The sequence below is a fragment of the Haliotis rubra genome, unplaced genomic scaffold (genome assembly GCF_003918875.1).
Source record: "Haliotis rubra isolate DU_JTF1 unplaced genomic scaffold, ASM391887v1 Scf1443, whole genome shotgun sequence".
Taxonomy (NCBI): domain Eukaryota; kingdom Metazoa; phylum Mollusca; class Gastropoda; order Lepetellida; family Haliotidae; genus Haliotis; species Haliotis rubra.
The window spans coordinates 1-72,089 of record NW_025765385.1 but is presented as its reverse complement, the minus strand read 5'-3'; the positions used below and the strand labels follow the sequence as shown (position 1 = coordinate 72,089).

The 72,089-nt window shown below is 40.8% G+C and overlaps 1 protein-coding gene across 1 annotated transcript; it reads right to left on the bottom strand.

The window, feature by feature from the left end:
* Window positions 1-37,961: 37,961 nt before the first annotated feature.
* LOC124269373 (RING finger protein 150-like) lies at window positions 37,962-66,347 on the bottom strand (the record flags this gene model as incomplete). Its single annotated transcript, XM_046704389.1, has 6 exons — window positions 37,962-40,226; window positions 40,735-40,831; window positions 42,261-42,343; window positions 43,666-43,737; window positions 46,862-47,124; window positions 66,120-66,347. Coding segments are annotated over 6 exons (1,109 nt in total), but the record flags the coding sequence as incomplete, so codon positions are not given.
* Window positions 66,348-72,089: the final 5,742 nt, after the last annotated feature.

Below are 72,089 nucleotides of genomic sequence, written 5' to 3'. Positions count from 1 at the left end.
TCATCCAGCCTCGAGCAAGGGTCTACCAGAACACTTCCGACCTTTCTCGTCCTGACATTGTCGTCTGCTCGTCAGGTTCCGGCAGACGGTCATAATGTGTCGACCTTTCTGTATCGTCTCTCTGGTTACAGAAGCAGCACAGTGCTCACAATGATGATAAGGCGTCGTCTCACCCAATATAGAACAGCGTTCATGTGGCAGATCTGATAAGATCGGCTCATTTATTGATAGTCAGACTGTTTTGATATTGGTAATCCTGTATAGAGCGCCTGCAACAAAAGCGACAGAACCTATTATCCTTCCATATCATCAGCATTCTTTAATGACATAAAGGTTCAAATACTGATGTCAGGTTGTGACAAAAAGGTGAACATATACTTCCACACTGTTGACTCCCTGCACAAACACACGCAAAGACTAATAACTCCGATGAGTCAAATTGGAAAATGGCCTCAGCATGTCTACTGTAACACTTTTTGAAAGCTTTTCTATGTAAGGCTTTACAGCCTGTAAACCTGGAAAAACAACTTTTATATCAGATCTAAAGCGCAGGTTAAACATTTTGGCCACATTTACGGCTTTACAGTTTATCACACCGAGTAGAAATTCCTGTTCATTTACATAACGAAACAGATCATCAAGGAGAGGAATACCCTCTTCTTGCATTTATGTCCTATATCCAACTTTCACATGGATGATATCAATGCGTACGTCCAGCAGATTTGTCTTAAACAATATGGTGTTTTGACAGACTTGAACCTGGTTCATTATCCCCAGTATTGTTTCCTACGAAAGTGAGTGAGTGATGTTCCAGCAATATCACGGCGGGGGACACCAGAAATGGGCTTCACACATTGTACCCATGTGGGGAATCGAACCCAGGTCTTCAGCGCGACGAGCAAACGCTTTAAACACTGGGCTACCTCTCCCCCCCTTCAACGAAAGTAACTATGGGAGTAACTATGACTCTCTTAAGGTAGGGAGTAACTATGACTCTCTTAAGGTAGGGAGTAACTATGACTCTCTTAAGGTAGGGAGTAACTATGACTCTCTTAAGGTAGGGAGTAACTGTGACTCTCTTAAGGTAGGGAGTAACTATGACTCTCTTAAGGTAGGGAGTAACTATGACTCTCTTAAGGTAGGGAGTAACTATGACTCTCTTAAGGTGGGGAGTAACTGTGACTCTCTAAGGTAGGGAGTAACTATGACTCTCTTAAGGTGGGGAGTAACTGTGACTCTCTTAGGGTAGGGAGTAACTATGACTCTCTTAAGGTAGGGAGTAACTGTGACTCTCTTAAGGTAGGGAGTAACTGTGACTCTCTTAAGGTAGGGAGTAACTATGACTCTCTTAAGGTGGGGAGTAACTGTGACTCTCTTAAGGTAGGGAGTAACTATGACTCTCTTAAGGTAGGGAGTAACTATGACTCTCTTTAGGTAGGGAGTAACTATGACTCTCTTAGGGTAGGGAGTAACTGTGACTCTCTTAAGGTAGGGAGTAACTATGACTCTCTTAAGGTGGGGAGTAACTGTGACTCTCTTAAGGTAGGGAGTAACTATGACTCTCTTAAGGTGGGGAGTAACTGTGACTCTCTTAGGGTAGGGAGTAACTATGACTCTCTTAAGGTGGGGAGTAACTGTGACTCTCTTAAGGTAGGGAGTAACTGTGACTCTCTTAAGGTAGGGAGTAACTATGACTCTCTTAAGGTAGGGAGTAACTGTGACTCTCTTAAGGTAGGGAGTAACTATGACTCTCTTAAGGTAGGGAGTAACTGTGACTCTCTTAAGGTAGGGAGTAACTATGACTCTCTTAAGGTAGGGAGTAACTATGACTCTCTTAAGGTGGGGAGTAACTGTGACTCTCTTAGGGTAGGGAGTAACTGTGACTCTCTTAAGGTAGGGAGTAACTATGACTCTCTTTAGGTAGGGAATAACTATGACTCTCTTAAGGTAGGGAGTAACTATGACTCTCTTAAGGTGGGGAGTAACTGTGACTCTCTTAGGGTAGGGAGTAACTGTGACTCTCTTAAGGTAGGAAGTAATTATGACTCTCTTTAGGTAGGGAGTAACTATGACTCTCTTAAGGAAGGGAGTAACTATGAGTCTCTTAGGGTAGGGAGTAACTATGACTCTCTTAAGGTAGGGAGTAACTATGACTCTCTAAAGGTAGGGAGTAACTATGACTCTCTTTAGGCAGGGAGTAACTATGACTCTCTTAAGGTAGGGAGTAACTATGACTCTCTTAAGGTAGGGAGTAACTATGACTCTCTTAAGGTAGGGAGTAACTGTGACTCTCTTAGGGTAGGGAGTTACTGTGACTCTCTTAAGGTAGGGAGTAACTATGACACTCTTAAGGTATGGAGTAACTATGACTCTCTTTAGGTAGGGAGTAACTATGACTCTCTTAAGGTAGGGAGTAACTATGACTCTCTTAAGGTAGGGAGTAACTATGACTCTCTTTGGGTAGGGAGTTACTGTGACTCTCTTAAGGTAGGGAGTAACTATGACTCTCTTAAGGTAGGGAGTAACTATGAGTCTCTTAAGGTAGGGAGTAACTATGACTCTCTCTTTAGGTAGGGAGTAACTATGACTCTCTTTAGGGTGAAGGTAGGGAGTAACTATGACTCTCTAAAGGTAGGGAGTAACTATGACTCTCTTTAGGTAGGGAGTAACTATGACTCTCTTAAGGTAGGGAGTAACTATACCTCTCTTAAGGTAGGGAGTAACTATGACTCTCTTAAGGTAGGGAGTAACTATGACTCTCTTAAGGTGGGGAGTAACTGTGACTCTCTTAGGGTAGGGAGTAACTGTGACTCTCTTAAGGTAGGGAGTAACTATGACTCTCTTAAGGTAGGGAGTAACTATGACTCTCTTAAGGTAGGGAGTAACTATGACTCTCTTAGGTAGGGAGTAACTGACTCTGACTCTCTTTGGGTAGGGAGTAACTATGACTCTCTTAAGGTGGGGAGTAACTGTGACTCTCTTAAGGTAGGGAGTAACTGTGACTCTCTTAAGGTAGGGAGTAACTATGACTCTCTTAAGGTAGGGAGTAACTATGACTCTCTTAAGGTAGGGAGTTACTGTGACTCTCTTAAGGTAGGGAGTAACTATGACTCTCTTAAGGTAGGGAGTAACTATGACTCTCTTAAGGTAGGGAGTAACTATGACTCTCTTTAGGTAGGGAGTAACTATGACTCTCTTTAGGTAGGGAGTAACTGTGACTCTCTTATGGTGGGGAGTAACTATGACTCTCTTAAGGTAGGGAGTTACTGTGACTCTCTTAAGGTAGGGAGTAACTATGACTCTCTTAAGGTAGGGAGTAACTATGACTCTCTTAAGGTAGGGAGTAACTATGACTCTCTTTAGGTAGGGAGTAACTGTGACTCTCTTAAGGTAGGGAGTAACTATGACTCTCTTAAGGTAGGGAGTTACTGTGACTCTCTTAAGGTAGGGAGTAACTATGACTCTCTTAAGGTAGGGAGTAACTATGACTCTCTTAAGGTGGGGAGTAACTATGACTCTCTTAGGTAGGGAGTAACTATGACTCTTTTAAGGTAGGGAATAACTATGCCTCTCTTAAGGTAGGGAGTAACTATGACTCTCCTTAGGTAGGGAGTAACTGTGACTCTCTTAAGGTAGGGAGTAACTGTGACTCTCTTAATGTGGGGAGTAACTGTGATTCTCTTAAGGTAGGGAGTAACTATTACCCTTTTTAGGTAGGGAGTAACTATGACTCTTTTAAGGTAGGGAATAACTATGCCTCTCTTAAGGTAGGGAATAACTATGCCTCTCTTAAGGCGGGGAGTAACTGTGACTCTTAACACATAATATATAAAACCACCACAAAAACACCACTTCCTTGAAGAACCAATGAATGCTGACACTAGAGGGCTGTTTTACCTCCACGAAATTGCCATGGGATCTTTTCCAGACACAACAAAAAGCGTCTTTTAAAATTGGCTAATTAACACTTTTGAGACGAAACTATTATTGGAATCTTCGAAAAAGTGCTTTTCGATCACTCACTACAAAAGAAAATACGTCTCCTGCGTGGTGTTGAGCGTTAGACACCGTTGTGGTAGTAGACGGGAAACTGCTACAGTTGACATGGACAGAAAAATATTGCACATCAAATAAGTTAAAAAGAAGCCCAAGCTTTAAAAGTGTTCATAAGGCGTTTTTGTAACACTTGTATCCACAGACCAATATTTCACAAATTCAAGTAATTTGGCGCCTATAAATATATTTCAACGAACGAAACAAACAAGAATATCGATCATTGAAGGGCTGTGTATATGTTTAACTTGTCTTGAATGAACATTTTTTGGTCTTGAATGAACATTTTTTTATATTCGATTCAAACAGAGATCCTGTTAGTTTGAGAAAAGGTGTCTGTACACCAGGAGGACAATGCATGTCTCAAATCTCCTTCATGGCGTTTAGCATTGTTGACGATGTCGTGAATACAATTCCAGTTCAAGTAGAGAGTTACGTCATTACAACTGAATCTACGATAGATACCAGATACCATACTTTCAAGGTCGCGTCTACGCTACATTGAAGGTCAAGCCTGCCTGTTATGCTTGGTACAGATTAGCAACGTCAGGTGTTGGAAGATAAACAAAGGTGATTGACAGACACACATGCTTCATGCTTTTCAACTAGGTACGTCTCCTAATGCACGCCTGTCCATATCAACAGCGCCGTGGTCAACACAGGCAATTGTCTGATACGTGCGAGTTCGTCTTCCCTTTGCCTACGTCTAATTACCGCTATCAAGCCAGCCTCCCTATTTCCTGCTCCGGGTAATGGGGCCATAGCGAGCTATTGGCAATGTCTCTAGAATCAATATAAGCACCACTTTCTTCCCTTGTGGTTATGCAACTCCGACAAGGTACCGTGGGCGACTGTCGAGGTGGTCCGTCTGTTCTTAAGCCGTGCAACCTGTCTCACACTGATCCTCGAAGACATGGATCATTCGGTCAAGTGGCCAATCATCATCACTTAGGGTTACAGGGAGATTTCTCTACAGCGTGAAGCTTAGTGCCACGCGGAAGCGGATCGGTCAATGAACCCCAGTGTCTGGGGGCAAATATGCTTCTCTCTGTAGACAGACTCTAAGAAGACTTGCCGCATGGGATATTAGTTAGGGATATGATGCTGCATTTGATATTTCCTACACGGTTTCCCATTACCAGAGTGAGTGAGTGTGTTGGATTTCACACCGCTTTTAACAATGTTCTTTCAATGTCACCACAGGGGACACTAGATATGGGATTCACACATTGTACTTATGTGGGAATCGAACATGGGCCTGTGACGAGAAAATGTTTAACCACTAGACTACTCTACCGCCACTTCCGGTGACCAGAAAAATAAGTAGACAATTAATGACTAATCCTTAGTTTCTAGTCCATCTAGGTGTTCAAGCTTTATTCTTTAGGATCAACTTTTTTATAAATTTGTAACTTGTTCTCATCGCCATATTTGGTATTTCTTAAGTAAAGATACTATCACTTTGATAAGAACCAAGTTGATAGATGTGTTAATGAGAGTGAGTGAGTGAGTATGGTTTTACGCCGCTTTTAGCAATATTCCAGCAATATCGAAGCGGGGGACACCAGAAATGGGTTTCACACATTGTACCCATGTGGGGAGTCGAACCCGGGTCTTCGACGGGACGAGAGAACGCTTTAACCACTAGGCTACTCCACCCCCTGTGTTAATCAGAGACGTGGGGGGTGTCCTGCGTGTATTTAGGGTAGGCCTAAAGTTTTATATCGATATGCAGATTATTGAGTTGAGTTGAGGGATTGATTATCATCATCATCATCTGACATCATCATCATCATCATCTAGTACTAGCAGCCCCAGTATTATCACGACACGAGACACCAGCAGCAGTGCTGACACTGCCATTAGCTGACCTGACCAATTAACATACGTTAATGCGATATGATATATAATTGCCATCACAAACACAAATGAATGCAAGACGATACCTGGAACAAATGAGACACCGCAGACAGCCGAGTTGAAATATTCATACCCTCGTTGCTTTAGGTAACATGTGTTTCCAACCCTGTTCATAGACTATTAACCATTAGAATTAACCGTTGTTCTACGCAGTCAACCCGCATTCATTTTCTGAAATATAATAGATCAATAAATTATATTGTTTTAACTGAATTAGTTGCACATTTTTCAGGTTTCTATAGAAATTGTACTCTTCAAGAGAATATGTGAATACAAGTTTTATTGCGAAATGTAAAGAGGGAGTGAGTGAGTGAGTGAGTGAGTTTGATTTTACGCCGCTTTTAGCAATATTCCAGCAATATCACGGCGGGGGACACCAGAAATGGGCTTCACACATTTTACCCATGAGGGGAATCGAACCCGGTGTAAAGAGGGAAGTAATATTGGTTTTGTGGTAAGCGTATTTAAAGAGGCAACGCATATTTGAATTACATTGTGAATATCGCTTACTAAGATATGGTGATAAAATATCAATCACATATTGAGGTAAATATAGCTTACAAATATAGATATCACTTACAAATAAGATATCACTTACAAAATAAGATATGGCTCACAAATATTGCTATCGCTTACAAGAATGGATATCACTATCTTATAAGCCATCATTTACATACAGCTTAAAAAATATTGATATCATTTATTAACATGAACGGGCTGCTTACAAAAGTAGATACTGCCTACAAAGGTAATATGGCTCACTGAGATATCACTTACAAGCATATCCCGCATGCAAGTATTTAGTTTTACGCCGCTTTTAGCAATATTCCAGCAATATCACAGCGGGGAACACCAAATATGGGCTTCACAAATTCACACGGTATTCGAAGGAAAACGACAAATTGAAGTTCTGTTTCTATCTAGTATAAACACAGGTGGGTGATTGGTGTGTGTGTTAGGATTCATCTGAAAGTAAGTGAGTCGTTGGGCTTAACGTCGCTTTGAGTGAGTGAGTGAGTTTAGTTTGACGCCGCTGTTAGCAATATTCCAGGCGGGTGACACCAGAAATGGGCTTCACATAATGTACCCATGTGGGGAATCGAACCCGAATCTTCGGCGTGGCGAGTGAACGCTTCAACCACTAGGCTACCCCACCGCCCCCATTACTTACGGATAAAGATATCGCGTAAAAAGGTAGTATTTAACAGAAACGTGTGATCCACTTTACCCGTGGGAAGAGCTAGATTGTGTTTGCCTTTCGTTAACTAAGTACACCTTGAGATCACGTACAGTAATGGTTAGACAGTGCATATTGCACGTACTGGTATTATGGCAAGCTGTTACACCGGCAGTTCCATTGATTAATGGCCAAGTCAAAAATGGAAAACTACATTAGGCTTATTGCCTATGCACCAGCGAAGATGACAAATTTCACTGTAAATATTGTGAATATGAGCTGTATAAGGTGATAACATTCATCTTCTGGTCTAACAGACGGGCGGACAGACAGATAGACAGGCAGATTTTATTCTGTAATCAGGCCCTTTATACATAGTGTCTACATTCCTGGTGTCCCCTGCCGTGATCTTGCTAGAATATTGCTAATAGCGGCGTAAAATCATACTCACTCGCCCACTCAAAGCGGCGTAAAATCGAATCACTCACTCAGTTGTCAGCTTGTTACTGTTACCAGATCTAGAGCCATACAAAATAACGGAATTACAGAGTTTCTATAATATTTAATACTATATATTTCTTATGTACATTTCATTTACTCACGGGGCGATGGGGTAGCCTAGTGGTCAAAGCGTTGGCTCGTCACGCCGAAGACCCGGGTTCGATTCCCCATATGGGTACAATGTGTGAAACCCATTTCTGGTGTCCCCCCGCCGTGATGTTACTGGAATATTGCTAAAAGCGGCGTAAAACTAAACTCAGTCAATCAGTCATTTACTCACGGACTCAAACAGTGTCTAAAGTTATAGATTTATACATGCAATCAAGATAAATAAATCATGTCTGTTTGCTGTCGGTATAACATGTACGTTCGACTATTAACGGGCTTAGATGCAGTTCGAAAAATTGTCATATAAGTGACCAGTGCGCTGGAGAGGTCAGACTTGAAGACTTGCATGTCGGCATATATGCCAATTTCGAAGATCGATGTTCATAATGACTGTCTGGTCCATACTCGAATGTTTACTGACCACCGCCATGAAGCTGAAATATTGTTCAGTGTGTTAACAAAGAAATACTCGAGTTTGGGTAAAACGGTGGTTGTATACACAAGAGCAACGCCATTCAGGTTTGAGGACACATATTTGACCGAGTTGATAACGACCGTATACTTTGACGAGAATAGAATTCTTGGAGTGAAATCTAAACTGAGCCTTTCATAGTACACCTGTTGTGTACAGGCAACTCGATGACTGATATTAGTAGTGAGTAAGTTGGGTTTTACGCCGCTTTTAGCAATATTCCAGCAATATCACGGCGGAGGACACCAGAAAATGGCATCACACAATGTGCCCATGTGGAGAATCGAACCTGTGTCTTCGGCGTGACGAGCGAACGCTTTAACCAATAGGCTACCCCACCGCCCTGATTCATGCAGTGGATCCTGTGCCACCGACCCCTATATAAAGAACTGACTGACTGACTTTGTTTTTACGCCGCTTTTAGCAATATTCCAGCAACATCACGGCGGGGGAACACCAGAAATGGGCTTCACACATTGTACCCATGTGGGGATTCGAACCCGGGTCTTCGGCGTGACGAGCCAACGCTTTAACCACTAGGCTACCCCACCGCCCCCCTATATAAAGAAGGCACTCTACCTGTGTCCCAAGGGTCCAGAACAATAACTGGTCGCCGTTCTGAGTCAGTATACTGCGTATGAATAAGATAACACGGTTGAACATGTTATCTCTGTACCTGTACTGGGCGGTGGGGTAGCCTAGTGGTTAAAGCGTTCGCTCGTCATGCCGAAGGCCCGGGTTCGACTCCCGACATGGGTACAATGTGGGAAGCAAATTTCTGGTGTCCCCTCCGTGATATTGCTGGAATATTGCTGAAAGCGGCGTAGAACCATATTCACTCACTCACTGTACCTGTACTATATGACTTGGTGTTGTACATTAACTGCATCATGATTTCGGACACGCAACAGCGATCATCTAATCGAGCCACCCAACCTACCGCAATCCCCCAAATGCGTGCGCGTGTTTGCATGTCCCTTAAAGTGTAAGAATCGTAAACGCGATACAAAATCCCACTTCACTCCACATCACCCAAGCTACATAGTTGACAATAATAGACACTCTTAAATCGTCAGTGATACGAGTGTCAACAAACACATCAATTGTAGTTGTGTCCTTGACACAGTTAACGAGGCATCGTTCTATCATAGCATCAGCATCGTACAACAGATTGTTAACAATCAGCCACCACCGTACGGATTTACAATGGCGGTAGGGGCCATGGGGTAGCCTAGCGGTTAAAGCGTTCGCTCGTCACGCCGACGACCCGGGTTCGATTCCCAACATGAGTACAATGTGTGAAGCCCATTTCTGGTGTCCCCCGCCGTGATATTGCTGGAATATTGCTATTTATGAGGTGTAAAACTAAACTCACTCACTCAATTTTACAATGGCGGTAGACATTTGTCACGTGTAGCCTTATCACTGCTGCCCTGAAAATACCTTCATGTCGCGACTGTCGTGATTCACTGCACCTTTCAACAGTTCGTGTCACTATCAGTCGTCTCAACCACTGTGTAGGTGGTATATGGTATATATGTTACAGTCAATATGTAGACTCTGTCAATGTGTAAATGACGAAAATTCACTTGGGTAATTTACAAAACGTCTAAATATTTAAGTTATTTCCTTGTTGAATTTCACCCTCCAGTGACTGAAAATGATATGACTGAAAGTAAAAGAAAATCAACGAGCATTTAAAATAAATTAGCAATCCATTGTGATGTTTAGAACCGTTTGAAAACGTCTTTATAATTTTCAGTTATCCTGATTCATAAATAAACAGATTTCTTTCAGTCGATCTCTATATGACTGTAATATTGAGGTCAGTGAGTGGGGGCAGGGGGTGGCTCCAGAAATGGGTTTGACGAGAAAACGCTTAACCACGCTATAACGAGGTAGAACATTCTCTGATTACAGCAGCTCGCTAGATCAGCATCCACGTCAATTTGTTGTCGTTATTGGTAAAGAACTTTCATTGTTTCCAACATCTACAGGATAAATACCACCCAACAGTAATAAATATATATACTTAAATATCAACCAACCCGTTTGAAAGGTTAAAGCATATTACAGCTCAGCAACTGTGTCTTCGTATATCTGATTACACGAACAAGGGTTTCCATCAACACAATGTAAACAAAGTGTATACAAAGAGCATGGTAAACAAGTGAGGACAAGGCCAAGGTGAATGGGAGTTTATCATAACAAACAAGTAGTGCACTGCTAGACAGATCACGAGCAGTACCAGTGTTATCTGCGTCATTACATGCGTCGCTGTGTGCATCCGTGAACCACTGGGCCCTGACCATCTCTATTGCTGGTGTGATAAGACACTTCTGTCAGTAGTGCCTTGACGGTTCAGCTACTTGTGTTAGAGTGAGTGAGTGAGTGAGTGAGTGTGTGTTTGACTGTGTGTTTGAGTGTGTGTTTGAGTGAGTGAGTGAGTGAGTGTGTGTTTGAGTGTGTGTTTGAGTGAGTGAGTGAGTGAGTGTGTGTTTGAGTGAGTGAGTGAGTGTTTGAGTGAGTGAGTGGGTGTTTGAGCGTGTGTTTGAGTGTGTGTTTGACTGTGTGTTTGAGTGAGTGAGTGAGTGTGTGTTTGAGTGTGTGTTTGAGTGAGTGAGTGAGTGAGTGGGTGTTTGAGAGTGTGTGTTTGAGTGTGTGTTTGAGTGAGTGAGTGAGTTTGGTTCAACGGGTTGAACAGATTTAGTTCTATCATGGCGTACCCCTGACGTGTGTCAGTTTGGCGAAACACATCTACATGGTGTTGACAAATCTTTAAATCTTCAGACATAATCATACCCAAGGACAGACGCGAACCCGTACCTACTGCACGACAAACAGACGCACTAGGCCACGCATCTCCCAAGTTGGGCTATTGTTTCTATGAACTGAAGAAATTCACGCGTTATACATATTTGGGGATGTAGGGTAGCCTAGTGGTTAGGCGTTCGCTCGTCAAGCTGAAGGCCCGGGTTCGATTCCCCACTTGTGTACAATGTGTGAAGCCCATTTCTGCTGTCCCCCGCCTAGATATTGCTGGAATATTGATAAAAGCGGCGTAAAACCACACTCAATCAAAGCAATACATATACGGATGATATACACAATGCTAACAGTGTTGTGAGTGTGAACGAATCAGCTACTGGGGTCGCGGTGGGTTCAAGCAGAGTTCAGTGTATACCTGTAAGTGCCGTGTGAACCAATGTCGGATGCTGGTGATGCTGTCACACGCTATCCAGATCAGTAGTAATGAACAAACATTTCATTAGCGTGTAATCAAACGACTGGTGCTAAACCAACACGTCATACAATGGGTATTCCTATATCCGTTGCCTTGGTAACGGATCGATGCGTACATTTAGTCACATTACGCCAGCTTACGCTCTTGAACGTCACTAGCTTATGATGTACCCAACCACTATCTGAAACATGCTGTAACTTCGGGAAAATTACTGACTGACTGACTGAGTACGGTTTTAGGCCGTTTTAAGCAATATTCCAGCAATATCACGGCGGGGGGACACCAGAAATGGGCTTCACAAATTGTACCCATGTGGGGAATCGAACCCGGGCCTTCGGCGTGACGAGCGAACGCATTAACCACTAGGCTACCCCACCGGCCTCGGGAAAATTACTACCACAACTACATACTACCGCATCTAAAGTACTGTCGGAAATAGAAAAGAAACTGTTTTAGGCTGTTACTCTGTATCCCTAAAATTTACACAACTGCAAATAGCATATGTAGAAATAACCCACATTGGTCTAACTGGGTGTTCAGTAGGATGCGTTATAGGATATCCAGAAAAGCATGTTTACTCGTAAAATCGGGCAAAACTTAGAAAAAATACGAATAGCTGCTGAAAATAATAGATCAGACTATAGATGGCACAAAGGGGTCATCTCAAAGATATTTTATGCTTTTTCATGTGCGTTGTATATGTCTCATCTATTAATCAACATCTTACGTGTCTTTCTTTCGTAAACTTTATGTTCAGATATGGAAAAGAGCATGATATTCATAAAAAAGCTTAAATTAGCCATCGTATTACATGTAAAAAAATATACAGGTGACATGACCACCCGAAGATCGACAGGACTGGATATTATTTGTAAATTGTTTACTTCCCATGTTTCATTCCCCTAAAGGATTATCTCATCTTAGCGGATATCTCTATACCTAGCCCGACCCCCATCACTGTATGCGACACCCGTCCTGGTTTTTCTTTTGAGACGACCCCTCCTACCTGTTTCTTTTAATAGTGATAGTGAGTCTCCGTGGTTGCTACATCCTTAATAGTTTCAGTCTTAAACTTATTATTTTTTACGTCAGCTATCGTTTATAATGAAGCTAATTTTAATTTCAAAATGGGCATTTAAAAGGTTTCCTTTGTAATACAATATCATCGCACACTAATTTGCATAAAGCCATGGTCTGTTCCAAATAAGTCGCTTTCGACTTAGAAAAAAAGTGCATTGCTCATTTCTGCACTAATCTCTCCACAGTAAAGTCCTTTTTCTACGTTTCCTATCTCCCAACCACTGAGACTGTAGTTAGGCCGAACTTAGTTTAGCAGATACTTCACATTTTAACATATAAACTACATAAATTGTAGATATAAATGCGAAAAAGCATTTTTTTTCTATTTCCGACAGTACTTTAGTGAGAGTACCACTTAGAAATAGAAAGACCTAACTAGGAAATGTAGAGCTCCGTAGAGAACAGACAGAACAGTATGTACGGACATAACGACCCATGTAGGGGGCATGAAGTGACAGACCACGTACACAGAAAAAAAGAGTTAAGTGAGAGATATTGGGTTTTACGAAGGTGAGTGAGTGTATATTTATCGTCACATCGGTAATATTTCAGCCATATCGTGACGAGAACAATTTATTAGTATATTAAAGATAAATACAATTCATAAGGAACTGAAATCTATAGCCTACGTAAGATGTTTATGCGTAATTAAATGCGAAGGAGGATATATTCTTTGCTCACAAAAAGAAAGACTTCAGTGTTTTTAAGATGTATGCAGTATTATATAAATCTTTAACAGATCATAATGAATTGTTTAACTTTTATCACAAGTCATTGTTACTGACCGAGGCATACACGAAACAATCGAATGTCGAGGTGAAGGTCATCTGTTCTCAGTACAATGTATCTTGATTAGCCCCCACGAGAGTCCTGAACTGCCTGCCATTGTCGTCCAATGGAACCAGTCAGGTTTTTAATTGGGGCCTGGGGAATGTTCACCCTCTCCTCCCGCAGTGCTTGTGCCAATGTTGGAGGTTCTGTGGTTTTGCTGGCGTGATCACAAACGTTCATCAATAGCATCCCACAAATGTTCGATGGGTTTTAGATGTAGACACCATGAAGGTCATGGTAGCATTTAAATGTTGTGCTTCCTCAAAAAAGGCCGCGGTCGTGTTGAGAAATGATGTTTTCTTGTTGCAGAATGGCCGAAGAATTTCCTCTATGTTACGTTGTGCCGTTAAACTGCACCAAGTCTGCACCAACTGCACCAAGTCTGTTCTACCGGTAAAGGAGATGGCGTCCCACACCATTACACCTCTGACACCAAACCTGCCTATTTGTTGTATATAGTTTCGACCATGACGTTCCTCAATACATCTGTACAGAGAAGCAAATCAACACTCGTCACTAAACCAAACACGTTTCCACCGCTGATGTGGCCATACTCATCGTTGTTGTTGCGTTGATCTTCTGTCAGTCAGCATATGAGAAATTCAGATTTGAAATTCAGTTTGCATAAATACCAGCATACATATCAGTATAAATATAGCTGTCAGATATTGCCAGTTTTTCTTCTTTGCGTTTCTGGTTTGGGGATAGAATATAATATACTTGCATGTTTACGCAAGGTTGCATAATTGCGGTTTAAATTCGTATTGTGTCATATCAGAAGCTATAAGCGGGATCTCTGATCGTATTCAGAGCACAACTAAAACAAGACAATCCTCAACACAACGGATTAGCACTACCCTTGACCTTTGTCCATGAACCTTCAACGAACCAGGATAATCTAATGCTCGCGGAACACGCTAACATACTTTCTATAATAGTTTGTTTATGGCCGATTATTTGCAGTATTAGTCCGTAACAACCTAACATGCCGAACGGACTTAACAACTAGCATATAGGTTATAGAAAGCAGCTGTTAGTGACAGCCATGCTCGAGTGGCATCATTGCATACATATTGCGTGACTTCATAGTAAGACTTCATGGTAAGTTGCCTGCTTGGATGTATTGTAACGCCACACTCAGCAATATGTAACCTTTACGACGGCAGTCTGTACATAATGGACCAGGTAATCCGGTGATTGAATCATGACCTTCGATCTACGCACGATGATGCATAAACCATGTGACTGAGCCTGACAAGCCGGAGGTGAATTCTAACCCGTATCTTCACGAACATGTCGATAAATAAATTACTTTTCGGTACCAACTCCTATGCTGTCAAATAACTGGCATAGAGATTTAATTAGGCACTACCAAAATTCAAATTACACAAAAGGCCGTATTGTATTACGTTAAAATTGCGTACAGGCAATTCAAAATGTCATGTCTGGCACTGAATTCCTGAAATTGTAGTTGATTGCACATTCATAACGGTATTAATGTTCACTGAAGCTGTCACAGACACATTTGTGACAGATATATGTACTTTTCAGTGAGGTATTGATCCTAGACATAAGGTGATCCGACTGAATAGATGAATGTCAACGGAATGCATTCTTTGATAGTAAAAGTACACTGATACCAGTCTTCAGATAATCTATGGTGGTCATGTCTAGTAGAAACCTGACATTTAGCCGATAGAAATGGTATTTCTGGATTTAATGGATATTTAAGAATCATTCTAGCTGTATAATCAATAGCTTGATGGCAAACTAGTTAACTGCGGGACCACACAATACAAGCGACAGTCCACAGTGATATGGTGTATCTGCTACAAGCAGGATCCACTGCATGAATCAAAAGTACACTGCATGAATCCGCTATATCAAAGTTAGATATTTATGACTGTGGTGACAACAGAGTCATTGCCAAATAGACCAGGTGAACGTGAAAAGGACAGCGGGTCTTGCTCCCGGTAATACCCGTCACAATACCACGCAAAGGCAAGGCAATTATTTTAACCAAAGCGCGTTTAGAATTTAAGCATACTTACAGCAACGAGCATACCATTGTGTATTGTTCAAACAGATATTCCATGTTCAGAATTGAAATATATTTGATTAAAGTGCATATCAGAGCAATTCAGATTCACAGGATTATATATATATATATATACCACCACCAGTACAAGGAATTTGTACAATATTAACATGATAATGTACAAATAACCCAAGCCAAGATAATGGTGAATGCATTGTCTTTGCGACATCAGCAGTTTCCCTAATACAGACCCAAATCATGTTTAGTTGTCAAACATAATCTTAGTAAGTGAGTGAGTTTAGTTTTATGCCGCACTTAGCAATATTCCAGCTATATAGCGGCGGTCTGTAAATAGTCGAGTCTGGACCAGACAATCCAGTGATCAACAGCATGAGCATCGATATGCGCAATTGGGAACCGATGACATGTATCAACCAAGCCAACGAGCCTGACCACCCAATCCGTTAGTCGCCTCTTACGACAAGCACGGGTTACTGGAGGTTCATTCTAACCCGGACCTTCACGGGTAAACATAATCTTAAACATGTTTAGGTAGATTGTGGGACTGTGGGGTACCCTAGTGTATAAAGCGTCCGCCCGTCACGCCGAAGACCCGGGTTAGATTCTCCACATGCGCACAGTGTGTGAAGCCTATTTCTGATATTGCTGGAATATTGCTAAAAGCGGCGTAAAACTCAACTCACTCACTCGCCAAAGTAGAATGTTACATATATACTATGTTGGTTAAAAAACATGTTTAGTATACCCCGTGAGGAGCTTTGGTTATAAAGAATTGAAAAGGTTAAGCACGGCCTCACATATATTTTCGCAATCTGCTGTACACAGTTGAGTCCTATGGGCACATCAGGTACATATGACCAGGGGGTCGAATCCCTCCTCGCCCCTATCATATTTCCAAGTTGTTTCAGCAGCGTACCCTTGCTCCTGGGTACTACCAAAGAAGTAAACATCTCCATCACTTCGACCAAACCTCCCACATCACATCTTCATATAACGGGAATACAGTACAAGGCGGCGTTCAACTTAACTCACTCACTTTTCATATATAACTCATTGCCATTGCTTTGCTAGCCAAGCAATATATTTAGCGTCTGTGTTTCCAAAATCCAATAAAATATAATCATGTCAACGAACTAACAGCTGTTACCCAATTAGCTGATAATTAAATGGATGGTGTGCGCGTGCGTGCGTGTGTTCGTGTCGCATTGATGCACTTAACGATGTCATGAATTTCGTATCACTAGGAACAGATATTTTTGGTATAAATATGCATACTTTGAAGTCATTATTTTTTACGTAAGTATTTGGAAAAATTGACTTCAACATGTGTTTTTTGCGTGTATGAAGTTACAAACGTAAAACTGGTGTGCACACTTTGGGTAAAGTGGTTACTTCTTTAAACGCAAAACAAATGTTGACTTCAATTTCTTGGAATGACTTTAGATAACCGGTGTCCTGTTTCTGTATTTCAGAATCAATATGTCACTGTTAAATAGGTAGAAATGTATTTCTTCGGATAATATTATCAAAATTAATTAAATATTCCTCTAAGAAATGAATATAAAAATCTGGAAATTATGGTAATGCGTGCTTGGCCAAGCGTAGTTTGGGTTGCAAGTGCAAGTGATGAGCCTAATCCTCCAAGTTCATTACATACCTTTCATCCTTGATATAGGTTTTTTGTAGCATGGATATATCTATCGTTGTAATTGATCTTTGGTGGTCAGGACTTCCACTCACTAACCATGATATAGTCTGATGACTTAGCAATGAGAATATAATCACCACGCCCCCATTCCAATGTTATCATTAGACAGAATTAGTTGAAGGTAATAGACCATTGTAAGATATTAATCTTATTACTAGACACGCGTTCTACACCTCCCAGTCACGTTCACAATGAATGCTAATGCCTTGAACGTGTATTAGGTATTATTTGAACACAAGGTGATATGTTCTACACGGACAGCTGGTAGTCAAGTTCACGGGGGCGCTTAAACAATGCATTGTCCCATTAGAAACGGTCATCAAGTGGCTGTGGATTCAGCTTATTGTGAGGAATATTGGAACAATGGCTTGACCTCTTTTTGACGAAACGCCCACCTGTCTCGCCCAGGTAAAACAGTGCTTTGTGTGAATGGTCGAGTCAGCCAACCTGATAACACCGAGATTCGTAAAGATGTATTTTCTATCTTTAAAGCTGATGAAGTTTCACTTACTCCAAGAGTACTCAATATATTTTGCTCATTAGTGTTAACCGTAGTGTAGGTTTTGGCGAAATTTATTGATTATAGCATAAAATAACCCCCGACAAAATTTAGCACGTCACCTAAACAGAAGCGACAAAACCCTTTCAATATTCATAAGAAATCTTTGCTACAAACAAGGTCGATTGTACAATTGTGACTATATCAGGAGCATATATTTGTTTCAGCAATATTACAGCTGTAAGATGTTGTTTGTAAACAAATCGAGTCTGGACCAGGCAATTCAGTGATTGTCACCATGCGATACGATGACAGAGCATCAATACAACAAATCTACCAAACACCATACATGCTTTTTGGCTTGTCTGGTCCAGGCTCGATAGTTTACAGACCAACATCACATAATATATTCATGCTTGACAACGGTACAAGAATCTGTATCGAAACGTCGCACTCACGAAGTAAAGAAGTTGTTATCCAGAAAGTTTGTCTATATTGTACTTCCCAGCTTCTGAAAAGCCACTCAAAGAAGTCACCATCACATACCTTCGACTTTAAAAGACCACCTTCATACAGCTGGAATAATACCGTAAACAAACAAAACGTGTACAATTAGCTTAATAGAGTTCCCTGTGGTTGTATTCACTATTATATCACTATTGAAGTCTTTATATTGCAGGGGCGGTGGGGTAGCCCAGTGTTTAAAGCGTTGGCTCGTCACGCCGACGAGCCGGGTTCGATTCCCCACATGGGTACAAGGTGTGAAGCCCATTTCTGGTGTCCCCCGCCACATTGCTGGAATATTGCTGAAAGCAGCGTAAAACCACACTCACTCACTTTATTCTGCAATATGTTAGGTGGGGTTCGAGCCCCGCGTTCCATCAGATGCTATCCTTGTGTTTATGGACAGTTCTTGGATTCAACAAGCGTAAAGTAAATCGTCGAGGCACTGTGTCACTTTACCCCACATTATGCTAACACGGTGTATGTAGCAGCTGAACTGCCCTAATGGGAACAAACGCTCCGACACACGCACTACATAGCTCTCAACACACAATCTAAATTTAGCCATGGAATGTGACACAGACGTAATTTAAGTACATACAATACAAACAGGTTCATTGTACAGGTTCGAGGTTAATATCTGGTCATGATGTGTGTACATGAATAGAAACAGGAAGAAGGGCAGTATGTGTTTTACTTCGCAGTGTCTATGTTGTCCAATGTCTGACTTTTTAATGTTCAGTGCCTGTATTGTCCAGTGTTCAATGCCTGTATTGTTCACTGTTCAATGGCTGCATTAACAGTGTTCAGTACCTGTATTGTCAAGTGTTCAGTACCTTATTGTTCAGTGTTCAGCAGTTTCAACTGCATTGTATTGCAAAGTGTTCAGTACCTGTATTGTTTAGTGTTCAGTGGCTGTATTGTCCAGTGTTCTGTGCCTGTATTGTCCAGTGTTCAGTGCTTGTATTGTTCAGCGCCTGTATTGTCCAGTGTTCAGTGCCTGCATTGTTCAGTGTTCAGTGCCTGCATTGTCCAGTGTTCAGTGCGTGCATTGTTGAGTGCCTGTATTGTTCACTGTTCAGTGCCTGTATTGTTTGTGTTCAGTGTCTGCATTGTCCAATGTTCAGTGCTTGTATTGGCCAATGTTCAGTTTCTGTCTTCACAAATGTTCATTGCCTGTATTGTGCAGTGTTCAGTGCATGTGACCAGTGCAGTTTCAGTTCATTGTGCCTGTATTGTATTGTCCAGTGTTCAGTGCCTGTATTGTCCAGTGTTCAGTGCCTGTATTGTCCAGTGTAGTGTTCAGTGCCTGTATCGCCTAGTGTCCAGTGCCTGTATTGTGCAATGTTCAGTGCATGTATTGACCAGTGTAGTGTTCTGTGCCTGTATTGTCCAGTGTCCAGTGCCTGTATTGTCCAGTGTTCAGTGCCTGTATTGTTCCCTGTTCAGTACGTGTATTGTTCAGTACTCAGTGCCTGCATTGTGCAGTGCTTGTACTGGCCATTGTTTAGTTCCTAAATTCCCAGTGTTCAGCGCTTGTATTGGCCAGTGTTCAGTGCATGTCTTCACCAATATTCAGTGCCTGTATTGTCCAATGTTCAGTGCCTGCATTGACCAGTGCCTGTACAGTCCAATGTTCAGTGCCTGTATTGACAAGTGTCAGTATCTGCGTTTTCAAGTATTCAGTGCCTGTATTGTTCAGTGTTTAGTGCATGTATTGACCAGTGTTCAGTGCCTGTGTTGTCAAGTGTCAGTATCTGCGTTTTCGAGTATTTGGTGCCTGTATTGTCCAGTGTTCCGTGCCTGTATTGTCCAGTGTTCAGTGCCTGTATTGTGCAGTGTCCAGTACCTGTATTGTCATGTGTCAGTGCCTGCGTTTTCGAGTATTCAGTGCCTGTACTATTCAGTGCCCACGTGGTCCAGCTCCTTCAGCCCAATTTGTTCACAGTCTGTAATATGTAGTATTTAGTGCCTGCACTGTTCCGTGTTCAGAGTCTGTAATACCCAGTGTTCATGTTCTTTAGGGGCGATGGGGTAGCCTTGTGGTTAAAGCGTTCGCTCGTCACGCCGAAGGCCCGGGTTCGATTCCCCACATGGGTACAATGTTTGAAGCCTATTTCTGTTGTCTCCCGTCGTGACATTGCCGGAATATTGCTAAAAGCGACGTAAACCTAAACTCACTCACTCACTCATTGTATTGTTGAGTGTTCAGATTAGTCAGCGTCTGTATTATGAAGTGTTTATTCTTTTCAGATAATACACTTAACCGCAAAGGTGTGAAATACACCACACACAATATATATGAAAACATGTATACAAACGTGAAATAAATCGCTGTGACGAAACAGCTGCATTACTGTTTACATTGTTCATTTGGGCGCGCCATAGGAACGTAGACGTTTGTTTGCACGCGAATCACATGCACACTTGTGCATTTCCCTCCTTGTCCATCCTTTATCTGTCACCATACAATACCTTAATTCACTGAGCATTTCACACTCTACTTTGAAAAAGGACAGGAAACATGGTTCAATTAACTAAACTGCGGAGAGGCGTGGATATTGGGATGATACAGGCCAGATCAGCGTCAACTGCAATGGCGAGGCAAGTTGGATGTCTACCATCATGGCATCCACAGACAGGCTGTGTCCAGGACTGGCGTCAGTCTCAACGACCGAGGATCACTCCTCCAGGACCGTCACTCTGCGTGATCAGCAGCGACGAGCAACACAACCAGTTGCAACAATTACAGTCCTACGTCATCCCGTGCCAGTCCACACAGTTCGTCGCTTATAGCGTTCGGGATAGTCTGTCTCACAGTCCCTGAACCACATTAATTTCCCTACTGCCAAGCCCTCTCTGCAGTGCTAAAGCCCTAAATAAAGCAAGTCTAGATTTCCTCAGGTTCTGAATCTCTGGTCTCCCTAGGGCTCCTTTTCAATATAAATGGGCTTGTTTGTTACTATCAAAATTATATATATTCAGAGACTAAGCCTTAGTCTACGTTCGGGAATCCGACGTGGTCGTGCTTACCTCACTAACTACTGCACCGGCGTTGACGACGTCACAAGTGGCAATAAGTTCTCTTCTCAGACGAATCAAGATTCAACTTTTCTCCAGCCAATGGCCACATGAGAGAGTGGACATGACAAAGTGAGCGCAACTGGTATGTATTACAGGCCGACAGGTAGGACCAGGAAGCATAACGGTATGGCAAGCTTCAGTTAAAATCACAGGACCACTCTCCCGTGGTGTGACTGCTGTCGTTTACTCTAGTTTGTAGTGCTACATTGTCATATTTGCGGGTTTGTTGTATATTTGCTTCCCTGTTTATGAATGTATGTACTCATTTTAACCTAAACAAAAGAGCACAAGTAATCCAACTTTCATTAAAAAAGAGTGAGACCAGTTAATCCCTATGTTGTACAATGAACATTGATTAAACGTTAAGCACGGTCGGCGTTCTCTTGCTGTAACCATTGTGGCGAAATTGATATCGAACCAGGTTCAGAATAAACCAGTTGTCATGATGCTTCGAGGAAATCATGAAATATATTAAACAGAATCCAAAGTCCATAAATGATGAATAAATCTTTGACATGTCTTTCAACGCTTCAGACGACAACAGTGAACAGTGAACATGCATGTGATGGTGATTAGCGACACTATCGATCTTCAACTCCCGCCCATCTTCTTCACGAAAACACGTCAATAAAATGGAAAATGGAGTAATGAGGTCTCATTAAGTACCAGTGCTAAATGATGGCCTATGCTATCATGATTCAAGTTTCCGAATTGAGATCGTCCACCCCCTTTGATCGCAGGTGAAAGCGAATGGCCGGACTCCAGGGCCCCGTTCCTCTGGGCGATCGTAGCGCTACGACAGTCGTAAGTCTATGTTAAAGTATTGGAGTTGCGATCACCTTAGCGCTACGATCGCTTTGAGGAACGGGGCCCTGCAACACTGTGCGCATGCTCAGACTACACAAACTGTGTTTACATGTTCTGCTATAGTATTCATTTTGTAAATAACATTGTGTATGCATAGCTTTCGGTCGTGGGAGCCGTGCCAATTTACACTTATCAGAGGGGTACACAGAGTCCGTGGTCTAGACTACCAGTTGTCCGCCTTCAGTTTTTGTGCAAGTTGCGATGGCTGAGCGGGTTAGAGGGCTGACTTTCTGTGCTGGCGATTGGGTCCTGACTCTGAGGGTGTGGGTTCGAATCCCGGATAGGACTCAACCCAACAAAAGTATTAGAATCTGTACTTTACCGAGAAAGTGTAATCCCAAATATAACATGTGGTACTTTGTTATGCGTCAAGGAAATACGTTCCTGCCAACGCTCACGCATTTGGCTTGAGACTCACAATTGTATAACTCATGTCACGCTATCACAACAGAACTGATTAATGTCACCTCAAACTGGGTTCATGCGAAAATAGACACACGCATCCGTTACAAATCACACAAATAGGTCTGAAAATATCGTTTTCAGTGACCTTTCCGAGAACGGAATTCACAGTTATGCGTTGGCTTCATCGGGGCTTCAAAACCGGGTCGGGGGCTGCAGCCCTTGTCCCGGGCATCTCAAGCTTGACTTATATATCACTGTAAAACCTCTTTTCAAAACATTAACGTCGCTTTTGGAAAGTAATTCAAAATCACCAGGTGTGTACTTTCTTTTGTACGTCAGTTTATATGCACGCACTTGCAGGACAATTCATGTGTAAACGACATCCCAACATTAAACCATCTGGGAATATTATAATGCTGTGCACGTAGCCCATCGCCGCTGGGCGTGCCTTGTGATCAAGTTAATGACAGCTTCATGTGTATGGAGGTGTGTATGTGGGGCGGCGTCAGTCAACTACAGCAGGATAGCTTGCAGCTGACAGTGTATAGTATATGCAGATTCCAAAGAAAGTGCATTTTGTTAGAACCATGTTGGTTAAAATACTTTCAAATTTTATACATTGGTAGGTATTTTTTATTCACTTCATTTTTGTCATCAGACATGTGTGGTATATGGCAACCTGTGTGGCAATCTGCGTATGGAAATGTTGCCATGAACATTTTACAGATTGTCAGAGACATTATAAGTTGTAGCATTGTAATGAGGGGTATACCGAGTTTTATGCGTCCACAATTAACCGAGCCGAGGCGAGGTGGATAAACCTAACGAGGGCCTCATAAAACCCATTATGTTACCTCACACATACATGTCGCTTTCTGATTGGCTGAACGCGCTTCTATTATTTTCAATGTACCCCGCTTACAAGCGAGTAACATTTCAATGTACCCCGCTGTCAATGGCAATCCATTTGGTACTTCGTGGTAGTAATTCTTTATCTCGAATAACATTGAATCACGGATGATGTACGGAAATTACCGATGTTTTGCGAATGCGAACTCTAAATCTGTTTTTCGCGTCAGCAAAATCTAGCGATGGCTGCAAAAAGATTTGTACCCGTGCTTCAGACAATTCAAAATTAACATTAAGGTGTTCGGTAAGATAAATACGTTGTTCACTGGTCCCTCGGGGCCCATGGGTTGATGTACCCTCGATGTTTCTTTATGTTCCCCTCGCCCTTCGGGCTCGGGATAATCATGGTTAAAACCTTTTTCGGTGTATTCAGTGTACGCCAGAGCTGTTCAGAACCTGTGAACATCTATACTAGAGATATTGACTGAATCCATAGTAAATGACTACACGGAGATGGCGATGAAGTGTTCTGTCAACATCCTGTTAAAAAAAAACATACAGACAGAAGTCCCTCAAACACGTCCTGGGAATGTCTACACGAGGTCAAAATGTAATGGAATATATGGGATACTTATCGATCTTTGTCAGTAATTGGCAATTGTCGTCCCACTTACATTTCTGTTAGTCACATGTTCTCTTTTGTCACTCGCTTTAAAAGAAAGACTGGCCACACATTTACAGGTAGAGTGAGTGAGTTTAGTTTTACGCCGCACTCAGCAATATTCCAGCTATATGGCGGCGGTCAGTAAATAATGGAGTCTGGACCAGACAATCCAGTGATCAACAAGATGAACATCGATAAACGCAATTGGGATACGATGACATGTGTCAACCATGTCAGCGATGCTGACCACCCGATCCCGTTAGTCGCCTCTTACGACAAGTATGGGTTACAGAAGTCCAATTTTAACCCGGATGTTGTCGGGTTGTACAGGTAGAACACATGGAAGAGAAGGCGTGATGGCGTGAGGGTCGCTTGTCAATTTATATCAGGAATATTCGTTATAATGCCATGGCTGATATACCAAACATATTATCCAGATTTGTAAAACGTTTGAAGAAAATTCTAATACCTGAAAGCCAAAGTGGCTTGCCGCTTTGATTTGCTTCGCGAAGGTAACTTGTACAGGTCACCTGTATTCTGTCTGTCGTCAAAACTATTTTATGCAAATTATGCTACATATCTGCTTTCTGTTTTTCACCATTTTCTATTTTTCAATTACCCTATTTAGTTTACCGTGTAGTTATGGCGCTATCCACTCCATTAGGTATCTTTAAAGCTTAATATACCCATGAAAAGCTATTGTTTCAGTATGTTTAAAAGCACGAAATCCGCCCTCCTTTGTCTTTCAAATGTACACAGCAAACATTTAGCGTATCCGGTCAACTCAGGACAAGACCCTTATTCTATTTATCCATAAATATCAACCTCATTACGGCCCCGGAACTTAGTTCAATAACGTTGCACCCGATAGAGGAATTCTTCATCTTACAAAACCTGATCGACATGTTAATCAGACAGACGGGACCAGATCATCGACGTAAGGATTGCACGGCTAGTCGTGGCTTTGGACAAGGTCGCCGCCCTACAACGACTTCGTCGACGGCGAAGAAACGCCTTCCAAATTCCTGCCTCTGTGTACCTGACAGAGCTGGTCTCCTCTCCATGGCAGTGTGCGAAATAGCCACTGGCCCTCTAGCCCATGGCTAGTAAAAGTCCAGTCGGACCAGTAAATCTCCACCGTCACTTGTACGACTGGCTGGTGAATTTTCACGGGGTCATTTTGTAAATATCACTCTCTCAGACTTGGTAAGTTGTAACCTACTTTCAAATCATGCCAGATTATGGCCTGATAAAACTGTTCATCATAGTTGCAGCTTAATGATGAAACCCGTGTCGGACTGTTGAATTATTTTTTGGCTAGTAACTTTCAGGTATAGCTAGCCCGACTGGCTAGCAAAATTTGGAAACTATTTCGCACACTGCTCCAGGGTCGTTAGCTATAGTCCTAGGGTGTTCGGTCACGGGATACTATCAACAAGAATCCTTTTCGAACGTACTTTTCCATCAACAATAAACGTCACTGCTGACTTTTTAAACTTCGACCCTGGGTTTTGCCTTTCGTTGCCCGTTCTGAACCTCCATCCTAAAGCAACATGCATGACCTTGGACAATTCTGAAACAAGGTCCAGCTCCAGAATACCTGAGTATTCGTGTACACCAACCTTTTGGGTAAGTGAGTGCGTGCGGTTTTACGCCGCTTTTATCAATATTTCAACGATCTTGGCTGAGGGACACCAATAATGGGCTTTACACATAGTACCCATATTTGGGAATCGAACCCGGTCTTCGGTGTGAAAAGAGAACGCTTCAACCATTAGGCTACCCCACCGCCCCACTATTTGTCTGAAGAGACGAGAGTTTTACAACATTAGCCTACAAAACAACCGTATTTAGGGTGCACAGATGCTTATGCATACAGATGTGATCTAGTAGACAGTGTCCCAACATGAATGAAAGTGCAGAAAGGACATATTATGTTATCAATCATACAATGCATTTAATAAATCCCTGAGTGTCATATAAATATGTCCGTTTTCATTAACCAGTTCATAGATATTCCATGTTGAGTGTGGATATTTTGGCAGCACTATGCCTAAATTTGCTGTGCATACCAATATTGAAATATCAGAATTGTTATTTGACCAGAGATGAAGTCTACTTGTACAGACTATCCCGTTTATAATATATTGAGTATGGTTTTACGCTGCTTGAAGCAATATTCCAGCAATATCGGCGGAGGACACCAGAAACGGGCTTCACACATTTTGCTCATGTGGGGAATTGAACCAGGGTCTTCGGCGCGACGAGCGAACGCTTTAATCACTAGGCTACCTAACCTACCCCGTAAATAATATAACAGGTCTTCAAAACACTTTCATCTGCATAGAGAATTTCAGTGATCCACATATATGATCCCCTACCCTACACCCGTTGAGCTTTCTGGGTCCAAGTGCGAGTTTGTTTCGCCATGGAGACTGGCGTTGCTAGTTTGTATTTACAGGGGAATCGAACCAGGGTCTTCGGCGTGACGAGCGAGCGCTTTAACCACAAGGCTCCCCACCGCCCCAACTGGCCATACGAGCGATACATGTATATACATTATCAACGCAATGGTTAGTAGTTGTATCGGGTTATAGCTGAAACGGCCCCAAGTCGAAACGGCCCCAAATTGGCTAAAACGGCCCCAAATGTTTTGGCTGAAATGGCCCCATGACTAAACGGCCCCAAGTGAAAAGGGCCCCATGTTTGCCAAAATAGAACCAAAATAATCAGTTTTATTTCAATGTGTGTCCTTAGTCATAAATGATAGATCAAAACGCATATTTTTCAATTACTTATTAAATTAATTAGCTTTGACATTTTCATCAGAATTATTCTGTTTAAATGGCCATGAGGCCAATAATACATGTGGAAGATATGAATCAAACGAACTAAATAATGTACAGATCGTCTAACAATATTCACTAGAATTTTAAGTTTGACAAATAAAACATAAGATTTCAGAATCAGAATTCAAATTGTTAAAAACACATCCATACCATGAAGTCACACATACAGTCATTAAAACAACATTGAAGTAGCAGTTGCTCTGTCGAGTGAATCCTGACAGAGCTGATGTTTTGACAAACATTAGCAATAGTACATAAATGAATATGATAAAATATAGTCTATGAACTCAAGACTGCCTGACTGACTGAGTTTAGTTTTACGCCGCTTTTAGCAATATTCCAGCAATATCACGGCGGGGGACACCAGAAATGGGCTTAACACATTGTGCCCATGTGGGGAATCGAACCCGGGTCTTCGGCGTGACGAGCGGACGCTTTAACCACTAGGCTACCCCACCGCCCCTATGAACTCAAGACTATGGTATAGTGTTCTCTGTGTCAATGATATACAGTATTTATTGATGGGGATAGATGGTTACTGTACATTCACAATGACACAACGCTGTGCGGTTTGCAATAAGGCCGTCCGGAAAAACCAGCACGCCATTAGCTGTGATGGTTGTCAAAACTGGACACACCGTCTTTGCGGCACAGGGATTTCAGCACTCAGTTGAGTTGAGTTGGGTTTTACATACAAGGAAATATGCAGAAGCAAATAAGATATTCCCTTCACATGTGAACCATGTTCCTATTATGTAAATCCATATTACACTAAAATTGAAAACAAATACATGGTCAAGCACGTTAATGGTACTGCTGTGTGTGCCGCAAGGAGTGTATTGTTTGCACTTTTTTCGGTTTTCAATATATGTTACATGTCAATATAAATGCTCAAATATATTTCACGTCGTTTTTGCAATTGTACGGGGTCATTTCAAGCAATCTCTGGCTTTTTTCACTTAGCAACATCGGGGCCGTTTTGCACTGGGGCCGTTTAAGCCAATTTGGGGCCGTTTTAGCCGAGCAAAATTGGGGCCGTTTTGCCATGGGGCCGTTTTAGCCTGATCCCTTTGTATCGAATGTTTTATCAAAATTCACTCAAAGTCTTCTGAATGTTTTGGTTGTTCGCGGACAAGTAAGTTGATTTTTGTGGTTCAGCTATGTCACGTTTGAGTTTGTTAAGGCGGCTATTGATTTTCAACCTCGTGCAGAGTTATGTCCCCTGGTCGTGAGAGGAGCCTTCTTATGAGTGAGTGAGTGAGTATGGTTTTACGCCGCTTTTCGCAATATTCCAGCAATATCACGGCGGGGGACACCAGAAATGGGCTTCACACATTGTGCCCATGTGGGGATTCGAACCCGGGTTTTCGGCGTGACGAGCGAACGCTTTAACCACCAGGCTAACACCTGATTTCAGCATTAAACAACAAACAAAGAAGAAAAAAGAACAAAGTCGTGTAAATGATGAGTCATATTTACTTTCTTCACTAGCAACACTGCCTGTACATCACAGGTAGCCAACACAGAGGACCCAACTGTCCAGTCGTTCCCTGTACAACCTCAAGGTAACAATATATACACGACCAACATGTACAGTATATACAAAACAAGTACAACAATCCAGAAAGCAATCACATTCATGAATAAAGCTTTCCAGTTTTATATGCACAATCTACAAAAACGGCAGTTCTTAATCAAAGGTAATTACCATCCCAGCAAGTGTATGGGTTGCAATTAGTAATATCAACTGGTAAAAATACTCTTTAATTTATTTATTTCGATAACTAACAAGTACACACTTCTACACCTACATACTTTTTAACAGAAGTTCAAGAACATTAAGACCTTCATGTTACTTTACTTAATCTGAAATGGCAGGTGTTCCTTAACTTTCTTTGAGAGGTATACTTAGTCAGGTCCATATATTTGAAATAAACAAAGACAGAAAAGGTAACTGGTATATATATGAACCTTATTCAGCAGACAGAAAGATTATATATCTAACATTATTGTAAACCTACAACTGTTGAACAGGACAGAACTGTTTTATTTTGGAATGATAGAAATAGACACACAACTGATTTGATAAATATGATATTTTCTATACATTCCTACCATATGAATAGTCAATGGGTGTTAATAACAAAGCAGTTTTATTGAGCAAATACATTTCTTATTGAAAATAGATAAACAATATTCATGACAAGCATAATTAAACATACAGTTAGGTGAATCTTCAGATAATCTCTTTTTTCTAAGTTAGTTTACAGACTTGAACAAAAAAACTGGTCAGAGGTTGAAAATAAATGTTTTAAACTTTCAAGTTTGTATGTTTTAAAAACGTGAAGATGTGAAAAAAATTTCAAATTCTCCATTTTATTGATTTATCAACAAAGACACACTGTTTGGAGTATTAATGAAGCTTCATCTTATGATTTGAGTGAACACTTAAAGGCGACTGTCTCGCTTTTCAGGCCAGGACACAGCGATTTGTACCCCTAATGTTTGTTTCAAGAGAGTGCTATTATCTGAAATTGGGGTTGTACTGGGATTTTTTCCCCCTCCACATTCCTGAAATTTGTAGGTCTGAGAGGCGAAAACTAGAAGTAAAAATCAAAATGCTTTATAGTACTTATTTATATAATTAAACCAAAGTACTATACACATTATCCACGTGAAATATTATGCATTGAAAGTTTATGCAAATTAACAAATCTACATCACCACAATAGTTATCACCATGGTAAATCACTATAATTAGACTTAAAAGAAAGACGTTTCTGGTAAATCCTATTTTACCAGGGCCAGAGTTTAATTCCAAATTTCTATAGTCATTTCAATTTTTAAGTAGTGAACCAAAATTTAAAAAAGGGGAATTATTCACAAACATCAGATACAAGAGTTTCAAGCATCGATGACTAGCATCAGTGTATGAAATAAGCCAAAAACCCAGCCAGACATCTGGGCTGGTAACTTCAAAAACTTACCAGCCCAGAAGAGATGTAACCAGTCCTTCTTGAATACTAAATATACAGTGCCAATGGACACGTTATCTGAATATTCCCTGGGTATTTCAGGTGAAATGTCTTCAAATATATTTGTCATCTAATGGTGGGCCTGGATACCTTTACCTTTTGGAGATCACCTGGCATAATCACTGTTTCAGAGTCATTCATGAACAAATGGTCATCAAATAGTCTGTATTGTACAATCAACAGTGTTTAGCATTTCTTGGAAATACGAGGTTTTTTTTGCATTTATTCCAGGACTAACTGAAAATGCAGTTGGGTCCAAAGTCCTGCAATCAGTTTGAAAACTATGTAGTCTCTATCCATCTTATAATAATCATCATTATTAGTCAACCAGAATGTCAACAGCATCTATAACTAATTTCTCAATATTAGACCTTTTGAGACAACCCCCACCTACCTACTCATTTGACAGAAAGATATCAATAATCTGATACACAGATGTTGAAATCAATAGGACAGCATTATCACTGTTATACATGTTCTACAGTTCAGATGTTCATTAAGAACATGTGGTGAATACTTATTTAGGGCATAAATTAACCATTCCATTGTTAACATGCAATGAAGCATTTATGTCTGAATATTTAACAGTTGGAAGCAATTACCTAAAAGTTACTGCCCTTCACATACTCAAGACCAAATATTAAAATGAGACGAAATATTTCCACTTAAAAACATTTTGCTTTTAGCTTGCAATGTTTTTTAAATAATGTGCGAAGACAATAGGGAGATATGGAGGTTTGGGCATAATAAGTTATGATTCTTATACTAACACAAGCACTATAAACATATAAACACTATAAATATGATAAATAGTTTGGCAATTGGAATATTTTACGTGAAGATTCGCAATTCATATCATTGGGCACTAACAATAATATAAAAATTAATTTAATTAACATTAACAATCTTTTTGACAAAATATTATATAATGTAGTGCCTATTATAACATTCTAACCATTCTCAAATTATGGAAAACATTTCGAGAACTTACATCACCTTCTTCCAAATATCTATGATTACTAATTTAAGCACTGGCATTATGAAATCAAAGGTTTATGGTTGTTGGATAATGCCCATGCGACTGTTTTCCTACAATCTTGAAAACTTGTGACAAAATTGTAACAATCTACATCAAGTCTTACTTACTGTGTTATTAGGATAAACCACACAGAGACTGGTGGACTAATCCACAAAAACAAGATGTTTTCATACAGTTCAAGTGTTCCGAGAAAACTATTTACATCTGATAGATATAAATTATGTGCATAACTTCATTTTTTAAGCATCTTGAGACATTTTCTCTTTTCCTTGAGCTTCTGATCTCCTCCCTCCCTCCTTCCCTTATCCTCTACGTATCTAAACTATCCTGCATTAAGACATCAAAAAACAAAACCCCTGAAAATCAAGGAATTAATTTGGTTTGGCCTAACAGGTGCTAAATCTTGTATATTACCACAGAATGAACCAGATACTTTAGATTTGTTACAGAGGCAATATGTTTCTTGTCTGTAATTAACCCGAAAAAGTAATAAAAATAGAACCAGTAACCTGTATAGCTGAAAAACAACACGACTTAGAACTGTCATATCTGACCATGATCTATGTGTTTCACAAGTGACACAATTCCTTCTTTTTGTGACAGAAATGTCATGGTGATATAGCGTACATTCACCTTTATCAATCAATCATAATTTACATGTATCCTTTTGACAATCAATCACAACTAACACATAACACTGTAAATCAATCATATTTGTCTTGAGTCATCATTGATTTACTACAAAGCAACATTTTTAAAGTTAAAGATAAATGTCTCTTTGAATGTTACTGGAAGCACTTGCTTTAATGTAAGAAGCTCCATTTGGGAAGAACAGCAACCAGATTAGGCCAGGACAAAAGAGATATATCTGTTCTCTAACCTTCATATGCTCCTCAAGAACGGACAGAAATAAGATAGAAGTGTTGCATCATGGTATGCAATCACTAATGCAATAAATACACCTAAAAGAGCTGTTTTACCAAATGATACTAATTTTCAGAACTAATATTGAAAAAATTCCTAAATGATGTGTGGAGCTTCGCCTGAAAGACCTCATCAATCAACAGGAATTCTATGTCAGTGTATCTTGCTACGAACAAAGGATGCAAAGGATGCAGATACTGATAATAGATCCAAATATTGACAATGGAGCCATATATCTAATAATGGTTTCAAAATACTGAAAATGGATCCAGATATTGACAATGGAACCATGTATCTAATGATGGCTTAAAATATTGAAAATGGAACCATACATTTAATAATGGTTTCAAATATTGAAAATGGAACCATATATTTAATAATGGTTTCAAATATTGAAAATGGAACCATATATTTAATAATGGTTTCAGTTATTGAAAATGGATCCAGATATTGAATATGGAACCACATTTTTAATATGGTTTCAAATACTGAAAATGGAACCATATATTTGATAATGGTTTCAATTATTGAAAATGGATCCAGATATTGAAAATGGAACATATTTTTAATAATGGTTTCAAAAATTGAAAATGGAACTAGGTATTTAATAATGGTTTCAAATATTGAAAAAGGATCCAGATATTGACAAAGGATCCTGATGACAATGGGTCGAGATATTGACAAAGGATCCTCGTGACAATGGGTCTAGATATTGACAAAGGATCCTGATGACAATGGGTCCAGATATTGACAAAGGATCCTGGTGACAATGGGTCCAGATATTGACAAAGGATCCTGGTGACAATGGGTCTAGATATTGACAAAGGATCCTGATGACAATGGGTCCAGATATTGACAAAGGATCCTGGTGACAATGGGTCCAGATATGAAAATGGGTCCTAATTCCATACATGCCAGGCATCTCAAGATCCCAGCTCTACTGCCAGTGTGTTAACACTATCACCGTATTGAAGAAGACTGCACTCATTATTCATATTAGATCAAATCTAATAAACATTGAGCAAAATGTTTCAAGGTGGGTGGAATCTATTTCGAGAAATTTCAAGGAAAGTAAAAAAACCGTATCCAATATGTGTACAGTGCATGAATGAATGTAACAGAACATCTGTCGCACAGTCTGCTAACTTTACATGACAGCTAATTCTGTCGTTAATTTGAATGTTTTGCAATTACGAATTGAGAACAGTAAACATAAAGAGCATGCTGACATCAAACAAAATTAACTGTTGCATAATGCAATTAACAAAATAACCACTGTAATCACAACATTCCTCTCTCAGTCTTGATGAAATAAGCATTCTATGCATCAATGTAAACAAACAGGTTAGTAATCTTGCTTATGACATAATCTGGGTGAATGGTAAATCTTAATATGCTGCAACAATGGACATTCATAACTACTCGTGTCATTCCTGCAAGCCCGATGGTGACTTGTACCCATCTCGCGGACATGTTTACGACTGGGCCCTGTCTAAGTGCAAACGGACATGGAGATGAAAATAGTCTAGTACTATTACCAAGGAAAGATAACTCTGAATTTTCAAACATGGCTCCAAGAATATCGAGCAAAACAGCAATACAGTCATTCCCTTTGTAAATATGTTTCAGTGTTTAAAGTTGCTGATCCTTTAGCTCAAGGTTTATGTTTAAATTGTGCATTGCATAGTTTAGCGAAGTTTCAAAGTTCAACGGTGCCGCAATTTTCATGCATCGAAATGCGTTTTACTACGAGCGATTTGATTGGTTTGCCACAATTCATGGTAATAATGGCGTACGATAGGGGTACAAGTCTTCTTGTAGGTCACGGAAAGAGGCGAGAAGTTACGATTACAACAATGGACTCACATTCATGTGATCACATATCCATTTTTAAAATGGTGGTTGAAGGTATGCAAGTACACATTCATTAATGCATACATACAGCACATAGATATACAATGTAAGGACTGGCACGTCATAGTGAAACATGGAAACAATGGATGCAGTTATTACAATTTGAAGATACATACTTGTCTCTTGATTATCAAAAAAACTGTAAGTGTGAGATGGGAATATATCTTTGAAAGGCATTTATGTAAGAACCAAGTTTCCTGGATGTTGTGTATTGTGTAGTGGGTTCGGGAGGAGGATGTTCTATCTCTGATAACACTGGGCCTATCTACAATAAACAAGTTGGCAAGCCTTGTGCTCACAGACAGAATTGTCTGTAAATCATGTTTCTGAAGAAAGAATACGTGTTGTGTATGGCGAGACCCATCCTTGACAGTCCATAACTGTCTGTAAATTATGTTTCTGAAGAAATAAATGTGTATGGCGAGACCCATCCTCAATAATCCAGAATTGTCTGTAAATTATGTTTCTGAAGAAAGAAAATGTGTCATGAATGGCAAGATCCATCCTCGACAATCCAGAATTGACTGTAAATCATGTTTCTGAAGAAAGAAAATGTGTTGTGTATGGCGAGACCCATCCTCGACAATCCAGGGCATATTCCTCCATTCAATCACAATAAAAACCCTGGACCTATTCACTAACTGATTTGTGTTTAAAGAGAAATCGCCATCTCCACTGCTCCTGTTCCTAGCTTGTCACAGAATTTATCTCACTCATGAGAGTCGATTGCTTGATCAGGTATTTACCATAGCACTCCAATCAGACTCCAAAAGGAAAATATTGTAGTGAATCTGTTCAGAGTATTTATCACAATATACTAGTTGAAAATAAGTTAAGAACCATTTGATTGTAGCCTATTACTATCATTAATCTGCCCTGGCAGAGTATGTGTAGCAATATGAAAGCATCAACTTCCCCTAACTTTCTTTTGGAAAATCAAGGATGGTCAAGTCTGTATATGTTTACTGTATAAGGTGATTAGTTGCATACACAAGTAGATAGGCAGTGAAATATTAAAAAGATCTGGTTTGGTATTTTGAAATATGTTTTACAAACTTTTCCAACTTTTTCACAGTAATTGTGCATGGCTATTTAGCAAAGTTACACAAGCTCCTAGACTAACAGGGTTTTAATGAGAATGGACATTGAAAGATATGTGTCGTAAGTTCATAGAAATAAAGCTAATAGCATATAACAAATGCGTGGCCTAATGGGAACACTATCTCTTAGTGCTTAACTGTTTTGAACACAACTGTAATGGATTACGGAAAATAGGCTATATAATATGAAATTGAAATATATATAATATGACTGATACAGTATACATTTATAAACAAGATAAAGGCTTTCAAATAGATACACATCTTTCAGAAGCTACTATTGTCTTCATGACTGACTACACAATGACTAATGCCGAATGATAAGGAATAAATGAATGATAAGGAATCATAATTTCATCGGAATTGTAGGGATGTTAGAACTTAAGGAACCAACTGTTTCAAATTCTGCGATGTGATGGGACACTCTTGACAAAATAATTCCTTCAGAAAAAATGAAACAATAAACCCCAAAGATCCTGTCTCACACAAAATCCTCTTCCACAGCAAAACTGATGGTTTTTAAGCTATTGAGGTATCTAGGAATGAGTGATATGGGTGTGACAGGCACAGGCTAGTGGTAAGCGATGATTGGATTACCTGTCAGTGCCAGTACTACACTTGAAAGATGTGCAACCATGTGACAAGGCCTCTGGGTGTAACAATACAATGACCTGGCCTAATTCATCAGTAGAACCACTCAGTATAATAGCCAAAAGATAAAGACAGCAAGTCATTAGGAAACAGCAATGTTAAACTTCAGCTGGAAATAAATTATCACAAATGTACTTAAAAAACCTCTGACACTCTTAGTATTGCTAAGCAATTACATGACATAATCGATTACTCTCTCTTTGAGAATAATGTATCAGAAGCTTCCTTTCATTGGCTTATGAGTTTTCTACTACTTCACTGTCAAAGGTATTTCTTGAAAACGGTATCCTCAAATATTTTGTTCAGCGGGAAAACTCAGACAAATTCTTCAGTTTCAGATTAGATCAGAGAAGAAAGTTCCCAATCATTTGTGTTAGCCTGAATGCTTTTATGAATCTTTCTTTATTTACACAATACAAACCAAGCAGTGAGTAGACAATCTCTTAACAAGGAAATGAAAGCAGTGTAGCCTAAAGTATGCATAAGATACGTGAGTCAACTGTTTCTGAATAAAAACTAGCCCATTACTTTGGAAAATAGCATTCTAAAAACGTTTTCTGCATCCTAAGACATGTTCAGTAATAACTTACTTTGGTTGTCTTTCAAATTACAGATATCTCCTTTTTTCATCTTAGTAGTTGTCATAGAAACAACAGAAACAGTCATGACCAAATTAGTAAATTACAGTAACAATGTAGCTGAAGGCTCTGGAGTGCTGTCTTGTATTACCATTATTTGACAGTACATTATTTTACATCACTGCCAAATTCAACAATAATCTTGGGACAAGATAACAACCAGTCTGAACTAGGCAACTTGTTGGTATCCTGTGGCCCATTTTCTGGAGATAATCTTAATCATTGCATTGCTACACCTCCGCTGAAAGTGTCTGGGCATTACGATAATGAAATAGTGTTCTAAACATGATAATATACATTCTTCCAACATAGCAACAAGGACAGGTCTGTAGTAGATATCTTCAGTCTCCTGCGTTTAGTATCAGTGACCTCTGACAACTGTGTCAGAGTATGCTAGAATGTCATCCGTATACAATCCTTGTATAAACAGGTATTAACAAAAGAGGCTGTTTGAAAAGCTCCATGTCATAGTCATTAATAAAAAATGTGTTGCAGGGCTCGATTTAAGAGATGTTAACCTACTTAGGTGCAACCTAAGATAAAAATCTAGTTACACCAGCCAATTCCAGTTGCACTGCTTATATTGCAATATGTACTGAAAGAAATATACTATTGAATTATTTAGATGTTTTATTCAGAGTTTACCCACTCAAAAATAGAGTTGCACCTGGTGCAAGTTAGACAAATATCTAGGTTGCACTTTGTAATATTGGGCTGCACCAGTGCACGTGACAAAGCACTAAATCGAGCCCTGTGTTGTCACTATCATTTTTGTACCAGGTGCGAAATACACTTTATGTTGGAAAGTACGTAAAATCTCCCAAGCATCAATATTGTTTCCAATACAGGTATAACTTGATTGATCAACAAATATTATTTTGTGTACTCTACAGTACTAAACATGTAGAAAGACAATAGCCCAAAATCATATTTGAAATGAAATCAGACACATTTTCTGTAGTATTGGCATGAGAGATATATTGTCTCTTTAACTAACACAAATTATGTACCGGTACCCTTAGAACTAACCCGTTATGAACACATATTATCAGAAAATGACATGATGGTTTTTGAGACAACCCCCACATGTTTCAAAGAGGATCAATATTGTGTTTAACATCAAGAACATTCAATGGAATCTACATAATGGAGACTACACAAGGGACATAAATATCATCGAAACACTACAACAATGAGGGCTTTTGAAGCTTGCTCTGTGTAGAAAAGCTAGCAGTACATGTGAAGGTGTGAAAGCACATGCTCACTTGAGAGTTTTACTTCAAATACATGAAGGTAATTCTGCATTTCATTCAATCAACTGGAACTAGTGAGTGCATCGCCATCCTCAAAGATATGTTTGCATCTAACAGCTACAAGAGAAGATCTGACAAGAAAATAAAATAATCTACGGTTCTAATGTACCGGTACTGAAAGGGACTTCAAATTCTAGAGTGAGTGAGTTTGGTTTTACGCCGTTTTTAGCAATATTCCAGCAATATCACGTCGGGGGACACCGTAAATGGGCTTCATATACGAACCTGGGTCGTCAGAGTGACAAGCCGATGCTTTAACCATTAGGCTATCCCACTGCCCCACAAATTCTAGATATATATCTGATATTATATCTGTAGTTAGCATTTCGACTAAAACACACTGCAAGTAGCTGGGACCAAAAAACCCTGTTCCTTATATCTGTTAGTAACCTTAGTTCATATATCCATGTTCGTTATATACATAGTTTACTGTATTGAAGTTTCATGTAAAAGAGAAACAACTGAAACCATGGTAACAGATACAGAACTTAAATTTTATAGAAAGCTGTTTCAAGGTTCAAATTTTGTATATCGGCATGGCAACATAGTATATTACTTGTTACAGAAGTAGTATGGACAGGCAAATTCTGTTTTGAGACTACAACTTCAGTTGGTTGTATAAATGCAAACAATCCTTTGTTTTGAATGAATCATCAGCTACTCATACTAATTAAAATAAATACATACAAGATAACAAGATTCAAGAAATACAAGTATGAAGGAGATTGAAGAAAGATTTTTTTCTTATAAAAGAACAAAGTACATGCTTCATACGTGACAATCATGAGTGTCCACAGACAAGACTACATTCACAGAAGTGATGTAAGAATGATAATTGTGAATGATTCGTAAAAGTATTGTAACAGAAAATGGGACACCGAATCACAAATTGTTAACGTCAAGATTTAACATCAATTTCAACAACATTGCAAAAATAACAAAGAAAACGTGAAAATGTGAAGCAGACTGCAGCATAGCTAGTTAATGTTGCTTGGTGTTTAGTGATGAAAGAACAGCTGAACTTGTAAAACCGTAACCAGATCCTGCTTTGGTCATCATACACTGGAAAACCTGAAAGTGGCAATCTCCATGGAAACCATGGTTATCTTAACAACCTCTTGTTGCTAAATGCCACACTCAGCAATTTTCCAGCTATATGATGGTAGCCTGCATAAAAACCAGTCAGACCAGACAATCGAGTGATTGATGTAATAAGTATTAATCAATGGAATTGGGATACAAAGAAAAGCATCAACCATGTCCAACCGAAGCCAACTTCATGGCTAAAATATGGACAATCTGAAATAATGTTTGAAGTTAAATTCAGTCCAATCATGGCTTGATAGGTGATTGTAAACACTTTGGCTCATAATTCCAATAATATTATTCTATATTTTGAAATACAATATTTGATCAAAGAAACTCAACATATTACACGGGATACAACAGAAAATGGAATATTTAAATTGATCTGAACCAAACCAGTTTTCCTCTTCGTGATCTGGCTCCGCCACCATCCACGCAATCCAGAGAAGCGAGGACCACTCAAGTTCCGGGCTACAATTCTACATGTCCTGCTTGTTACAAGGTCACTGCGTTCTCCACCAACCTTGCATTGTCTTTGGCATTCTGTTTTTACATCTAGCCTGCAACTAGAGCTGGATTCCATATTCACTGCCATTTAATGTCAGTTCTTGATCACTCTCTGCATGAAGCCTGGGTCTTAAGCATAACACTTTCTTTCTTTGGAACAGGCTCATCAACCCAGCTACATACTGGTAAACTACAAATCTACTTAAATAGTTCAACATTTAAAAAAATCTAAAACTCCACTAACCTGATTTTTTTATGCACACATATATGATAAAGAATCATATACTGATACCCTGTCAACTAGTCAGAACCAATTTCATCGACAACATGATGCCTCTGACAAATCCATTGATGTCTTTACACTGACATCAATAGATGAGTTTTCTAAATTTAGGAAAGAGAAAAAAATGTTTACTGACATTCCTTATCTTCTTTCTGAATGTTTACACATAGTTTGCTAAGAATTTCCTTTTTTACTGTTAACGCATGCCTTCCTGTTCTCTCTGTCATCAGACCTGCGGCGTCTCACCACAATGTGAGCAAAGTTTCTTGACACTTACAACAGATTCACTGAAATATCCACTTACATTGTATGGAGGCTTGTGGTACCACTCCTTCACTGAGACCACCACTTTCAACATCTACGACTACTTAATCCACGCATTATGCTAATCACAAAAGGTCTTGATAGAAAGATCTTCACTGATTCCCCAATGGCTAGGTTGGAATGTGGAACACCGAATCCAACACTTATCACAGACCGGATCGCCGCATCACGGCTACACTGATAAATCCCCTTCTGTGTCCGAGTCTTTTTGATTGACTACAGTACACGATGGTTCTACACCTGCTGCCCCGATATGATCCATTAACGAATGAAGCTCGGTACATTCAGAGTCACTGGAATGAGCACAGTCTTCACTTGGATCACAGGTGACATGACTGGAATCTATACTAGCCCTGCCAGCACTGGTGCTTGTCTCCCCTCCATGGTGGAGACAAAGGTGCTGGGGAAGAAGGAGAACCTTCACCTCGCCGTCTGCACTCTGCTCATCACCCACAGAAGTCTGCTCGATGTCCTCGACAGGACCCATTGCGTTGCCACTCTCCCCATCAGGGTGAACACTGTCCTCGCTACCGCCGACCTGTAGATATACAACAGAGTGAGTGAGTGAGTGTTTGAGTGAGTGAGTGTGAGTGAGTGAGTGAGTGAGTGAGTGAGTGAGTGAGTGAGTGAGTGAGTGAGTGAGTGAGTGAGTGAGTGAGTGAGTGAGTGAGTGAGTGAGTTGAGTTTTACGCCGCTTTCAGCAATATTCCAGCAACATCACGGCTGGGGAAACCAGAAATGGGCTTCACAAATTGTACCCATGTAGGCAATCAAACCCGTATCTTCGGCATGAGGAGCCAACGTTTTAACCACAAGGCTACCCCCACAGCCCCGAGTGAGTGGGTGAGCGAAAGAGTGAGTGAGTGAGTCTTGTTTAACGGTAAACAGTTTATCCATTCAACAATCATTACTCAATTTTCATGGAGAATACAATCAACATTATCTCCAACAAATGCTGTATTACAACCATTCCGAGTCAGGAAATTGACACAAAGACAAACAAAAGAAAAGTAAGCAATACACTGGAAGTTGTCAAAGGTACTTACATGCATCCCATAAGCTCGGAGTATATCTAATTTACACATTGGGCAACTTCGCTGATCTAGCAACCATGGATCCACACAAGATTTATGAAACACGTGCCTGGGGAGATAAACACAACGTGATGAAACACAGAATCACATCATCAGGAATCAAAACAATAGAATACAATATTCTTAGAAATATTTTGCATTTGTTTAAATTTGTAACCCGTATTGAAACTTAATGTGATCCTTTCAGATTCAATTTTCAAAATATTTACCATGACCTAATAAATAAGATCAAATCACCTTGGCCTGTTCCTATCAAAATGTTTTTCATTTTGTAGTGGTCAGTAATAACACCAAAGCAAGTTGTATGATGTCACATTCAGCAATATCACAGCTTGAGCAGAAGCCTTAACACTAGTGACAGATAGCATGGTCAGAGCTATAGGTCATGACCACACACAATGAGCCAGGCAGATTTAAGAGATGCTATTCTACTTGCACCAGGTGCAACCTGAGATAAATACCTAGTTGCATGAGCCAAGTTCCAGTTGCACTGCTTTTTTTGCAATATGTAAAGAAAGAAATGTGCTATTGAATCAGGGGTGAAAATAACCCATTGCCCGACGTCCGAGTCCAGTGCTTTTTTCTGTCGGGCAAGCAAATTTGTATATCACGCTGTACCGGTGTCCAGTTGACTTTCCAATGTTAATAATGTTGTTTATTTAAAAAATTAACAAGAAAACGGCCGGTATAGTGGAAAAATGATCAGGGCAAGTGATTTTACATGTGCCACTGTACTGGAGTACACTAGCAATTTTAAAGTTATTTCCACCCCTGTGAATTATTCAAAGTTTAGAAGAAATAGCTGACACATTTATATGCTGCTCATACAAAGTTAGACTTATTGGTGATTTCTTTCTCAAAAATTAGCTTGCACCTGGTACAAGTAAGACTAATAGCTAGGCTGCACTTTGTAATATTGGGTTGCACCAGTGCAAGTAACAAAGCACTAAATCGAGCCCTGCCAGGCCATATATCTATTCAATCCTCATTATTGTAACTCAGTCCTTATAGAGTGAGTGAGTTTAGTTTTATGCCACACTCGGCAATATTCCAGCTATATGGCAGCGGTCCTCCTTATGGAGACCTATGCTGTGCCAGAATACCATAGGATCTAGCTCAGACAAACCAGTATTTGACAACCACACATTTGGGTTCCAGTACCCATTCTCAGTTTGGTCTCTGGTGACAAGAAAGTGATAAAATGGACATATTCTGCTCATGAGCTATCATTATCACAGGTGCTGGGGCCTGATCCACAAATCACTCATAGCACTACATCATTTGTAATCCCATGATTAACTGTATAGTTACGTTCACTCATAAAATTACAAAAGCGTTCTGGATCGAAACTCAGGCTAAGATACATCAATATGGTTGACAGCAATACTGAAGAGTTGGAAACAATTTCATACGTCCTAATCCCCTTTTCAGTGGCACCTACTCTGCTCACGCAAACATCTAATGTCTAGTTTACTTACTTGCATGGAAGAGTCCTAATGACATCGTGTGCCTTGTATCCTTCAATGCATACAGCACACTGGTCAAAGTCAGTGCCCATTTCCTGCAGAAGAGAAAAAAAAATATGCACTACATCATCTTGACAAGCAACTTAAAATTATTGACAATTATTGCATCTCCATCATAATCTTCAACTTATTGACAACATTTACGTCTAGTTTTTCCAAAACATTGTCAAGCACCTTTTACTGAATATTTCTTACATAAACATTCAGCTGCACTCTCCTACCCAGAGTTCCATGTGGCAAGCCAGCATAGTACCTCTGCCACAGGCCAGAAAAGTGTGATGATTCGTCACATCTTGCAATGTCCATTCAATATAATGTACAGATTTCTTTTACTCATTTATTTATGATGAGTTTACACATCTAACTAAACATTCTTAATAGAATGGTTTAGTTTCACTGAGAAAATATCCAAAAACATGTAACACTATTTCGATTTGCGTAGAGACTCTTTGTTTACATAGGTTGTACGGCTCCACGTGCTGTCATCGAAGCTGATGGAGAGCAAACCATGCAGCCAGTTTGATATCTAAATATGTACTCTCATAGACCTTACTGTCACAGTTGTGGAAGAATATATATGTAACAATGTAAAACAGTATGAAGAGAGCGCTGAAAAGCTTTCGTGAGTCCAGTCTCTTCTTATTATGAATATGTGCGTTTGTTTACAAACAAGAAAAAAGTCCGATCACGTGATATGCAAATTAGCCTGTGGCAGTGATGTTATGTTAGTCATCGCTGTGCCGGAGTGTGATTCAGCTGTAGGAAAACATTTCTCCTGACCATCCCGATTATGGCGTCTAAACAACATGTTATGCATCTGTTTTTCAAGAAACTGAGAAACTGATTATTGTAAAAAAAGCACAACCTATAAATAAACTTGAAAAATCACTAAATGTAATACTGATCTTCTTTAATCAACGACGCTTGCGACGCGACGCGACGCGACGCGACGCGATTTCTTACGACGCGACACGCGACGCGCACGCGCGCATACATCGCGACGCACGCGCCACGACGCACGCACGCGCGCACGCACGCACGCACGCCGACTTAACAAAGAAAGAAAAGAGAAACAAAACCATGACATGGTTGCTGCCTGAACAGGTTAAGTTGGTTCAGGTAGTTCTGATATTAACCATACGATTCGGAAGATATAAATAAACTAATTGTTTTTCACCCAACTGATACTTCTTGTGCAGTCAAAACTCCATTACATCGACGTGTGTCAGGTAGCGTGATCAGCTACGTCTCAACTCACACTTTCCTTTCTGTTCATACTAACAACAGTATTAACCCATCTCCTGAATACTCCAAGCTATGCAACTAAACACGTATCAAAATTTTGGAAATTCTGTACCTTATCTCCGTTCTTCACAGTTTTCTGTGGAATCTTCGCGATGGCTTTCTTTGCAGCACTTGCAAGTCGCCTCTGAAAAGTATAACAAAACTTGAGGGCACTGCAGTCAAGACATAAGTTCAAGGTCAGTCGATGTCAGGTAAATTGGGGTTTGACATTGCTGCAATATCATTGCACTTCTACACCAATATACATGGACATACGTATGAGACTGGACAAGGTTAGCTTTGTAGTGTTATCCTACTAAGATACCAAGATATGGTGTAGCATCTACCTCACTCCAGGCCAATATTTCCGTGTTTTAGTCCCTACATGAAGAACACAGGGTAACATCAAGTAACATCTGCTAATGTCTTTGCCATCATACAGCTCGAGATCAAAACACTATTGTTGCATAAAAAGAAGGACAGGACGTCAAATATAAAGCGCAGGGCGCCAAATGAAAACGGCATTGCGCTGCTCCCTGCTAAGAATGTCAAGGGGAAAAACTACTACATGTACTTGTAACATTGGAGTGACACTGAGCAAGGCTATTTTTGCAGTGTTATCCCACTGAGATACCAAGCAATGGTGTAGCATCTACCTCTGTGTTTTAATCCCTATATAAAGAGTTTTTGGCAGGGTAACATCAAGTACCATGTGTTAATGTGTTTGGTATCTTGCAGCTGGAGATAGAAACACCAACCCTACATATGCCAAGCCATATAACACCATGTGACATGTTTGAGGCTTCTAGCGGTCACGTGTCAACTGTGAACATGATGACAGCATACAGTCAAACCCCGTTGTGTTGAACTCGTCGGGACCAAGGAAACAGTTTGACTTATCTGTGTGTTCGACACATCCGTCAGTATAGAAATAATTATAAATATAAGGAAACCGACAGGGATCGAGAAATGAGTTTGACACAACCGAGAATTCGTCTGAACGAGACATTGGGATTCGACTGTCTTTCAAGCATCACCACAAGCACAGCAGTATTTACCAGGCGAAATAGTTTCCAAATTTTACTAGCCAGTGGGGCTAGCTATGTCTGAAAGTTACTAGCCCACAAAATAATTCACTAGCCTGAAATCTAAATGTAGAAATTAAGCAAAATATTACAAAAAGGCAAAATACCATCATTTATTAGCATAATCTAACATGATTTAAAAAATTTCTATAAGTTTACAAGACGGAGTGAGTGGTATATTTAAAAAATTACCCAATGAAAATTTATTAGCCAGTCGGGCAAGTGACTGTGGAGATTTACTGGCCCGACTGGATTTTTACTAGCCATGGGCTAGTGGTCCAGCGGCTATTTCGTACACTGTTCACCAGCATGTATGTGACAGATAAAGACATACAGCAATATTCCACTGATCCATGACTATATTCAATAGAGTGATATGTTCACAATTATTGACTACATGTGGATACATGTGTACAAATTCAGCTTCATCGGTGGATTTGCACACGGATGTTACCAGATGCACCTATTACAATGAATACCAGAACAGTCATCCTTCTTGTCCTGGTCCTGCCCCAGAAATGCTGTACCAGAACAAGAAAATATCGGAAAAGAAAAGGTAGAATAACAGTGATATGGGCCTAGATTTTCGAATCCCTCTTAGCGCTAAGATAGTCGTAAGTTAATGTTAATGTATGGCACTTACGACTCTCTTAGCGCTAAGAGAGCTTTGAAAATCTAGACCCTGTTTGATTGGCATTTTAGAAGTTGATGAGTAATAAGAAGTAAGATACTATATGGATGACAACTTCTTATTATATATGATGCATCACATAAAATATAGAAGTTGTTTTCCGTAAGTATCTTACTTTCTTAGAATAACAGTGTTAAATATGTCTCATAAAGATAGGAAGGAAAAGCAAGGATATCATTCCTTCAGATACATGTTTCCTTGTTCCCTATAAGATGTTGTTGTAAGGATGTAGCTCCATGGATAGATGTCTGTAATAGCTTACCAACATATTCCTGAACTCCCAGTTCTATCATCTCATGTTTGATACAAATATCAAATGTGTCTACATAGTCTACTGAGGACCTTATTTCATTCCTTTGTGTGCAAAAGTAGTTTATCAGTGTGGATACTGGAAGCATTTTCAATCAATACTTTCCCCAGGTAACCTGTTCCAGAGGATGATTTTAATAACAAGAGCCCGACACATTTGAAAGAACAAATCATCTGACAGTTTAACTTGATTTCTTAGACTAAGTGCAAATCGTTTTTGTGGAAATCATGAAAAATATAAATGCCAAAAATCTGTAAATAGCAAAAGGCACCGCCATCAGTTTGATATATCTGCCAAGTCTTGTAGAAACATATTGGAAGGTTTTGAGTTAAGCGCCCGAAACGATTAAAAATGAAAAATTCTGGAAATAGCAAAGGCACCACTTTAGGTTCTGTTTGATATATCTACCATTTTTTTTGAAAATTGGCTCGGAAACAAAGCACACCCCTCCCGACATTCGCGACCAAAATGTCTCCATGGGTACTGATAAAGAAAAAATGACAAAATTCTGTAAATAGCAAAAAGGCACTACTTCAGGATCTGTTTTATATATCTACCAATTGTTGTTGAAAAATATTGAACATTGTTTTTAGTTCAACCAAACCAAACCAAATAATTACATATGGACGGACGAGGCATGGACTATATCCCCACGCATTATAAAAAGTACCAGAATCTATCCTTTACTTGCAAGGTGTAATACGAAATATAACATGTGTAACATCTAACTTCCTTGAGAGCCATACAGAAGCTGGAGTACTAAGATAGGATATATGGATCAACAACTCCTATATAAACAAAGAGGATCAACATTTCAGTGTAGATTGTTACACCATTATCAAGGAAGTAATGTACATTGTAGTGTCGGGAGGCATATGTATAGATATGAAGTAGTGTTTTTACAACTGGTGTGTATTCAGTTATGAGAATAACTTGATTTTAACATGACATCATTTTAACCAGGCTTGAAAAACATGCCAAAAGATAAACAGTGACAGAAAATTTGGCGACAGTATTTATCACAATACACTACTCAATATTTGCTAAAGACAAACTTGGTCATCTTTAATTTATGGTGTGTGGTCCTTAGCAAAAGTTGAATAGTGGAGAATAGAAATACAATATATTGGGACACCAGGTATGATTGAAAATGTTTTCCAAAACACATTCATTCAAAACTTACAGCAAGTCGTTCCTTCGCATGAGCATAGCGAAACCTCTGGATATAGTAGAAGACGAGCCAAGCAAGGGAGATAATCATCAACACAATGAAAGAGACTGATACAAACACAACTGACGTCTTGCTTGGGTTTTTATCGGTGCTTCTGTCCTTGTTTGTCTTCTGACCTACGGTGATGTACATGGTCAAATTGAAACCCCTGTCAAGGAGGTCAGATATTCTTTTACCCTCTTTGTGTGGAATTGAAATGGCGATGGCCCCTTCAACTGAAACATAAGAATGCACAATTAATGGTGTACAAATATGCTACAGTACAGACCTGTCCTTAATGACAGGCAGGGCAACAATTGTCATATTGGATAGGGCTGCGCAATATAACCGGTTTACTGGTATTTAACGGTTCAGACATGAAAACGATACGTATTGCGATACGCTGATCGAAAACCGGTATTTTGACTTGCATTCGGAAAACTTCGTAACACTCAGAAATCCTCGGATATTTCCTTTTTTCATTTGTGCCAAATAATATTCACATATTTATTTTTAATCATGAATAAAAGTTGTTATTAAAACTTAATCAAGCATAGTGATTTTGCTGTGTATTTGCTCCATAAATCAAGCATTACCTCGATTATAAGTAGTTTTTACTTCACGCAATATATTGCAGTACATATCGCAATACATGCTTTTGCATTGCAATATATCGCAATATGAAAATTCTCTGCAATACCCACCCCTAATATTGGAACATATTTTAGTTTGGCATGGCTTGTGATCAAACCACAAACATTCTGCTCTCTGGCCACTCATCAAGTGAGTTGCAGTTTGGGCATAATTAGGTTACTAAGGATACAGTTCTATCCAATCTGAATACTAATTTGTATGATTAATATGGAGTACAGTATTGAATCAATGTAAATGACAGTTATCTACTGAGTCATGCTTCCACTGAATCATGAACTATCAGTGCATTGTACAATTATACATTTATTGGTCTACTGGAATAGCATAATTGACAATATTAATCCTTTCAAAATCATGGACTGACAGTGTAAGTCTTAACATTCTATGGCCACTTTTACCAGTACATTACTGGCAGTTACTGGAAAAAGGAAACGGTGAGTGTACACCAGTGTTCCAGCAATACTCAGGGAATGACAAAAAAGGGGACACCAGAAGGTCATAGCATGAGCAATGACCTCAGGTCATCACGACACACAGTCGGTCAGGTCACCACGACACACTGTCAGCCAGGTCACATGTCAGGCTTATGCACTACCTGTGACAGTAACAACAGTGGGACTTGGTTGGAACACATACAACAGGCAGAATGTGCGGTTATGTTAACTCTTGCCTTACACAACAAATAATCCTCTAGCAAATCCCAGCCACCAAAAAAATGTCAAGTTGTTTATCCTGTCATACAGAAGTGTCTGCAATGCAGTCATTGTAATTTGATCTTAAACATCAAATGCAACACTATATGAGTCACATGAAAAGAGTTGCATTATGCTTATGTTGAACTACATGTGTAGTACTTCCAACTCAATTCCACTTGTGCATGCTGCAAGGTAATGTCATGTCACTATCTTAAGGGAGGCTCTACAGGACAGGGTTCACCTGGATGCAGCAAGCTCAAGTCATGTAACAGTCTGCAGTATGGTCTACAGGGACGGTTCACCTGTATGCAGTAAGGTAATGTCATGACTATCATCAGGAGGGTCTACAGGGAGGATTCACCTGTATGCAGCAAGGTAATGTCATGTCACTATCTTAAGGAGGATCTACAGGGAGGTTCACCTGTATGCAACAAGCTCAAGTCATGTGACAGTCTGCAGTATGGTCTACAGGGACGGTTCACCTGTATGCAGCAAGGTAATGGCATGTCAGTATCTTCAGGGTGGGTTTAAAGGAGGGTTCACCTGTATGCAGCAAGGTAATGTCATGTCACTATCATCAGGAGGGTCTACAGGAGGGTTCACCTGTATGCAGCAAGGTAATGTCATGCGTCAGTATCTTCAGGGTGGAGTTTGAAAGGAGGGTTCACCTGTATGCAGCAAGGTAATGTCATGTCACTTCCTTCAGGGTGGGTCTACAGGGAGGGTTCACCTGTATGCAACAAGCTCAAGTCATGTGACAGTCTGCAGTATGGTCTACAGGGACGGTTCACCTGTATGCAGCAAGGTAATGTCATGTCACTATCATCAGGAGGGTCTACAGGGAGGATTCACCTGCATGCTGCAAGGTAATGTCATGTCACTATCTTAAGGGAGGCTCTACAGGGAGGGTTCACCTGTATGCAGCAAGCTCAAGTTGTGTGACAGTCTGCAGTATGGTCTACAGGGACGGTTCACCTGTATGCAGCAAGGTAATGTCATGTCAGTATCTTAAGGGAGGATCTACAGGGAGGGTTCTCCTGTATGCAGCAAGGTAATGTCATGACTATCATCAGGAGGGTCTACAGGGAGGGTTCTCCTGTATGCAGCAAGCTCAAGTCGTGTGACAGTCTGCAGTATGGTCTACAGGGAGGGTTCACCTGTATGCAGCAAGCTCAAGTTGTGTGACAGTCTGCAGTATGGTCTACAGGGAGGGTTCAGCAAGCCCAAGTTGCAGTCTGCAGTGCATGCAAGGTACCTGTATGTCATGTCACTATCTTAAGGGAGGATCTACTGGGAGGGCTCACCTGTATGCAGCAAGCTAAAGTCATGTGACAGTCTGCAGTATGGTCTACAGGGGAGGGTTCACCTGTATGCAGCAAGGTAATGTCATGTCAGTATCTTCAGGGGTGGGTCTACAGGGAGGGTTCACCTGTATGCAGCAAGGTAATGTCATGTCACTCCTTCAGGGTGGGTCTACAGGAGGGTTCACCTGTATGCTGCAAGGTAATGTCATGTCACTATCTTAAGGGGTAGGATCTACAGGGAGGGTTCTCCTGTATGCAGCAAGCCCAAGTCATGTGACAGTCTGCAGTATAGTCTACAGGGAGAGGGTTCACCTGTATGTAGCAAGGTAATGTCATGACTATCATCAGGAGTGGTCTACAGAGAGGGTCACCTGTATGCAGCAAGCCTAAGTCATGTGACAGTTCAGCAGTGGGTCTACAGGGAGGGTTCACCTGTATGCAGCAAGGTAATGTCATGACTATCATCAGAGGAGGAGTCTACAGGGACGGTTCACCTGTATGCAGCGCAAGCTCAAGTCATGTGGACAGTCTGCAGTATGGGTCTACAGGGAGGGTCCACCTGTATCATGCAGCAAGGCAATGTCATGTCACTATCTTCACCAGGAGGTCTACAGGAGGGTTTACCTGTATGCAGCAAGCTCAAGTCGTGTGACAGTCTGCAGTATGGTCTACAGGGAGGGTTCACCTGTATGTGCGTAAGGTAATGTCATGACTATCATCAGGAGGGTCTACAGGGAGGGTCTCACCTGTATGCAGCAAGGTCAAGTCAAGGTGTGACAGTCTGCAGTATGGTCTACAGGGACTGTTCACCTGTATGCAGCAAAGTAATGTCATGTCACCATCTTAAAAGGGAAGATCTACTATGGGAGGGAATTCACCTCCGTATACCTTAAAGCTCAGTGGAGTGATGACAGTCTACAGAGTATGGTCTACAAGAGTATTCACTGTAATACAGCCATCAAATCGTAGGTGACAGTCTACGTGCAGTATGAATCTACAGGAGGTTTCACCTGTATGCTGCAAAAGGTAATGTCATGTCACTATCTTTAAGGAGGAGGGATCTACTGGGAGGGAGGCAGCCAGCTGTATACATGCGCTCAAGTCATGTGACAGTCTGCAGTATGAGCCTACAGGGACGGTTCACCTGTGCATACAGCAGTGTCATCATGCTCAAAGTATCTAGGGTAGAGTTTAGGAGGGTTCACCTGTATGCAGCAAGGTAATGTATGTGTCAGTATCTTAAGGGAGGAGGATCTACAGGGAGGGTTGCTCCTGGCGTGCAGCAAAATGTCATGTCACTATCATCGGAGGAGGTCTACAGGGAGGTGATTCACCTGCATGCTGCAAGGTAATGTCATGTCACACTATCTTAAGGAGGATCTACAGGGAGGGTCACCTGTATGCAGCAAAGCTCAAGTCATCATGACAGTCTGACAGTATGGTCTACAGGAGAATTCCACCTGGTATGCAGCAAGAGTAATGTCATGTGTCACTACTCCTTCAGGAATTGAATTTCCTGGGGAGGTTCACCCAGGCGCAGTGCTCAGTCATGTGACAGTCTACAGCGCATGGTGGTCTACAGGGACAGTTCACCTGTATGCAGCAGGGCAATGCCGTATCACTTATCATCGCGGAGGAGGTCTACAGTGGAGGGTTCACCTGCATGCTGCAAAGCGCAATGTCAGGCATCTTCTCTTAAGGGAGGCTCTACAGAGGGAGGGTTCACCTGTGTATTTTAGCAAGGTAATGTCATGACTATCATCAGGAGGAGGGTCTACAAGGAGTGGTTCACTGTAGCGCAGCAAGCTCCAAGTCATGTGACAGTCTGCAGTATATGGTAGTCATACAGGGAAGTTTACACCTGGCAATGCAGCAAAGACAATAAATGTCCAGTATTATCTTAAGGAGGATCTACATGGAGGGGTTTGCCTAGCCATGCAGCAAGCTCAAAGTAGCGTGACAGTCTACAGTATGGTCTACAGGGAGGAGTTAGCCTGGCAATGCAGCAAAGCTCAAGTTGTGTGTGACATATCTGCAGTATAATGGTCTACAGTGGAGGTGTTCACCTGTATGCAACAAGGTAATGCTCATGACTATCATCAGGAAGGGTTTACAGGGAGGGGTTCACCTGGTATGCAGCAAGGTAATGTCATGTCACTATCTTAAGGAGTGATCTGGGAGAGGAGGTTCACCTGTATGCAGCAAAATAATATCCTGCAAACTATCATCAGGAAGGGGTCTGCAGGGAGGTTTACCTGTATGCAGCAAGCTAAAGTCATGTGACAGTCAGCAGTATGGTCTACAGGGAGGGTTCAATTCCTGTATGCAGCAAGCCCAGGATTGTGGTGACAGTCTGCAGTATGGTCTACAGGGAGGGTTCTTCACCTGTATGCAGCAAGCCCAAGTTGTGTGACAGTCTGCAGCATGGTCTACAGGGGAGGGTTCACCTGTATGCAGCAAGGTAATGTCATGTCAGAGTATCTTAAGGGAGGATCTACAGGAGGGTTCACCCAATAATGCAGCAAGCTCAAGTCGTGACGATCTCTGCAGTATGGTCTACAGGAGGGTTAACCCGTATGCAGCAAGCTCAAGTTGTGCGTGACAGTCTGCAGTATGGTCTACAGGAGGGTTCACCTGGCCATGCAGCAAGGTAATGTCATGACTATCATCAGGAGGGTTTACAGGAGGGTTCAACCTGCATGCAGCAAAATGTAATGTCACAGTCACCATCTTAAGGAGGATCTACAGGAGGGTCTTCACCTGTATGCATGCAAAGTAATGTCATGACTATCATCAGGAGGGTCTACAGGAAGGTTCACCTGTATGCAGCAAAGCTCAAGTCATGTGACAGTCTGCAGGCTATGGTCCTACAGGCAGGGTTCACCTGCATGCCACAAAGCTCAAGTTGTGACAGTCTGCAGTATGGTCTACAGGAGGGTTCACCTGTATGCAGCAAGCCAAGTTGTGTGACAGTCTGCAGCATGGTCTACAGGAGGGTTCACCTGTATGCAGCAAGCTCCAAGTCATGTGACAGTCTGCAGTATGGTCTACAGGAGGGTTCACCTGTACAGCAAAAGCCCGTTGTGTGACAGTCTGCAGTATGGTCTACAGGACGGTTCACCTGTATGCAGCAAAGTAATGTCAGCGACTATCATCAGGAGGGTCTACAGGAGGGGTTCAATTGTATGCAAAGCAAGCCCGGTTGTGTGACAGTCTGGCAGTATGGTCTACAAGGGAGGGTTCACCTCGTATGCAGCAAGTGTGCAATGGTATGTCAGTACAGAATTGGGTTTAAAGGGAGGGTTCACCTGTATGGCAGCAAGGTAATGTCATGTCCAGTATCTTAAGGAGATCTACAGGAGTGGTTCTCCTGTATGCAGCAAGGTAATGTCATGTCACTCATCATCAGGGTCTACAGGAGGATTCACCTGCATGCTGCAAAGGTAATGTCATGTCACTATCTTAAGGAGGATCTACAGGGAGGGTTCACCTGTATGCAGCAAGCTCAAGTCATGTGACAGTCGACAGTGCATGGTCTACAGGGAGGTCTTCACCTGTATGCAGCAAAGGTAATGTCATAAGTCACTTCCTTCCAGGGTGGGTCTACTGGGAGTGAGGTTCACCTGTATGCAGCAAGCTCAAGTCATGTGACAGTCTGCAGCATAGTCTTGCTAGGACGGTTCAATCTGTATGCAGCAAGGTAATGTCATGTCACTATCATCAGGAGGGTCTACAGGAGGATTCTTACCTGCATGCTGCAAGGTAATGTCATGTCACTATCTTAAGGGAGGCCTCTACAGGAGGGTTCACCTCAATGCAGCAAGGTAATATCACCATGACTATCATCAGGGGTCTGGCCAAGGAGGGTTCACCCGTATGCAGCAAGCTCAAATCATGACAGTCTGCAGTATGGTCTGCGCAGGAGGGTTCACCTGTATGCAGCAAGGTAACGTCAGCGTCAGTATCTAAGGAGGATCTACAGGGAGGGTTCACCTGTACTGCAGCAAGCTCAAATTCGCGGTGACAGTCTGCAGTATGGTCTACAGGGAGGGTTAACCTGTATGCAGCAAGCTCAAAGTGTGTGACAGTCTGCAGTATGGTCTACAGGAGAGTTCACCTACCATACAGCAAGGTAATGTCATGACTATCATCAGGAGGGTTTACAGGAGGTTCACCTGTATGCAAGCAGTAAGGCGGCGGCAAGGTAATGCTTCATGTCACTATCTTAAGGGGGAGGATCTACAGGAGGTTCACCTGTATGCAGCAAAGCAATGTCTCATGACCCCTATCATCAGGAGGGTCACAGGAAGGTTCACCTGTATGCAGCAAGCTAAAGTCATGTGACAGTCTGCAGTATGGTCTACAGGAGGGTTCACCTGCATGCAGCAAAGCTCAAGGATTGTGTGACAGTCTGCAGTATGGTCCACAGGAGGGTTCACCTGTATGCAGCAAGCTCTGAAGTTGTGTGACAGTCTGCAGTATGGGTCTACAAGGGAGGGTTCTACCTGTATGCAGCAAGGTAATGCTCATGTCAGTATCTTAAGGGAGATCTCCACAGGAGGGTCTCACTTACCAGTATGCAGCGGCTCAAGTCGGTGTGACAGTCTGGCATGGTCTACAGGAGGGTTAACCCTGTATGCAGCAAGCCCGGTTGTGTGACAGTCTGCAGTATGGTCTACAGGAGGGTTCACCTGTGGCAGCAAGGTAATGTCATGACTATCATCAGGAGGTTTACAGGAGGGTTCACCTGTATGCAGCAAGGTAATGTCATGTCACTATCTTTTAAGGAGGATCTGCCAGGAGGGGTTCACCTGTATGCAGCAAAGCAATGTCATGACTATCATCAGGAGGGTCTACAGGGAAGGTTCACCTGTATGCAGCAAGCTCAAGTCATGTGACAGTCTGCAGTGAAGTCTACAGGAGGATTCACCCGTATGCGCAGCAAGCTCAAGTTGTGTGACAGTCTGCAGTATGGTCTACAGGGGAGGGTTCACCTGTATGCAGCAAAGCTCAAAGTTGTGTGACAGTCCATGTATGGTCTACAGGGAGGGTTCACCCGTATGCAGCAAGCCTGGGGTCATGTGACAGTATGCAGGCGGTCTACAGGGAGGATTCACCTGTATGCAGCAAGCCAAGTTGTGCGACAGTCCGCAGTATGGTCTACAGGGACGGTTCACCCTGTATGCAGCAAAAGTAATGTCAGCGACTATCATCAGGAGGTCTACAGGAGGGTTCACCTGTATGCAGCAAAGCCTGCTGTGCGATTAGTCTGCAGCATGGTCTGCCAGGAGGGTTCACCCGTATGCAGCAAAGGTAATGGCAGCGCCGTAAGTATCTTCGCGGGTGGGTTTAAAGGGAGGGTCTTCACCCGTGGCGCAGCAAAGGTAATGTCATGTCACTATCTTAAGGGAGGATCTACAGGAGGTTCTCCTGTATGCAGCAAGGTAATGCTTCATCATGTCACCATCATCAGGAGGGTCTACAGGGAGGGTTCACCTGTATGCAGCAAGGTAATGTCATGTCAGTATCTTCAGGGTGGGTTTAAAGGGAGGGTTCACCTGTATGCAGCAAGGTAATGTCATGTCACTTCCCTTCAGGGTGGGTCTACAGGGAGGTCTTCACCCTGTATGCAACAAGCTCAAGTCATGTGACAGTCTACGCAGTATGGTCTACAGGGACGGTTCACCTGTATGCAGCAAGGTAATGTCAGCGTCCAGTATCTTAAGGGAGGATCTACAGGAGTGGGTTCCTCCTGTATGCAGCAAGGTAACAGTCAGCTACTATCATCAGGAGGGTCTACAGGAGGGTTCTCCTGTATGCAGCAAGCTCAAGTCGCAGTGTGACAGTCTGCAGTATGGTCTACAGGAGGAATTCACCTGTATGCAGCAAGCCCAAGTTGTGTGACAGTCTGCAGTATGGTCTACAGGGAGGGTTCACCTGGGTATGCCTGCAAGCGTAATGTCATGTTACTATCTTAAGGGGAGGATCTACTGGGAGGGCTCACCTGTATGCAGCAAGCTCAAGTCATGTGACAGTCTGCAGCATGGTCTACAGGAGGGTCTTCACCTGTATACAGCAAGGTAATATCAGCGTCAGTATCTTCAGGGTGGGTTTAAAGGGAGGGTTCACCTGGATACAGCACGCTCAAGTCATGTGACAGTCTGCAGTATGGTCTACAGAGAGGGTTCACCTGTATGCAGCAAAAAGGTAATGTCATGACATTATCATCAGGAAGGAGTCTACAGGGAGGGTCTCACCTGTATGCAACAAGCTAAAAGTCATGTGACAGTCTGCATTGTAGTCTACAGGGAGGGTTCACCTGTATGCAGCAGAGCAGAATCATATTATCATCAGGAGGGTCTTAGCAGGGAGGGTTCACCTGTATGCAGCAAGCTCAAGTCATGTGACAGTCTGCAGTAGGGTCTACAGGGAGGGTTCCACCTGTATGCAGCAAGGTAATGTCATGTCCCAGTATCTTAAGGGGAGGATCTACAGGGAGGGAGTTCACCTGCTGTGTGCAGCAAGGTAATGTCATGACTAGCATCGTAGGAGGGTCTACAGGGAAGGTTCACCTGTGCAACAGAGACCGAGTCATGCTGGACAGTCCTGCTGTATGAGTCTACACTGTGCGGTTCACCCAAGGCAGCAAGCTCATGTCAGGACAGTCTGCAGTATGGTCTTCAGGGATTAGAGCACCCCTGGGCAGCAAACTCATGTCATGTTAATATGTGTTTAGAAAGAAGTGTGTAAAAGCCATCAACAACAAGGGCTCCAGATATTTTTCATGATCAGGATTTTATACTCCCTCATTCTGCCAATATAGCAATACTAGAGAAACAATAAAGGAGTACATTTAGAGAGCTGAATGGAATTTAATTGAGAATCTTGTGTTTTCGTTTCATATGTACGCCACCACATTGCTACTCTTTGTGTAAACGGTCAATGAACAATAAAACAATACATTTTCAGGTAAAGCCCTGCATCTGTAAATGATTCTAAGACCGTGCCACCATTGCTGTGATGTGTATCTGCTACATATTCTAAATTATTTCCTGTCATTGTCAGCACATATTGTTTATCCGTACATTAATGCCGATATGGCCCTTATCTGGAACTCCTGCAACAAGGTGCAAGTGCCCCAAGCATTTAATTTTGCGGGTTCTGATCTGTGAAGCAGGGCCATGCTGGCCATGTGCCAGCAATTTTAAAACTCTCCTGATGCAATCCCACTCATTGTCTCGCATCACCATTTTCATACTCCCCTACACAGACTGAGCATGATTACACCTTACACTGATCACCCGACATGGGTGACAATGGCCATAGCACCATGGGCCACACACAGTAGGAGTGGAATCAGTTGCACTACTGATAACATTGTTAATTTTTGTAAATGTTAGACATGTTATTTGACACTACTACACTGAACTTTTGTCACTTGAATTTGTCCGGGATTACTATGCATATTGCCCTGGGTGAACCCTGGCCCGTATGTGAGAAGGAAATGAACACACTAACAGGTGTATTATCTTCACAAACCTATGACTATGCCAACAAACACAATGAGTGACTCCATGAGGCTCTCTGGTTCACTGGATACAAATGAGTATTGTACTACATATAAATCTGAGCTTTGGATGCTCAATATGTAAATAGCAGTGACATGGGTTACCAAAACAGGCTATCAGAACAACAATTAAAACACAAGTTCAATGCACAATGCTGTCACATGGAGCACTAAACGGGACGCGCAACAAGTTCCATCTTTTAAATCTTTTTGGATGCAAATGGAAGGAGGAGTGAGGCTGAGTTTTAACAAAGCGCTTTGAGCGATACTCCAGCAATATCATTAGGGGGAACACCATAATGAGCTTGACACATTGTGCATGTGGGGATGGAACTGGGTCTGTGGCATGAAGAGCTGCGTGCTTTTAACCAGAAGAGCTAACACCACTCACCCACACCGCTAACTGGGAGGAACTACAGGCCTGGGATGGTGGTGTGGGGAGTCAAATATCCTTATTCAACCTTACTTTACTCTCTTTGAACATTGCCGATCATTTTCCAGCACCTTTTGGAGGTCACAAGCCTCCCTTTTATCGCTGCCATTATAGAGTTACATTGATCTTGTAGCTTGTTGAGATTGCTAACTGACTGGAACAAGTATATCCTCGACTGAGTCCTTCTCCTTTCATACCACATGTACACACTCAAATATTGTATAATCGTATGACAGCTGTCAGCCCAGGCCTCCACTAGAGCCGTGCTCAACAGTACAATGTAATACTATAAATCAAGTGGGTACATACTTTCAGCCATAGCACTGCGTGTCCAAGAACTTCACCCAATGCATAGAAGGCAAACAAACCTTGTACAAAACCCCTCGAAATCACTCGCTTGTTTATATACCCCAGTCCATAAACGAGAGTCAATGACATTTTTGATTCACATGCTGTAGTGCTATTCTTTGACTGGAAACAGGAGAGTTCTTTGGAAAATATAATAATGTGGACAAGGAAGTCTGTGTGCATCCTCCTCATTTTTTTTTCTCACCTAATGTTGGTTAAAAGATTTAGTTCAAACGTATGAAAGTAGGGAAGGAGAGGAAGAGAGGCAGGGAGACAGGGTGGATGATAGACAGATTGAGATAGATTGTGTGGGGAGAGAGAGAGAGGGAGAGAGAGAAAGAGGGAGAGAGAGAGAGAGAGAGAGGGGAGAGAAAGAGAGAGAGAGAGCTGGAGAGAGAGAGAGAGGAGAGAGAGAGATGGAGAGAGAGCCAAAAAAAAAAAAAGAGAGAGAGAGAGAGAGAGAGAGAGAGAGAGAAAGAGAGAGGGGAGGGGTGGTTTTAGCAGTTTTCCACCCACGTAACAAGTCATCCAAAATGACCAAGTCTGTCCACTCGTCGATCCAACTTTGAAGGCACTGAGCTCAGGTCAAATTCCTATTCTCTTATAGTAAACTCAACAAATCAATTCCTCATGGTAGCATGGAAACTGTGAGAAATATGATGTTAAGAGCTTTGCCCAAGTTTCTGAGACCAATCCTCTCTGAGTCACACTGATGTTCATTGTATATTCGAGAATTCCTAGAGTTCTATTTACTTACCTGGTATCCCAATGTGGACCCTAAAGCTAAACGCCTAATTGAGCTAGATTATAAGCTTGGAAAGTAGCAAAATCAATCAATTTCTATTTCATGACCACTGATTGATCACTGTCCTGTAACAAAATATCCATGCAGGGGTAGTCTTACTTTCTAGGTTAATGATTTCAATGTGGCAGGATCGTTTATTCTTTAACTCACATTTTCACAGAAAAAAGGACAAGGCTGATAAGTTAAAGAAAACTTTGCTGATTACACTGAAGAATTGTATGCTACTCGTAAAGCGTTCAATACCAAAATGCTTAACAGCCTATGAGATTTGCAGCTAGGCAGGGATCTATCTAAAGGAGCTTTGTGATAATTCTTGCAGCAGGTGCTTTGTTGATTATGAATACCAAACTAAACTGGGTTTCACCATGGTCCCATATATTTATCAAAAGTTGAATCATGCTGGTCTGATGCCGAGTGTCACGTTAATTAATGATACGTATTTGTAGTAAATAATGGGAGCGCAGTGCATAATCTTAAGTACTCACAGTTTGATGACATCAAACCCAAGAAAGCATGATAAAATACACAATACACAGTGATTAGCTAGTGCTCAAAGAGGCATTGAGCATGTCAAATCCTCATTTGATGTGGGCAGGGGTATATACGTTGTTACAAGCACTTGATGATGATTAGGAGATCTAACGAAAAGTTTCCTATTATCCGTATTTCACACACAGACAAGCACTTTACGTTTAGGCAATAAACAGCATCCTGCTGGAGCCATAGAACGGTTAACATTTGTATTCATGATTACAAAATTTTTTGTGCTGCTACATAATTTTAAAATTAACGGTATATACCATCATCCTGTGAATCCAGATTATCGCTATCTGTTTTCTTCTAAGTGTAACATTTGAGTGAGTGAGTGAGTGAGTGAGAAGGGAAGTCCTTGAGTGAAACAGGGTCATGTCATTCCTAAGGATTGAGAACCTTTGCACAGCTTAACGGTGACAACTATTACTTCAAGAGAGCCATGCTGGTTTACATATGTGGTATAAATGGGGCTTAACCTCATGTTATAACCCAAAGTTATTGTGCTCATAAAGGAAATAAGTTATTCAGCCCTAACATCCTTTGTTACACTGGGGGTGGTGGGGCCTTCTAGTGGGTACTGGCAGTTTGCTTCGTCATGCCAAAGACCAGGGTTCCATTCCCCACATGGGTACAATAGTGTGAAGCCCATTTTGTGGTGTCCCCACTAATATGCTGGAACACAAGCTAAAAGTACGTAAAACTATACTCACTCCTTTTACACTGGGTATTTGATGTTTTGACATTTTTTTTTTTTTTTTTTGGGATTCAACATATTATGCTCCTTTGGATCCACAGGCATTTATAGACCAATGATGGTCAATATTTCTAACATAATTTGCAGTTTCCAGGTAATTGTTAACTTTTTTCTGTTTGTTTTGCTGACCCAAATGTTTCAGTTTCTGCATTAGCTCAATTTTGGGATACAGTCTGTCATTTACAATAGGTGAGCTGCGAGTATTTGTAAGTTATTCATTGAATTAAAGCATTGACTGGATAATAATCATGAGTAATGATATTCAGGTAATAACACACTGATAAAGAGGCTACATGGACTGATTGCCTGCAAAAGTTGTTACAGCTATCAGATTCTTCAATTCTAATAAATACATTTTGTACACAAGCAACTTAATAATATGTGGTATCAGATCCGATTTGTTTTGAGATTTTGCTCCCCACATAGTGTTGTTGTGCCATCGGGTTTCTTCTATCTTAATACTGTATATATGTACAGCCAAGCAACTTCAAATTAGGGGCTGTGGGGTAGTCTTGTGGTTAAAGTTGGCTAGTTCTCGCGTCGAAGACAGGGTTTCATTCCCCGCGTGGGCTGTCGTGGAGCCCATTTCTGGTGTCCGTGCCATGATATACGTGGAATATTGCCCCAACAATGATAAAAATAGAAACTCCTCAACTTCAAAATATTTGGTTTCAGTGATTTGTTTTGAGATTTCGTTTCGATGTGCATCATATCTGGAGGTGATTAGGTGATTAGGCCCAGACCAATTTTATTTCTTGTTCTCACGGATCTTTGTCCTCAAGAAAACCTAAAAGAGCGGGAGGGACATTTTTTTTTTAAATCACCAGTCAAAGTAATATTCCTTTTAAATACTAAAAGTATTTTATTTTTGGCAATTGATGAAGTTTATATGGGGCAAAAAACAATCAAGGCAAACAAATATTTTTGTGTAAGTTTACCTTTTTGGTCAATAAAAACATAAGGATATTATTTTTTGAGCGGGGAAAATTAATTCCTATTTTTTTCAAACAATGCTCAATTGAATAACAATAACAGAGCGAGATATGCTGCAAGCTGTGGGGTGTTTGTAGAAGGCTATGTTAGGCTATGATTACACATAGCCATTTAGAAAGTGGTCAAATGTAACACATGTTATATTTGGGATTACACTTTCTTAGTAAAGTACAGTGTCTAGTACTTTTGTTGGGTTGAGTCCCATGCAGGATTCGAACCCACACCCTCAGAGGGTCGAGAACCTAATCGCCAGCACACAAAAATCAGCCTCCTAACCCGGCTCAGCCACAGCAACTTCCTGACCATCTAATCTGCACTTTTACTAGAGCGTGTAATCCCAAATATAACTTGCCCGGTTACATTTGCTTTCTAAATGGCTATGTGTAATCACAGCTTTACGTGGGAGTTGTGCCAATTCACATGTATCAGAGTGGTACTAGAAGTCCGCATAGTCTAGACTACCAGTTTTGTGGAACCCACACCCTCAAGTCAGGCACCTAATCACCAGCAAACAGAGTCAAGCCGTCTAACCCACTCAGCCATTGTAGATGAATTCTGAACCAGCAGCGACAACTAAATGTAAGTGTGTGTTTACATGCATAACTTACTCTTCTGAAGAAGATCTGGGTTAGAATTTTTGGTCTTTGTATAGCAATGATTGTCGTAAGAGAGCGACTAATTAGGGACCAGGTAGTGGTCAGGCACACTGACTTGGTTGACACATGTCGCCATTATCCTCAGTGATGCATAGATCATTGCTCATGATTTTTGAACACTGGACTGTCTGGTCTAAAGGCTTGATTGTTTACAGACCACTGCCATATAGCTGGGAATATTGCTGAGTGAAGGATTACACAATAAACTAACAGACAAACAGAAACATGCATAGGATTCAATTAGTATGGTTTGGTGTTATGAGTGAATGAGTCAGTTGAGTTTTCTTGCCTCAACAATAATATTCAGCCATATGGCGCGTCTGTAAATGTCGAGGAGTCTGGACCAGACAAACCAGTGATCAACAGCATGAGCACTCGATCTGTAGCACTGGGAACCAATCAGCCGAAGCCTGACCACCGATCCCCGTTGAAGTGGCCTCTTCACGACAAGCATAGTAAGCACTTTTGTGGCAAGCATGGGTTGCTGAAGACCTATTCTACCCCGGATATTACATGGAATTGGGTTTGGTGTTATGCCATCTGTTGACAGCATCACAATGATATCATGGACAGGGATGACGGCTCACAGGACGAATTACAAATTGAGAGGGATTAAGATTTGTTGCATTGGCAGTATTTCAGCTTAATGTGTGACTAAAACATTCTAATGCTTATGATACACAAGATTACAAAGAGACAGAGAGTGAAGACCATTTGCTTGGGTGTCCCCTTCGATATTGCTGGAATATTGCTAATAGTGGGTGTAAAGCTAAACTCCCCACTCACTCACAAAGCTACAACAGGCAGACAAGGCACCCTAATCAAACATAATCTGTCAACTACGAAATAATAACTCTTGATGTGCCAAAACGATTCCATCTGGCACAAAGGTAAAACTGGTGAAGGTTTTATGGGAATGGACACCCAAGACCTGGGCCTAGATTTTGAAGCTCTCTTAGAGCTAAAGATTTGTGGCAAGGATTGATGTAAATATATGGCACTTTTGACTATCTTAAGCTAAAGAGCTTGAGAAAATCTAGGAAAAAATAAGTAATTACAACAGCCAAGTATGAATACACAATGCCATTCAGCAAAGGAGACGGTTAACTTGTCTGTGGATTCTGAGATCAGTAAACTAAAATGAAATATTATCTTTCAAGATGAAATGCTGATTACAACGAATGGTATATAGAATTATGTAATAGTGTTATGCTTTGTATTACAGCAATTGATTCAAATGTAATAGTGTTATACTTTATGCAACAGTGATGCAGTGTATTACATTGTTTTCATTGTCTAACCCCAGCATTAGAATTGTAAGAGGTGAGTGAGGGTGCATGGTAGAGTATGGTTTTATGATGCTTTAACAAAACTCCTGCAAAAATCAGAGTAGAGGGACAATGGCGGATGCAGAGGGGGGGTCTGGGGTCAACTCGAACTTTGTAAAAATGACTTAAGACCACATTAAAGATTTGTTTTTAGCGCTATGAGCCAATGGGGAGTTCAAACCCCCTGAATCCCCTTTCAAAAATTCCTGGATTTGCGTCATACGAGGGACACCATGTGCAGATTCGAACCAGGTCTTCGAATGTGGACTTGAGTGGACACTTTAACCATCATGCTACCCCAATCGCCTCTTTGGCATTGAGAATACCAATACCTTCACATTTACAGCATATTGTTCTGTTACTTATAAAGCAATATTAATACCATGTTATAGATAGTTTACACCTTGGGTCATGAATTACCAACGCACATTCCACCTGAATTCTTATTACAAGCATACTAAACTTTAGGTATACCATGATTCACCTACCGATGCGCCGATAATATTCCTCCGGCATTATTAGGAAAGGGCAAATAATAGTTGAAAACCATAACTCAGTATAAAAGGCCAAATGTTATTTACCAAATCAGCAGCAGCTGATGCAAAGAGTGAGTGAGTGGTGAAGGTTTGGTTTTGCGCGCACTCCAGTTAATATTCCAGCTATATGGCGGTCTGTAGGGTAATCGAGTCCTGGAGTTCAGACAATCCGTGCAGATGAACAGCATGAGCATCGATCCTGCGCCAATTGGGAACCGATGACATGTGTCAGCCAAGTCAGCCGAAACTGACCACCGATCGTTAATTAGTCACTCTACTTTACTAGATAGTAAGCTTAAGCATGGCAAGCACATGGGTTGGCTGAAAGACCTATTCTACCTCGGATCTTCACACGGGTCCTGATGCAAAAGAAACAAAAAAGGCATTGCTAACTCAAATAGCCGACTAAATTTTCATATGATTTATAGTTCTGGAGGCAGAAAGAGATTTTTTGTAGTGGTTATTTTCAACTGAGCTATTTTATGACTACACGATACCATTTTAAAAGTTGTCAGATATAAACCCGTAAGTGAAATATTGACGCACTGGCCCACTGGCGTGGCTAGTAAATATCCAGTCAGGCCAGTAAATCTCCACAGTCACTGGCCCGACTGTCCGATGGAAATTTCAAGGGGTCATTTTGTAAATATATCACTCTCTCTGACTTGTTAAGTTATAATACACCGCCGCCTTTTAATCATGCACAATAATTATGGCCTGATAAAAATGTTCATCACATTAGCAGCTTAATGATGAAACCTGTGTCAAATGCCGACAATATCTCTATCTATTTTGTAAGTAATCTTTGCTTTAGTTTCTCCATTCAAATTTCTGCCTAATTAAAATTATTTTGTGGACTAGAAACTTTGGGCAGACATAAGCTAGCCCAACTGGCTAGCAAACTTTGGAAACTATTTAGCTACTACTTTCGATGTAATATATTTAGGATAACATACTTTCTTGGTAGGTGGTGTAGATAAGGCAGTATGCTCTCTTTACTCTTAGTCACTAACACGTGATATCATCATTATTAGAGCAGTGATTCATAAACATGTGATTCAATTTTTACAAAAGTATTTGGACTTTTCTCATGTCCCCTTCGCGGACTCCCTAGAAAATTTTGTTGCGTCCCATTGTCAACATTATGTAAAAGAATGCAGGAATTCGTGTCCTGTAAATCCACACCTCCGCAGGAGCACTAAATCCTTGTAGTAGACACAATATGCGGTGTAACCCCCCAGACATATTTGAATATAGAACATACTTTAATGACAATGATCTTGACATCTGGGAATCTGGTAACCCGTGAAGATCCGGGTTAGGAATGAACCTTCAGTAACCCTTGCTTGTTGTAAGAGAAGTGACCGCGGGATGGTGTATCAGACTTCGCTGGCTTAGTTGATAAGCATGCTCGCCGATTGCCCAATTGCGCCAGAACCATGCCAGCCGCTGTTACGATCACTGGATTGTCTGGTCCAGACTCGATATTTACAGACCGCTGCCATATAGCTGGAATATTGCTGAGTGCGCGGCGTAAAACTTACTCATTCACTCAATTCGAATCTGAGAAGCACTCTGGTGTGTCAGATATCTGTAGTACTACAGAACAAAGTATACTATCAAATTTGTTGTTAGCGACCTCTTTTAATGTTTAGGGATATGTTAATATGGATTCATGTACCATTGTTAAGCAAGACAACGGGTTTGAGGATTATACCAACACATTGCTATAACACTACATGTATAGGGGCTATGATCTATATGGTGCTGTCTACTTTCATCCATCAACTTTTTACAAAATGCGAGTTCTAGGGTAGCCTAAGTGGTTAATTCACTACACATGGGAATCCAGATGTGTGAAGGTCATTCTCGTGTTCCCTGCCATGATATTGCTGGAATATTGCTAAAAGCGGCATGCTACAGAACTCACTCACTCCAGGAAATGCATGTTAAAATTAATAAAACCCAACACATATAGCCAGCAAATATTTCAGGCACATTCACGGCAAAACTGACTAACATTTATTCAAATCATTGTCATCTAAAATGGGCAGACAAATAATAGAGTGTACTTTTGAATCAAATGAATCATAATGAAAGATGCAGGTGTTTGTAAGTTAAAAAATACAAATACAGGCAATGCGACAAAAAATGCATCATAATATATATTTAATTGCATGAAAAAAAAGACCTAATTTATAAATATAATTTGGCATTAACGTTTGAGGCTTTGTATCAATTTCTTAATGTTCTTTTGAGTAAAAATGTGTTGCTGTGTTTAGCTTGTGGTGTTCTAGGATGTGTGTTCATATGACAGTACTTGACGGTGACATTATTCTCATATGGCTGTAGCATCATTACCATAATGATGCAAACATTGTGGAATTTTCAAAATAAAACAAATGACAATGCTGATATATAACAACTGTCACTGGCTATCTACGTGTGACAATGTGTGAGATATTTTCACATTGCTGAACGTGACAGTCATACTTGAACAAGAACAAATATTCGGTTAGAGACGTGACAGTCATATTTGCACTTGACACATTTCAACGACTCATACCTCGTTCTACCAAATGTATTCTTTTCCTATAAATTCATGGAGTGAAAAAAGTACCCACCCTTATGTTCCATGACATGCAAAGTCTTATCGTCGTCCTTATTGTTGTAGACAACCACAGCGGAAGCGTTATATTTCATGGCATTGGTGATCTTCTGTGTAAACGAACACTCTCCCCGCTGAGCAATCAGTGCGATCCATTTCACCTGAGGAATGGTCACATTGGAGTAATCATCACAGCCATGATTTTTGTCTTTAACTGTTTTAACGCTAACGACGACATACCACTCTCAGTGGCTCCACCTTCAACCTTTCAGAATTACTGGGACTCCGAATCTCCCACTTGTCGCTCGTAAACGACCCGTCTCTGTTCGTTGCCTTCTGTTTGTAGGTACATTTAAATATGCTTCGTAGTATGTATCGGTCGTCGTCGTTCCGTAATCTTCCGACAAAGCAAGTTTCTGGTGATAGTAAGAGTACCATTATGATCATCTTGAAGATGAGATGTGTCTTTGGTATTTCATATTTGATGGCAGACGGTCGTTCCAGGAATATATTCAAAAGCAGTTCCTTTCCTTCTGCAATCACACATTGTGATGAGAAGTGGTTGTTGTTTAAAAAACATTGAATGACGAAGCTACTTTCTGAACCACCAGCTGCAAAAGTGTTCCAACTGCGAGGAATTTGTCAAAACATACGTAATACAGAGATGTGACTCCTCCCTCGTCCTCGCTGTGCAGTGTTTTGGGTGTGACGTCAGCGAGATTGACATTGCTCGCCAGCGCCATCTATAAACACAGGTCACTGAGTAGGCAAATCCGTGTGTTGGAAACAATGCAAACCGAAAACACGTTAACTGTACAACTCCTATCAGTTCTCTTGTGTATCAAATAGAGTAATGACCTACGGCCATTTTCTCATATCGCACCGCTTGAACGAGATTGCCATAGTTCACAACACATTGTAGAATAGATTGTAATGTCGGCAGACATCTGGGTGATAAGACATTTATACACCACCGAGGCTTTGTGAACAACGTATCAAATATTCAGTTAAACAAGCACACGATAAAAGTATATCACAAAATGCACTATATATTGCCATTACCACAAACTATAGAAATCCCTTTTAGAAAGTGGTCAAACGTAACTTATGTCATATTTATTGTGAGAGAGAGTTCATAATTTGTGGCTGGGGTGGTGGTGATGATTTTAAGTGGGGTTCAACCATTTTGTTCTGTTTTGTACCCTTTCTGTAATTCAAAAGCTCTAAATGCAGTATAGATTTCTACTCTTTTCCTCAGATTCTGCCCCTGAGTTTCCGAGCTCACTGGGTATCTTTTCAGTTTAAATGGAGTTAATCTTGGTTCAATCAAAATTACATATTTTCAGTCTAATTTACTGGACTGTTCATAGGAGTTGAGGGGTGATTATGATGATTTCTTTTTCTTTTTTCTTTCTTTTTTTTTTGGGATTCACAAATGTACATGCTTCTCCATAAAATCATCACCCCCACCCCACCCCCAGCCATAAATTATGAACGGTTCCTAAGTGTTCGTCTTCATGTACCGCTGTATTCCTTCCGTAATATTTTCATGCTTTATTGTACCGCCATCTACTGTAATTATACCAAGCGGTACATTGCGCTATATTATGCTATCAACACAGTGACCCTTGACATAGGGCGTATTTACGCAGATAGAACGGGAGTAACTTTAATTTAACAGATATTGTGCGCGAGGCGTCTAGCTTACTTTGAAATTGGGCATGCGAAGTTGTCTCCCTTAGTAGCTATCACCAAGCGAACGTGCAAAATTGACCCAGCTCATCCACCACCGGCAATGTGCTTGCTTTGTGTGAGTTGACTGGCTCTGGGTGATATGAAAACAATTTGTATTCTAATTTGTTTAAAACAAAAATATGTTTGTTTTAAAAGTACAATCGATGATAAGTATTCACGAGGAGGTTTGAATATTTACTCCATCGCTAACCCGTTTTAAGAAGCGGGATTGCTGCTCCAAGCTGAGTATTGTGTAGCGCCGTTAGCACTGTTTCCAGGAAAACCACGGCGGAGACTTCTTAAATTACTCTTGACCGTAAAGCAGCTCGCACGCCAGTGTATCCTCCTCTCAACCTCGGTAGATACAATGTAAATGCAATTACAAACATCGGTGATCATGTTGTCAGCAACCGGTTAACCGGTTAACATACTCTAAGGGGATGATACACATATAAAGTATTGATAAGTGAGTGAGAGTGAGTTGGGTTTTTACCCGCTTTTAGCAATATTCCAGCAATATCAATGACGGGAGACACCAGAATATCAGGCTTCACACATTATACCCATGTGGTGAATCGAACCCTGGTCTTTTTACCGCCTCTCTGTCTTCCCCGTCGCTGTCAAAAGTAAACACTAGTGCGAGGATGCAACTCTCTAACCCCGCATACTCATAAACACAGGTCTGCCTGATACATCTGTATCTATCTTCATTCAATAACTTGACCCCGAAGAAAGGAGACTTTGGTCCATATCATATGTATTTAAGTTAGATCATTTCAAACTGATCTGTAAAGCTCGTAGCCACCACAAGTTTTGCCAGAGTTGATTGACGGGTGGGAGACGCGAGAGCTTTGCTCGAGCTTCCTCAACACTTCTTGTCAATCAACTCCGGCAAACTGTGGTGTATAATGAGCACAGATCGAGGATTGATGAGCTAACTGACTTGTACCACGCCTATTATGTATGGGAAGCGGGAAAATCTTCAAGTTTTAACGACCGTTTCATTCTCAGTCTAGTTGCCAAAATGAGTGCACATGTAGTGTGACGAGGACAAAGACGACTTCACACTGCCACAGATCGCATCAGTCATGGAAAATGAATTTCATGCATTTGAGGGACTTTCCCAGCTCACTCTTTCACAAACAGTGAATGAGTACGATGTAGACACTCTAATGGTGGGGACTTTCAGGTGAAATCGGATATATTTGATGATATGTGTTCATTTCCCGCCAAATTCATTTGAAACCATTAAAACTGTAGAAGTTAGATTTCCTTGTTGCAAACCTTGACTGGCATAAAATTGTGTACAATGTTGAACAATGTTGAGTTCAGTCCTCTTGCCGTGGGGCGTGGCTTTTAGACGAAATCTGCCTTCAAGACAAAACTGTTGTCTTCCAGCACATACACCACGGATAAGATCAAAGGAACCGACACTCAGGCGTGGTACAACATTTGTTTACCTATCATGCACCAAGAGATCTAAAATTTAAAAATTAATAAAATAGGTTACACAATTAATGAAAGTTATTTTTTGTTTTATTTCTTTAATTTTCTCATGTTCTCATGTTGGACACGAGTAGGCTTGGGTACCTTAGCCTTTCTCTTGTTAAACTCACATCGTATGCAGCGTTCGAAAATGCTACTTGATTGTGAATCGGTGAGTGAGTGAGTGAATTTAGTTTTACGCCGCACTCAGCAATATTCCAGCTATATGGAGGCGGTCTGTAAATAATCGAGTCTGGACCAGACAATCCAGTGATCAACAGCATGAGTATCGATCTGCGCAATTGGGAACCGATGTTATGTTTCAACCAAGTCAGCGAGTCTGACCACCCGATCCCGTTAGTCGCCTCTTACGACAAGCACGGGCCAGTAAAATGTTGTTAAAGCTATCCCGGCTGGCTAGCTGCAAATCTCAGATAATTTGTTCCTTATTTAATGCACATGAATATGATGAAGTCAATTATGAAGGTGTTAAAATTCGGTCCACAAAAGTTTCGTGATATTTATTGTCTTTTGTCACACAAAGATCGCTATATAAAACTGTTAATAGCGTTGCGCAGAAGAGGTTAGGAACCATTACAATACAAATGTAACGTTTAACACCTTCAGTTACCAAACATTACACCAATTCTGACCAATGTTCATTTTGATATTGATATTTTGCTGGGCGGGTGAAGTATGATGTGGGCTAGCAACATTTGTACTTGACTAGCACTCCTGGCAAGTGACTTTTCAATATTCATTCATAAACTGGTCATATGTATATATTGTGTACCCTTGGTGAGACTTAAATAAACTGTGTCTGACTGTCTGATCATGAGAAACGCATAACGAATACGGATGACTATCAAGGGCTTGAATGGTCGCTGAACAATCACACTGGCAATGTCATTAACCGTTATCAGAGCTCTCAGGAATGTGCCTCAATCCTCCTATCAATGTGTACCGAAGTGAATCTAAAGGTTACAATGGCAATGCACATAGCTCACCGCCAATAGACCATGAACTTGTAAATGTCGAGATACACCTGATTATATATCCCAACACGGACAGTAACAAAAATAATGGACACACGATGTGGTGGGCGTGCCTCTCCGCCACAGACGGGGTCGTTCATTTCGTTTCGGGTAATGTATGGCACTATATTACTCATGTAATTACAGCAAGACAATCTTTAAATAATTGACTCCAACTCTAATTAGAATCTGTGGCTGAGCGGGTTAGGAGGCTGACTTTGTGTGCTGGTGATTAGGTGCCTGACCCTGAGGGTGTGGGTTCGAATCCCGCATGGGACTCAACCCAACAAAAGTACTAGACTCTGTACTTTAGTAAGAAAGTGTAATCCCAAATATAACGTGTTACATTTGATCACTTTCTAAATGGCTATGTGTAATCATAGCCTAACATAGCCTTCTACAAACACCCCACAACTTGCAGCATATCTCGCTCTGTTATTGTTATTCAATTGAGCATTGTTTGAAAAACAATACCAGCTGATCAGCTTAGGCCTACAGATCTAATGACCTAGTTTTCCAGGAATGTGAGGTTCCATGTTGGGGCAGGGGAATAGAGTGTGACCATGTGCATCATAATTATAGAAATGAATGTCAGATTTTTGTGTCTCTGGAGAGTTGAATCAATAGACATTTTGGTAAAAGAAACATATTTAGTGTATTTACAAACTTATTCGACATTTTAGAAGTTTCATAATTGACTTTATTATTGTATTATTTTATTTTGCAAAATTGTAAGGAAACTAAATGGCAGATCATTCAAGTGTCATTATTTCCATCAGTTACTATGTCATCTTGAGTCACCTTTGTTGTGATTTATAAACATACCACAAGCCATTTGATCAGTAATTATTTATTGTCTACCTGTTTGATTTTAAAGTGGTGGATACTTTCAAGTCTATCAAATGTAAATCATTAAAAGACAATCAAAAGAAGATCATTGAAAGAAATTATTGATATATTTTGACTAGTTTTCTGGTTCTCGATCACATTTGTCTGAAGTGTGACACTGCAGCTAATGTGTCTAGCACTCAACTCATTTCATCTTAAGAGCCAGACGAAGTTTATTTCTTGTTTTACGGATCCGCCGGTCATATTTTTTCAAGAATAAGAAAAATAGGAATTAATTTTCCCTGCTCAAAAAATAATAATGTCCTTATGTTTTTATTGGCCAAAAGGTAAACTTACACAAAAAAATTTTCAGTTTGCCTTGATTGTTTTTTTTGCCCCCATATAAACTTCATCAATTGCCAAAAGTAAAATACTTTTAGTATTTAAAAGGAATATTACTTTGACTGGTGATTTAAAAAAAAAATGTCCCTCCTGCCTTTAGGTTTTCTGAGGACAAAGATCCGTAGAACAAGAAATAAAATTGGTCTGGCCTAATCACCTAATCACCTCCAGATATGATGTACATCGGCGTGAAATCTCAAAACAAATCACTGAAACCAAATATTTTGAAGTTGAGTGAGTTTAGTTTTACCCCGCTGTTAGCAATATTCCAGCAATATCACGGCACGGGACACCAGAAATGGGCTCCACACATTGTGCCCACGTGGGGAATGAAACCCGGGTCTTCGACGTGAGAGCTAACGCTTTAACCACAGCCCCTAATTTGAAGTTGCTTGTGTACATATACTTATTAAGAGTGAAGAAACCCGATGGCACAACAACACTATGTCGGGGTAAAATCTCAAAACAAATCACTGATACCAAATATATTATTAAGTTGCTTG